Source organism: Dermacentor albipictus, chromosome 1 (assembly GCF_038994185.2).
Source record: "Dermacentor albipictus isolate Rhodes 1998 colony chromosome 1, USDA_Dalb.pri_finalv2, whole genome shotgun sequence".
Classification (NCBI taxonomy): domain Eukaryota; kingdom Metazoa; phylum Arthropoda; class Arachnida; order Ixodida; family Ixodidae; genus Dermacentor; species Dermacentor albipictus.
In genome coordinates, this window is record NC_091821.1 from 219649243 (window position 1) to 219704346 (window position 55104).

The 55104-nt window shown below is 44.7% G+C and overlaps 2 protein-coding genes and 1 non-coding gene across 3 annotated transcripts; 2 read left to right on the forward strand and 1 right to left on the reverse strand.

Moving 5' to 3' along the window:
* Positions 1-26771: 26771 nt before the first annotated feature.
* LOC135897422 (ATP synthase subunit alpha, mitochondrial-like) lies at positions 26772-28706 on the forward strand. Its single transcript, XM_065426033.2, has one exon. It carries the CDS (start codon positions 26884-26886, stop codon positions 28549-28551), a length of 1668 nt encoding a protein of 555 aa, XP_065282105.1. The 5' UTR covers positions 26772-26883; the 3' UTR covers positions 28552-28706.
* A 359-nt stretch (positions 28707-29065) lies between these two features.
* LOC135897424 (uncharacterized) lies at positions 29066-50439 on the reverse strand. Its single transcript, XM_065426037.1, has 5 exons — positions 50352-50439; positions 50090-50152; positions 46843-47149; positions 29787-29933; positions 29066-29417 (listed from the first exon to the last, which is right to left on the reverse strand). Exons 2-5 carry the CDS (start codon positions 50122-50124, stop codon positions 29181-29183), a joined length of 726 nt encoding a protein of 241 aa, XP_065282109.1. The 5' UTR covers positions 50125-50152; positions 50352-50439; the 3' UTR covers positions 29066-29180.
* TRNAL-CAG (transfer RNA leucine (anticodon CAG)) lies at positions 40669-40752 on the forward strand. Its single transcript has one exon. It is a non-coding gene; the product is annotated as a tRNA-Leu (tRNA).
* Positions 50440-55104: the final 4665 nt, after the last annotated feature.

The window sequence follows — 55104 nt, forward strand, 5'->3', positions numbered from 1 at the left end:
TTTCGTGAATTAGTCTATTAGTAATTTCAAATTTTTGCGCATGTAATGTACGCCTCCTCGAGTAGACTAGCTCATGGATTAGAATTATGCTATCTTCCATAGGCGATAAAAAAAAATTGAACGTGTTCGCTGAAACACCCGGTATATAGGTCTATACGTAGATGATATGGCCTGATTTACATTTTTGGTTATGGATGTTATTTTAGCGTGACGCCAATCATAGGGAAGTTCTGCTCGGGCAAAGGATTTGTTAAATATTAGGTGCAAGTACTTGGAACACAGTTCTGGTACCTCAGTAAAAAGGCGGCCGGTATGTTGTCAGTTCAATTAGATTTCTTATCGTCCAGCTTCAGGAAAATGGAAAACACACCGTCCTCCCTTCTCTTCTATGCCTGTGCAATTCGTAGAATGAAATAAACTCAGGAACTGTACCGTCATCCAGGGCTTAAAGTACCCCTTCAGTAAAGGACACACACACACACACACACACACACACACACACACACACACACACACACACACACACACACACACACACACACACACACACACACACACACACACACACACACGCACACGCACACGCGCACAAACATATATATATATATATCGGCGAACGCGTTGTGTAAGGGGGGGAATACGGTAGCATATCAGTATGGCATCGGGAAAAAAACATCAGTATAATGAAAGAAATATTCACGCAACATGGAAAATTAATACGACATTAGGAAATATAATATGTAGAGCAATAACAATAAACGGTAAACACAATAGCATAATAACATTATAAACGTTTTTGCATGTACACAGCAGTAAGTATAGTAAAGAATTAGGATCACTGAAATTCGTTTATTAACTTATAGAAAAATGCAGGAAAGAAATTAAAAGAAGGCAAGACGTGTTTAGACGGTTGAAACGGCATATTGATCGATTAGAAGATTGCGAAATGCACTGTGTTTAGATTGACAAGCGATGTTATCTGGTAGAGTGTTCCATAAACGGACCGCACGCGGCAAAGCTGGAAAATTAAAAGCGTGTGTGTTGCCATAAATTCGGGTGTAGCTGAACTGATTGTTCAGTTTTTGTCACGTCAAGGATGCTTTTTTCAGGTTTGATAAGGTTAGGCAAACTGTGTGAATGAATCTATGAAACAATAATAGAAGGGCCATATCACGGCGAGTAGTTAGTGGTTGCAACGAACGATCGACTTTCATTTGGGGTATACTTGCCTGGTTACTATAATTTTTTGAAATGAAACGACTCGCTCTGTTCTGGATATATATATATATATATATATATATATATATATATATATATATATATATATATATATATATATATATATATATATATATATATATATATATAGAGAGAGAGAGAGAGAGAGAGAGAGAGAGAGAGAGTTAAACAGATCTTCATAGGTGTTCTTCAAATAAATAGGTTATTCTTAGTGCATTTCGGGCAGTTATTTAATGTGCCGATTCAGTCAAGCACTTAGATATTGGAAACGATTTTTCAGAAATAATTCGGGAGGTAAAGGGTTGAAGATATCTGAAATAAAAGCAAATAAGTCTAGCTGCAACACAGAGCTTTAGTTGCCTAGCTTCATTGAAAACCTCAGGCATTACAACAATGTATTTGTGGTTGCACCTACTATACAAAGGTGGAAAAAAATACAGGTGTCTTTGGCATAACACAGCGCTCTTAATACACAACGCATCATCATCAGCAGCAGCATCAGCATCAGCATATTTTATGACCACTGCAGGACGAAACCCTCTCTCTGCAATCTCCAATTACCCCTGTCCTGCGCCAACCGATTCCAACTAGCACCTTCGAATTAATTTCATCGCACCACCTAGTCTTCTGCCGTCCTCTACTGCGCTTCCCTACTCTTGGTACCCATTCTGTCACCCTAATGGTCCAACGGTTATCTAATCTGCGCATTACATGACCTGCCCAGCACCATATTTGTCTCTTAATGAATTAGAATGTTGTCTATACCCGTTTGCTCTCTGATCCAAACTGCTCTCTTTCTGTCTCTCAAGGTTATGCCTAGCATTCTTCGTTCCATTGCTCTTTGTGCGGTCCTTAACTTGTTCTCAAGCTTCTTTGTCAGTCTCCAAGTTTCCGCCCATATGTCAGTACCGGTAAAATGCACTGATTGTACACCTTGCTTTTTCAATGATAGTGGTAAGCTTCCATGTCTTCCGTGTGCGCTATAACCTGTTTTTATTCTCCTATAATTTCCTTCTCATGATCAGGGTCCAATGTGAGTAAATTGCCCTAGGTAAACGTACTCCTTCACAGACTCTAGAGGCTGACTGGCGATCCTGAACTCTTAATCACTTGCAGGCTATTGATCATTTCTTGTAACTCGTCCCCAATGTTACTGAACAGGACAACGTCATCTGCAAACCGAAGGTTGCTGAGATATTCGCCGTTGATCCTTACTCCTAAGCCGTCCCAATTTAATAGCTTGAATACTTCTTCCACGCATGCAGTGAATAGCATTGGAGAAATTGTACCTCCTTGTCTGACCCCTTTTCTTGTGGAGAATTCAGGTGGCTGTGGAATCTGATATTTTCGAAGGTATTTATGTAAGCGGTCTGTACTCCTTGATTACGTAATGCCTCTATGACTGCTGGTATCTCTACTGAATGAAATGCCTTTTCGTAATCTAAAAAAGCTATATAGAGAGGCTGATTGCACTCTGCGGATTTCTCAATTACCTGATTGATGAATTGATGGCATAGAAGTGATCCATTGTAGAGTATTCCTTCCTGAAGCCAGCCTGTTCTCTTGGTTGACTGAATTCCAGGGTTGCGCTTTAAAAAAAAACTGAGCAAAAGTATTGATTGCGTACGCGTGCTATTTCTGCGTTATCAATTACCCCAATATTGTTTATAAAAAGTTTAGGTACTGGCTTGTTCTTCGGTGAAAGATAGCTCCAACATTTGCTTTTAAGTGCACGTTCTGGTAGCGAATTTTAGTACCGGCGATTTTAGCTGTGATCTCAGCATAGAAATCTGATCGTTGGCGATGATACGTTTAAACGCCAATATTTTTGTTGTGTGTGTGTGTGTGTGTGTGTGTGTGTGTGTGTGTGTGTGTGTGTGTGTGTGTGTGTGTGTGTGTGTGTGTGTGTGTGTGTGTGTGTGTGTGTGTGCGTACGTGCGTGCGTGCGTGCGTGCGTGCGTGTGTGTGTTGCAGCCTTCGTCCCAAGCGTACTATCTCTTTGGTTAACCAGGTGGTTAACCAAAGGCCAGGCGTTAACCAGGGGTTAACCTTCACCAGTTGCGTTAAATCGTGAAAGAATTTCCAGTTAGGAGGTTCAGCATCACTTGAGAGACTTTAGTGTGCATAAGGCTAGTTGCGCCATCTATTCTCGCACCCACAAAGCACGCGCTTCGGATTTGTTCTGCGCGCGAGTACAAATTACTAAACTGAGCAACAGCTTGCTTTGCTTAGCTGTAGTGTACTATACCCTCCAATATTTTATTCGGCAACCCCCCCCCCCCCAATGTTGATGTCATAGAGTGCCCTCCTGCACCCCCAACGAAAGTGGAGAAGTACCCTCTGCTCCACAACAGAAAAAATCCCGATGCCACCCGTGCGTCAAGGCTGTAAACATCAGTGAAATCATCCTTCAACTTTGTTATTTTCTTCTTTTTTTGTCAGCTATTCACTTTTCTTCATATTGTCATGGTGTAGTGACGCAGCACGCGTTAATATTCTGAGATTTATTCGCGAGACCTGTGACAAACCCGTGACCTAACGTTTTGTTCATGCGATTCCAACTGAATTTTAACTCCTGTCATGCTGTCATGCACATATTCGACAAAAATGTAAACCTTGAAGGCGAAGCCAAATTCACTATACTCAAAGTTAACTGCTTATGGGCTATTAATGTTAGCATTTTTTTTCTCTGGAACTGACATTTATTATCTATAACTACATCTAATGTTGTTGTCAATTAGTGAGTTATAAAAATAGCCGAATAAAAATTATATGCGCATAAAGAAAGGACTACAGCAAAGTCAGTCATATTCCGTCTGAAAAACTATAACGTTATCCGTCCATGCTTCATATTGAATTCGCGTCAAATAGAAATCGTTGACTACTTGAAATGCCTTGGCGTAATATTTTTGTACTCACATATATATCATGGGAGCATCACATAGACCACATTGCATCAAATCTGACTAGTACCACTGGTATCGTCAATCGCTTTAAGCATTTTCTTCCGAAGAATTTGCAGTTATTATCGTACAAGTCTCTCTTTATGATTCAAATTTCAACTGCTGTCACCACGTTGTACACGAATATTCAACGCATCTTTCTGATCCATCGTTGGGCATTTATTGCTCGTTCTGCTTGATCTATGGGCTGATTTTGCAGCGCTAGTTGTTATGGGCTCACTTCCTTGGTCGGTTTTGATGTCCGCCGCCGTGCCCGGCTGGGATTCCGAAATCCTTTGCGAGAAAATTTCAAAGAAAAATTGTCATTGTGGAGTGAAGAGGCGAGCTTACGATCAACAGATTAACAGTCCAGGAATCTACCTTTCAGCCACTCTGTCGGTACTGCAGGAGCGGAGAATAGTGATCCCGGAGAGCGCGATCGCACCAGAAGCTGCCATAATTGGTTTACGCTGTTTGGCGTATGCTGAAGAGGAGTCCGGGGCCATTGTGATACCCACGTCAAACATTCTACCGAGTCAATGTGGACACTGAGCTACTGTCCGTGATGGCAGAGGTCAGCATGAGGACGAGACAACGGAGGTTTTCCCAGAACTTCAGCGAAGTTGGGCCATTAAACTCTCCTTGGGCGTCAGTGAAACTGGCGTGCTTGCTTCCCCCTTTCCAGGATCAGCTATGAGAGCGGCGCGTGTGCTTTATGCCAACTTCATCGGAGGCGGTGTGCTGCGCCGATACGAGCCACAGAACGATGTAGTCTGCTGTGACGTGTAGCTCATGCTACGAGAACGATGTTTATTTATAACATTTATAAGGGATGGACACATCGTCAGTTGCATGCAAAGGTCGTAAATATATACAAGGTGTCCCAATTAACTATTACGCACCAAGATAAAATAAAAGATCAGTTACGTTGCTCAAAGAAAACCTAGTGCATATTGTTTACAGTACAGTGGAGTAGTGAGTAATTGTCTCGTTACTGATATATCTAATTAGGTAATTATAATTAATTGCATAACACGAGACGTACTGTCCTAATTGTCAAAGTGTTAATGAGCCATTTGAAGGCACAGCGAAGAGACACCTAACTGCGGTACCTTCAGTGACATACTAATTGCGTACTAATTTTTTTCCCGACTGATAAAAAAAACCCGCGAAATATGAGGAATGCCACGTGACTGCGCTCGGATCGGATTGAAAATTTAACAACGGCTTCGAAGATCTTGGGGCATACTGCCAACAAACGTGATTTTGTTCGAAGACCAAGAAATGTCTAGAAACTGAATTACGCGTCGCTGAGGAAATTCCTTGGTAAACTTTAATCCTCTTCAATAAAGTTTAAATTGCTCACCGTATCCAGCTTTTCTGGACACAAGGGTTTAGTTCACGTGAATGCCACCACGTGGCGTACTCACCTTAAACTTTTCAAACTTCCCGCGGTGACGCGTGATGACGTCAACCAAACAAAAATAAAAAAAGTAACAGCTATCCCTGCGCATGGAACTTCGCCACAATGCTTGTCCCGCCGGCGTTATCAGTGTTCTTGATCAAGCGTATTCGCTCGTCGCCTGGAAATCGCTCGTCATCCAGCGTTTACTCGCGACGAGCAATTGTTGATGCTGGACTTTTGATTCGGTTCTTTTTTTTTCTTCTCTTTTCCTTTTCTTTTTCTTTTTTTTTCATTCTACGGAGTAAAGAAGCTAGCCTAGCTAACCGTCAGAAGCACTTCGGGGCAGCCTTTCTTCAATCCGCATACATTGTTAACGTCCGAACATCGCACCGCGCCTACTAGAGACGCCGTCATGGATGGATTTTGATTTTCCCTTATCGAATTCGTTAAGGTGCACACAATTATTTCACTAGCGACTTTGCAATGCGCACTCATGGGCTATCGCCGCAGCTGCAAATCTAGATGTGCTTAAGTATTAAGACATATACATGGATATGTCGGTTTTTCACCTTGACACAAAAGTCATGAAACAAGAGTTGAGCAAACTGTCCCTGTGTCGTCGCAGGGTGTGAGAGGGGGCTAGCTGGTATTCCATGCTAAAGTGACAAGCGCAAGAGTGGACACGGGATACTAAATAGGCGACAAGGATAAGCGCAAACTTCCAACTGGGAGCTTCTCCTTGTAGCGTCTCTCTCTTGTCCACTCTTGCGCTAGTCTCTTCAGTCTGTGTCTTCATCCGTTAGAATGCTATGGCCGAAGCTGCTCGCAATATTACGTCACATTTACTGCCCACCAGGCCAGGTAAACCCTTGGGTACGACATATACAGTACTTGCAGTTAGTTTCCAAAGCAGTCTCCTATGGCGGCTATCCACGTGCGTGAAGCAAGAACCCTATTTAAAATTATTGTGCAGTAATATATACGGGATTTGTATGTTCTCCACATTCTCTACCATGTTGCCGTTCCACCTTTATTATATATAGCCGCAATGTAGACTAGCAGCTATCGAACGCCATAAAGGCTATCCACATATTCACCCCTTAATTCCCATCGGTTATCTTCCCTCTTCATTACATGTCCTGCCCATGCCAATTTCTTTTTCTTGATTTCAACTAAGATGTCATTAACTCGCGCTTGTTCCCTCACCCAATCTGCTCTTTTCTTATCCCTTAACGTTACACCCTTCATTCTTCTTTCAATAGCTCGTTGCCTCGTCCATAATTTAAGTAGAATCCTTTTCGTAAGCCTCCAAGTTTCTGCCCCGTAGGTGAGTACTGGTAAGACACAGCTATTATACACAGACTGGATTCCAAGGGAATAGAAGCGTAGCAGGGGGTGGCAGAAAGTTAAGTGGGCGGATGAGATTAAGAAGTTTGCAGGGACGACATGGCCACAATTAGTAGGTGACCAGGGTTGTTGGAGAAGTATGGGAAAGGTCTTTGCCCTGCAGTGGGCATAACCAGGCTGATGATGATGATGATGATGACGACATATTCAAGGACTTCACGCGCAACTCCTGACACTTAATTGTATTCAAGAGTTGTGCGACTGCCCAGGACATCCTTAACTAATGTTACATAACGCATTATGACGTTTTACTTGCCAAAGCCACGATTTCATTATGAGGCACGCCGCAGTGGAAGATTCGAGAATAATTTAGAGCACTTGGGGTTTTTAACGTGCGCCTAACCCTAAGTACGCGGGTTTTCGCATTTCACACCCATTGAAATACGGCTGCCGTGGTTGGGATTCGATCCCGAGACCTCGTGATTAGCAGCCGAACCCAATAAAAGCTAAGCAACTACGGAGGGAAAGGAATGTTGGCGAAGGTGACAGCCGGCACGTGAGACAATTTGTTCCCATCCTCATTGCTGGAGAATAGGTACCATCTGTCCAAGAATGACACCGTAGAATGCACTGTATTCAGTATGATGGAGTCCGCGTCCAATATTTCAGACCCGAATCATACTGTAATTACTGACGACCAGGCATCTCGCTAATACGTGCAGTCGCTTGACAGCCGCCGAGCGCTGGCGTCGGCCACAGGACCTACTGGACCTTTGTTCAACACTTGCCGACATTCTCGCCTTAATTCGCACCATTGCGTTTCAGCTGAACTGCTTCAACAGCCGATTTATTTGTACCAGAATTTGGCCACCCTGTCAACCTTATGGTTCCTTATTTTTAAGTCATGTTTTATATTTAGGCTGAGGCTGTCGTGAAATTTCCTGCGGTTTCACCTTTCCCAAAATGCCCGCATTTTTGTCGGCCTCTGTTAATATTTTGGAGGATTTTTAATAGACGTGGAAACCATTGCATGGCCCCCTGACCAAGCTGCTCAAAAAGTCATTTGATATCCCTGAGGTCATGCGCAAGCTTCCGCCTTTTTGCCGTTCATCAACCTGCTGATTTCCCTGTCACCTGCATTCCATTTTGACGACTCCATTCCCACGGAAGTTGGCGACGATATGTCCATGGGATTACAGCCATTTAAATCAATTCTACTGTGGATACGACAGCCGCTTATGCTCACTGTGGATGGAAATGTTGCGCTAATGAGCGCCATTCTGAAGCATCTAAATTGACAGTCACAAAATTATGCGGATCCCACGTATGTGCGAATCGATGTAAGCAAAGCTTTCTGTGTTTGTTGTCATTGTTAAACGTAATCTCCACATAGTAGTCAGGCACCCTCTAATGAAATGCTGTCAATGTTTGCCTGATTACGCTCACCATTGTGATGCAAATAAACGTAACTTCAACTCATTTTCTCAGAAATAAACGCTGAATCAAACGCTGACGTCATCCTGAACAAGATCAACAAGTGCCCTAGTGCTCGATCTTATGATGCCCCTATTCGTAAGCTTATATTCGTGATTTAGTTATTTGGGGGGGGGGGGGGGGCGAGAGCGATGTGTTCTTATACCGTAAAAACATCCCTCGGACGTCTCTGATGTGCTCATTTTTATTCTCAAGTACCCAATGAAAACTGTCATCGCTGCAACTTCATGATGTCCTGGTGGCAGGCCACCATGGCATGTCGCGCAAGTATGACCGCGCTGATTCATTTGGGTTGGCATATACTATTTGGTGCGTCATACTTTGCCACATGCATTTTTTAAGCAAAGCTTGAAAAGGGCGGCCAACTCACTACATCCCTTTCCTTTGTTTACTTCCGCAAAAAGAGTTGCTTTCACCAACTCTTTTCAGCTAGAACTGAAACGCCAGACAAAAATGAGACCTACCGTTGAATATTTTTCTTGTTTACTAGGTTTAAAGCAAAAATGCTCATTAACACAAATAGTGATTTCTTTAAGAAATGGCATATGGATACTATATTTCAAGGTCATGTTTTGTCAGTACGGCCCGGCACCACGTATCGACGAAAGGGCATCACAGTGCCGATGCACGCGGCAGGTCACTGAATGAAGAAAACAGGAAACGACTGTTTTTTCAGTTCTCGCAACATATTGTACACAGAACACAAGACACCCACCACCATGACATTCTTTTTTTTTTTACAACAGCGACACACAATGCCGGACTGATATACTTCCTAAAGGAGTCTCATTTGATTTTTCATCGCAGAACCGCAAGCACAGTTGCGTCGCGCGTGCTTGCAGCCACGTACTGTAGCCGTGCTCCTTTTCCTCTAACAATATGGCCGCCGGCGGCTTCAAGCGCTCCCGTAGGTGGCGGATTGGACTGTCACTCGAGAAGTTTAAATACATAACCTCTTTGCATAGAAACGACGGCATGATTGTTAACATCATTGCTCTCCAGACTGATCTTGATGAGCTAACTCATTGGTGCGGTAGGGCAGATGGTAATTAACGCAGACACAACTATACATCTCAAATTTACTTCCGCTGCTAAGACGACTCCTAATGCCCACACAGTTAATAATACTATCATTGAAACTTCAGCGTCGGTAAAATACCTCGGTGTAAATTTTAGCTCTTATTTATCCTGGAGCACTCATCTTGAACTGATTACTACCAAGGACTTAAAGAAACTTGGTCTTCTTAAACGCCGACTACGCCAAGACAACCAGGATACAAAACTACACGCATTCAACGCGCTAATCAAGCCTGTGATAGAATACGCACACGTGATCTCAAACCCTCATTATACCTATCTTGTTAACATGTTGGAATGTATACAAAACAAGGCTGCTTGATTCATCATTTTCCTTTACTCTCGGTATCGAAGTGTAACAGTACTGAAAATATCGCTCCGTCTCCCGCCTCTGGTCATGCGCAGAAAACTCAGCCGTTTATCTTTTTTCCATACTCTCTACCACAGAAACACACCATTCGCAAGTTCACATCTTCTCCCGGTGCCGCACACACCGGCTCGTGTAGATCACATGAAGAAGACTAAACCCATTTTCGCTCGGACAGAACGATACAAATGCTCACCTCTGGTCCTGGCTATTGAAGAGTGGGATTCGCTTCCTTCTAGCATTGCGACTATCGCTGGAACATCATCATGTCAAACAGCTCTTTGGTCTCCCCCCCCATACTTAGAAAATTCCACTTTAGAATGATGTGCGTTTTTTTTTTCGTTTTTTTTTCCAGTGTGTGCGTGTGGGCCGTAACGTTCCGTGGAATGTTGGATGACATGTTTTGTAACTTCTGAAGGTGCGATTTTTGTTTTGTTTTGTGGGATTTGCCACATGTGCATTTTTTCAGTACCTGTTCCTAGCCATTCTTCCCCTTAACTTGTACCTGGCTTATTAACTTGTTTATTCCTGTCTTCAGCCGTTTATATTCTGTGTTGTATATTGTTAAGTTTTCTTTGATGAATCCCCCCCTTACGTAACGCCCGCATTGGGCCTTTAGGGTATTGAAATAAAATAAATATTAATGGCTTGGATATGTTTGGCACGAGGCCCAAGTCGGTACCCTGTCTTCTAACGCATTCTTTTGTTTTCGTCTCTGTCTTGAAGGGACGCGCACCGTAACATGCTGCAATGGTGATTGCGTTGCGCGTATGTAAGGTGAGAAACGCGGTTCTAAAATGTCTGTTCACTAACTTGTGCAGTAAACCCATGTTTATAGTATTCGCGCAATAGTAAGAGTCACGAGTATGGCAACCGTAACCGCAAGCGCCACGTTACAGTCGTAATTTGTCGCGACAGCGTAGTTGAAATCCACTGACCCTGCCACTAAGAAATACGTGGCGAGGTATGGCTGATGAATAATTAATTGCGAAGATTGGTTTTCAGTAAACGTTTGTTACCAAGAGCGGCGGGTGCTTATACTACCGCAAATGACGGATGCTTGGCGGTGACTCCAATCATTTACTCGCACATCACAGATCTACACTAAAATTCAACTGGTTTCACCAATTCTCGCTTATATTCTCTCGCCCCTAAACTGCGACTTCGCCTGCCACCCGGCCTCCAGCTTTTCCTCTTTGTCCCCCGCTTCTTTCCCAATCTGCTGAGACGTGCTTCCACTGATGCTTGCTCTTCTTTTTTCTCAATAAATGAAGGCATTCATTCATGCATTCCTGTGTGACTGCAGGAAATAGCTTGTCTTTATCTACATAACCACCCTCTCTCTCACCTGGACTCTCCAATCGCAAAACAAAGTTGCGGTGTTGCAAATGGTTGGGCGTCACATATACAATTTTCTAGGAATGGCCGGTAGCACAGCGGGCAATTTTCGGTGGGTGACGAGACAGTATATAGAACACCTTCTCTGCAATATCCACACTCAGTGCTCTGCTTCGTGAGCTACTATTAGCCGCTACTACGAAGTACGCAATGAAAGAAACCTAGCTGGGCTGGTCACGGACAGCTCTTTTTCGATTCGTGATGCGTCCATATAAGATATATATATTTCTTATATAAGCCTAAATGACAGCGATATAAGCGAGGTGAGTTACGCTAGTTCGTTGGTTTTGACTAACGACGCTCTTCACGCAGCACTTTCGTCTTATGCGTGTTTGCGAACGGGAATAAAAGACAGGAGGGTAACACGCGTTCCTGAAATGAAACATTCGGAATAACTCTTTCTTTAACGGTTAGACATATGTTGAGGGCCCCCGATACGAACCACCTGCAAGTCTGTATCAGCTTGCAAAGAGGAATTCAGATTAAACGTTGTCGAGAGGTTAGGCTTTTAATTATCATAAAGATATCTTTATTGAAATTCTTACCATGAGGTGAAAGCCGACTAATAACCATTTATATTTTCTGTGTTATTAAAATGTCCTGTTAATAAAAGGTTGCTGTGTTTTACAGCCTCCTAAATTAGGTTATAAAAAATAAATTGATGCGGTAAGTGTGTAAACGCAGACGCAAGAAAAGGCTTAGTCCGTTTCCAAGTATTCACTCTATGAAGATGGAGCGCCTCTGTACTCTCACATTGTAGGGATGTCAAGAACAAAACACTTCCAAAGAGTGAGTCACGAATATATCTCATTATAAGGTGAGCTTGCGCTGGAAAAGAAAACGCTCAAAGCGCAACGATGGCTGCGCGCAGTGCTTCCTCTGATTCCGATCTACGGATCAAGGCGTCAGTTCGTCAGACTGAAATGCTCGTACATTGCAGCGCAATCTCGAGTCCTCAAATGTGACGGCGAATGTAGGCCAGTATTCGCTTCACGCGCGCAATCTGATAAGATAACGCTCTTTCGCTATTGAATCCATGACAACATACTGGATATTAGAAACACATGCAGGCGCATCTTGAGCTAACTGATAACTTTGGAACTGTGGTTAGACGCTAAAAAAAAAGCTCCCCTCCCCAAAAAAGGAATACAGTTGCTTTCAATATTAGCTGAAAAATAGTGCTTGTCGTTTAAAAAGGGCCTCCAACACTGCACAGCGGCGCCGACATACAGGAAATTCAAGCGCGAATTATCAAACCAGCGTATCGTGGCTCAATGTATCCCAATAGTCCAGGGGCCAGTTCCACCACGGCTACTGTGTCGGAGCTCATATTTCATGTCAGCATTATTTGTCACAAAATCACAGTATTTTTTCTTTAGATATCTTTAATACATCCAGCGAAAGCCTCATCTTAATATTTCACTACTTTTCGTTGTAACGTGCACATCCGTGCGATCCATATGTTACAAAGTACTGAAAATGTACCCAATGCTTTCCTCCAGGCAGCAGTTTTTATTCCTTATGATGCCAGGAAAGCGAGCCTGACGCCACCAACGCTCAGGCACTTAATCGGGAGCGCACACAATGTTCTCGCACGCCTTGTGGGATGTACCGTAGCGCTGAGGTGCTTCTTGTATAATATATAAGAATCGGTTGTAAAGGCAGTCGTGCAAGGTTCGGCACATGTGCTTAAGCTCATGAAGTTGATTAGTGCCAAGATAACCTGTCCAAGCTTTCACACTTACTTTATAAGAAGTCTACAACACCATCAATATGCCGGCTGCTTTTAACTGCACGAAACAAAACTATTGAAATGATACAAACAATGTTAACATCATTTTATCATTCGAGAGGTCAGACTGGTAATCTCTAGATGCGGAGTAAGTTGAGAAGTTGTTTGCGTAATTAACAAAGCTGCGTTAATTAAATTTTCAGTAATGGTTCTTACGTGGCTAAAGAAAATGAGAAGTTTGGAGCCCGTCCTCGTGATTATGCAGCCAATCGAAAAACTTTCGACCAAACATGCTTCTGTAAGAGCCATGCAAACAAAAATTTTCCAAGTAAACATTCTTGGAAGGCGTAACTGACGCAGAAAAGGGAACATCTGTAAAGCCACAGAAAGAACAGCAGTTCACGACGGGACACAAAGGAGGAACCACACACAAACTGCGCTAACAACTTCAAGCGCTGTTTATGTGATAATGAAGCAGCTAGACCGTCAGTCATTCCTTCCAAACCTGTAAAGCCAACCTGACCACATCTAGCCTTTCGGGATGCTGTCATCAGTAGTATGGCCCCGCGAACATATTCCACGTGGCCTTATAGTCGCCTTCCATTTTTATTCATGCTGTTTTCTCGAAAGCAAGCAGTTTAAAGTTTTGGTGCCAATGCGGCAGTGTACGTGTGCCGCCGAAAGCTTGCTTGGTCGCAGAAGCGATGCATGACGAAATGATGGTGCAGATTTAGCGCACCGCTGGCATCAAGACAATGCGCGGCCGCCGAGGGAAGGAAGATAACGAAAGTTAACAGCTTGGTAGCTGCTCACGGAGCCGTGCCGATGGGGACGGTGCCATCATGACGAAATCTGAGCCAGCGATATTGATGGATGCAGCGTTTTTGTTTTCTTTTATTCTTTTATTCTTTTTTTACAGCGAAGTCGTTAAGAGGAAGCTTTAACACGGGCCCTACTCGGACTCGGCCTATTCAAATAGATGTGAAACGCCGAAACGCTTTTCTTAGATAACCCCTGGACCGATTTTAATGAAATTTGTTGGATTCTGGAGAGAAAGGTAAATTCTAGTGACTATCGGAAGCGGAATTTCTATTTAGGGCCTGAATTTTGGTAAAAGATATTCAACAATTCGAAAGTGCGAAAAGTACACGAGCACGAAGTTTACAAATTATTAACTCCAGATCAAGAACTGATATCGCGGTTCTGTAAACAGCATCCATTAGACAATTCCAATATGCCGATTTATATCTTACGTGAAGTCGTTACGTTGTGAACAAGGGTTGTGGAAAAGCTGTATTTCCATATTACTAAATTTTTTAAGATTCATGCGTAATATATCAATTTTGTCTGCTTTAGATGTGCTGTTAGATGCATTGTACATAATTTTGATATCAGTTTTCTTTGCCGGAAGAGCGTTGTAAACTTGATGGTTTCGTTTTCCTAAAATTTGCAATTTTGGACAATTTTGAATAAACAAATGATGACCTAATTCAAGAATTCGAAACCAACAGACACTAGATTTTAAGTTCTTGTTTTAAATGCAACAAACCTTATCAAATTAGATGCAGTGGCTGTCGAGAAAAACGAATTCTCCTTTTACATTTACTTAGATAGGACCACCAGAGCTAAAGCTTCCTCTTAAGGGCTACTTTCTCCACTATCGCGTTCGCGTGTAGAGCCACATCCTGAAGGTAGCGTAATACCGGCCCGGCCCGCAGTGGTGGTGAAGCATGCGTTCAGCGCTCCCCATATGTGGGCTGATCCCGAATGTAACGCCATGCCGGGGAGACCCGCGGCGGAGGTGAAGCAGGCGTTAAGCACTCCCCATACGTGGGCCGATCCCGAAAACAGTGCAATGCGGGGCCGACATACGGTGGAGGTGCAGTTCACCATTAAGGGACCCACATACACAGCTTTGCAGGTCATGTTTCTTCACGGAGTGGAAGGGCACTGAGATTTTTTAGTTATCCGCGTTTGTCCTGCATGCGTCTGCGATGAAAACAAGAAGCAGGTATGCCTGGAAAATCTAAGGTGGTGGAAGCAGGTGGTAGCGGAGAGGTTAGCATACTCAGCCCCTGCACGTACTTATATCTGCATTGACATGGGTTCGTGGTAGTGATAGCGACCAAAGCTCTACTTTTTCTGCGTACTCTAGTCATTGTGAACCTAAGGATGTGCTTAGCATGCCCAGTCACTGAATGCAAATTGCAGCAGTTACGAGTGGTGAAATCCCGCTGGGGCTGATTGTGAAGAAAGCTTCCTTTCTCTGTCCACTCTCGCGATGGTGAAGCTAAAAATGAGGAGGAGGCCTGACGGACACAATGTTGATCGTCACCATAACAGAATGGATGGACGACCTGCGGAAACGACAAGGCACACCAAGTTTTTAGCACTTAATTTGTCCTACAGTAAAGCGCTACAATGGCTAGTATGCCCTCATGGGAATGGTAGACCGAACTGCTTCTCACTGCTAACAATGGACTGATACTAATAAAATACTCCGTCCGCAGGCACCACGCTACACTGAAATTAGCAAAACAATGTCAGTTTATAAACTGATATTGCCAATTATCTGGTGTCCTTCTTGTGTGTGTGGAGGGCATAAAGGTCCTGGCAATGAAATGGTAGTATTTTCGTTTTTGCTGCAGTTGCACACAAACAAAATTCTTTGAAGTAATGCGACAGCGATCTACCGGCGGAGAAGACCAATCCACAAATTAAAAATAATTGCTGGTTTCAGATCTTCCAATTTACTTTGCGCTTAGCTACCATCTGTTATATTTTTCTTTTTGTGCTCTTATAAAGAAGAAAACTCCACATTACTACAATATCAACAACCGTACACAAAATAGACTGGCTTTGAAGCTGTGACCACGCACCACACTTTTCTACATTTAGCACATGTAGTATTGGGCAACACGTTTGAACAAAATGATTAGGTTTTCGGTCAAAGCACTGTGACAGGCGGGAAAAACTCGTTGTCATGCCCGGTCGAAACAATACCATCTGAAATCTTATTTACTTATATTCATTTTTGAAAAATTACTATAACCGTTTATACATTTGCTTCGTATGAGTTATACACTAGCTTGCCTCGTCAATCTCAAAAATCTATTCTCTTTTCGGGAGACGGCCTACGTGAAAAACGACGCAACATCACAGTAAAACATCCAGCAAGGCTCTATCCAATGATTGGAGAAATAGTGCGCTGAGACCGTGTCGACTAGCGTGCGAGTGAAAGTTGAATAATGATAGTTGTCAGCTTGTGTTGCCTCTAGCACGAGCGAGTAGTGTTAGCAATGACATTGGTGTGAAAATGGTCAGCTCAGTCTGCGATTTGCTCATGTGATCTCCGCATTGAACGTCGCAGTTGTCACGATGAGAGTACTTCTGTGACATTATCAGCCCAGTGGGCTGGGAAGGCTCGAGTGGTAGCTCACCTTGAGGAGTATCAGGTAACAATTATTAATATACATACTTTCCGATGATGAAAAGGTGCAGAAACACCAGTGGTGTTGTCTAACTATTCGTAAACAGGCCCCGCAAATTTCGACTGGCCCACCCCCAAACATTAGATAGGCCCACCCCCAAATTTCAAATTGGCACACCCTCAAATTAAAATTGGCCCAGCCCCCAATTTTAAGTCGGCCACGCCCGATTTTTTTTCGCCCAGCTTTAATCTTGGAGTTGGCCCATCCCCAATTTCAATTGGGCCACCCCTAATTTTCAAGTTGGTCCACCCACGAATTTCCATGAATCGTCCCCCAAAATTCCAGTCGAAGCACCCCAAAATTTAGGTTGGCCCACCCCCATATCGACCCCAAGTTCAGATTGACCAACCGCGAGATTGCCCCCACATTTAGGTAGGACCCACCCCATATCACCCCCAAATACAGATTGGCCCGCCTCCACAACACCGCCAAATATATATTGGCCCACTCCAACACCACCTGCAAATCGAATTTGACCCACCCCCATATCAGCCCCAAACTAATGCTGGCCCACCCCTCGATCACCTCAAATTTAGGATGGCCCACCGCAAATCATACCCCAATATAGGTTAGTCCACCCATCACCTCCCCCCCCCAATTCAGCTTGGCCCAGCCAAACATCACCCCCATGGTTAGGTTAGCGCGTCCCCATGTTACCTTCAAATTTAGGTTGGCCCACCCCCACATCATCCTCAAATCCAGGTTGGCCCACCCCCATATCACGCCCATGGTTAGGGTGGCCCACCCCCCATATCACCCCCAAATTTAGGTTCTCCCACCCCCATATCATCCCCGAATCCAGGCTGGCCCACCCCCATATTCCCCCAAACTTAGGCTTACCCACCCCTATATCACCTCAAATTTAGGTTGGGCCACCCCCATATCAGCCTCAAATTCAGCTTGGCTCACTACCATTTCACCCCAAATTTAGGTAGGGCCACTCCCATATCACTGCTAAATTCACCTTGGCCCAAATTTATGCTGATGCCACTTCCAATTTCAAGTTGGTCACCCCAACCCTTTTTATGAAGACCTATATATTTATATGGGAAATGCGTCAAGCTTTTGGCGTTACAGGTACGATATTGCACGATCTTGCTACCAAATTGCTGGGGTACTCGACAAAGAATGCTGCGCATTAAAAGCAAATGCACCGAACGAAGGACATTTATTCAAATGGTTTTTTACGGCCACACCTACGGATTGATACCACTTGGCTGTAGGGAACACATTAACAGTAGCTACTAATCCAGACGCTGCACATCTCCTAGTTGGTACATTTCTTATTTGGATGAATATTTAGAAATAATTAACGTTCTGGCAGGGACTCAGCCTAGCAGACCCTTTGTTCCACACGAATGTTGCATAGGAATGGCACTGGCCACCGGGTAACATTGTGGCACAGCTGGACGTCATTCGCTCGGAGTGTGTGCCATTAAGGACAGCCGAAAGTCGAAGAAAACGGACCTTCCAGAAGAACGCAATAAGAATAGCCATCTTGTTCTTGCAGGTCCCACGCTACAAGCACGAAAGTTTTTTTTTTTTTTTCATAACACAAAGCCATGCGCAAGCTTCTATTTATGTTGTCCAATGAATAAAACCTTCAGAAAAGCGATGACTTAACAAATGAATACGATACTGCTACGTTTTCGGAAGGAAAAACAGAAAGCATAATATTTCAAGAGCACCACTGGAAAACCAGAACCGAAAGCAATTCGAGAGTTTTGTGTTTATGCCATTTGATAGGAGACTATAAGCCCTATGCGGCTTTCAAAAAATGCGCTGCTGAAAAACCAAAACCAAAACCGAAAGCAAATCTTGGGTTTTGTGATTCTGCCATCTAGTGAGAGACTACAAAACTAGGTCCTATGCTGCTTAAAAAAAAAACGCTGCGAAGGGGGAATCGAACCACGGCCGCCCGTGATGCGGGACGAAAGGTGCTCGCTATTCTACCACTCGGCCACGGCTACCGAGGCTTCGCCAAGGGGTACGCTCATGTTTTTATAGATACCACGGCAATTTTCACGACAGTGTTACAAAAATCGCTTTCGGGAACAATCTTACGCCATATGTGGAGAGCCGAGAGAGGCGTCAATCGAAAGCTGAGTCTGCGGACTACATACGCTGCACTGCGTATTACGATAGACGGCATAGTTTTATTACAGTCATCGTTCTTGCCTCAAAAATCGAGCACAAATTTTCGTCGTTTCCATAGGCTTCCATTGCTAAAACTTTAAGTGCTGTGGGAACAAAATTTTTACGTGCCATAGAGTGATCAATGCATTTGGCTCATGTGGATTGTCTTCCTGAACACGTCTGTCACCTGCGTTTTTTGATAATCGACCTGCAGCTTTTGTTATTCGCGAAAAACCCGCTTGTTCCATTGAAAACGCGCTAGCTTCGTGCCGGGGCCGCTTGGGGCGCTAGTTGGTACGTGTCCAGAAAAGCTGGATATGTTACTGAGGTAGCAGCGAAATCGAATTCTTCCCTATTGCAGGAAATCAGGTAATCATCAAAGTAACGAAATATCTTGATAACGCAATCACCTAAAGCTTTCTCTAAGCACCTGTCAACCTTACTCAGGTAAATATCGCTAAGAATAGGTGCAACCTGTGAGCCTATACAAATGCCTGATTTCTGCAGAAACACGCAATCTCTCCACCCAATCAGCGTCGACTTTAAGTACATTGAAATAATTTTTAGAAAAGCTCCCGTGGAAACACCGCATCTGTCAATAAAAAACAACTCTTGCACTTGTTCTTTAATGCACTCATTTACGGAATTTAGCAACTCGTCGTACGGCAAGGAGTAATACTGGTCTTCGATATCCATACTAAAAGCTGTACAATCACCAGGATTTTCCTCCCTCAAATACTGAGAATTACGCAATCGAAAGGGGTTTGAAAAAAATAGTGAAGCTAAGCAGTTCTGTAGGTAACTAGCGACACAGACCTGTCACGTCCCTTTCTCTGACACTATAGCACGAAAAGGAATTTCTTGCTTATGGGTCTTCGCCGAGAAAAATAGTTCTAGGGTGAGGGATTTTGCTTTCTTGACATTAGAGACAACCCTGTCAAGATTATGTCTTGACAAGAGGTCAACCGCACGTTGCTTAACTGCCGAGGGCTTCAGTCACATAACAAGAGTTTCAGACAGAGTTTCCTTACACTTGTAATGCAGTTTTGTGGTCATGTTAAAATTTCTCGCTGCTTTAACCTCTACCGGTATAGTTCATTCCATATTTTGACACCAGTGAACTCAAGCAGGCTTTCACTATATACATTGTTACATTTGGGCAGGTTAAAATTGCAATTGGATGCTTGCCTTGCACTACGAGAAGGTAAAACGAATTAAGAGGCTTAACGGAAGGGGATAATTAGTGTTTATTATAGTGTTAATCAAGAGCGAAGTTTCATAGTTGCGCAAGAACCAAAACGATAGTACCTGATTATAATGAAAAACGTTGCTCCCGGAATGACCCGAATTAGTAGTTATCGTGGTCAATGCTCGTTTTTGCAGACGAAGTAAAGGCGATAAGTAGGTTTTATATGCTTGCCCCCAAGTTTCACAACAGTAACTGATATGGGAATGGCAGAAAGCATAGTAGAGGGAGCGTCGTACGTCGTACGGAAAACAATATCTCGCCTTAAAGAGCGGGTGCATGTGGCATCCTGAGGTCAAATTTTTACATACGTTGTTAATTGGTTCTCTCCAATGTAAATGACTATCAAAAATAACTCCAAAGTATGTGAAATGCGAAACTGGCTGTATTAACGAGCTACCGAGAGTAAGTGTAATTAAATTGTTCGTGGTCTTGTACCTAGAGTGAAAAATGACGTACTTTCTTAAGCGCATCGGTTTTGCTTTTTCTCTCCACGTTGGTCATTTCCCGGTCGGTTTATTTCGCTTTTATTTTTTTGACACGAACGTGTTTTTGCAGCACGTATACACTTTCATAAAAAATAAAACGGTCACCTTAATTTGGCTTTCGTCCGAAGCAAGTTTCTGGCGCGAAATATAGCTTCGCGCGCACTCTTTCGATGCGGTGCGAGCAAAGCCGATTTTGAAACATGCTATGCCTATTACATTGTGTTTCGCGTTTCGAGCGTGGTCAGAGCGGCGCTTCGGCCGTGTTATCAAGGGGCTTTTGTTATCAATGTGATCAGTCGGCCTTGAGAAACGGATAAGTGTGACGTAGAAATGAGAGAAAGGAATAGCTACGAAGCCGCGAAACCAGCTGTTAGTGCGCCTTCCGTACCATTATCAAGGTGATACGCTGTCTCTTTGGGTTTGCGACAGGCATTGCAGTTGCTTTCATTTAGCTTATTTGAACGCGCTGCTTTATGGTGCGATTTGGAGCGCACTCACGTGGTATTTTTCATACTTCGTGAAGTTTCTTGGACAGTCGGAAAAAATTGTACGCAATTAGTACGTCGCTGAAAACCCCACACTTATATGTCGTTTTGGGGTGCCTACAAATGCCTCATGGACACTTTGAAAATTAGGACAGTACTTCTCGAGTTAGATAATTAATGCAATTACCGAATTAAATCTCAGTAACAAAATAACTACTGGCGGCTGCTCCACTGTACTGGAAACAATATGCACTAGGTTTTCTTCGAGTAACGCAACTGCTCTTTTTTAGTCTTGGTGCATGATATTTGGGGAACGCTGTATAGTACACTCAACCGAAATGAGGCCAAGCCGGATTCACTCGAAATCAGAATCAACAGCACTCATGCGCAGCAGCGCTGATACTCGAACTCACAGAAAAAAGAAAAAAAGAAGAGAGAGAGGCTGCAGTTTCGGCGGAAAGGCGAAGCTGCAGCCGCCTTTTTCACGGCGCGACGGTGCATGCGCTCTGCCCTAGCGGATTAGTCGCGAAACATATTGACAGGGACGCGCGCGCGGACGCGCGGGGTAATCGGGGCAAGTACCCCGAAAAAAAAAGCGCACGGACGCTGACTGCAGCGAACACTTATGCTGTGTACCGCGTTGAAACTCTGCTGGTAGCTCGACGTCGGTGCGTTGCCGAAAACGTGCGTAGCGTAAGTTGCAACTCCACTTTAAAACAGAAAAGGGCCAGGGCTTCGTTCGGACTGCACCGTCAACCACGTATCTACCGCCCTGTATTGACGGCTGTCAAATTTTCTGATAAATCCCTGCGTTACACTTGGGCGACACTTCAAAAACACGTTGCTGACGCAGCAGAGTCAACCTACTCTTGCTGGTGGTGGCAGCGCATGCGTGACTTGATGTACTGGGTCGATACGAGACCGACAATTAAGACGCTGACGCCGACGATTGGACGACGATTCAGCACTGTGTCATTGAGACCATTTGATCATTATAGACCGACAACGACGCAACAGACGAGTGCGAGTTGTCATACAGCCTGACGCGCTTTCTTGTCGACGGCACCGAAAAAATCAGCGTGCTGACCACGATAGCTTGATGGAACCCTACGCGATCAGCCGTCGAACCGACAACGCGATAGCTGCAGCTCGTTCACTTGTATATATAATTATTCGCGCTCAAAATGCGTCGACATGCCTTCGAAGTTGAAATGCATAAGCTTCAGTCGTCTCAAGCCGTGCAGGTGAAGTTTGAGCCAATGTTGATCCTGTTCAGCGAAAGTTGTGTTAGGCGTCACCCTGTCGAGATCGTGCACCCGCTGCCGATGGACCTGAACTTAAAAATAAGCAGTCAGGACGAAGGAAACCGCTCTTATAGTTCAGTTGTGGGATTTGACAACTACTCTTCACTTCGCCCGGCACGTACACAATAAGCGACAAGCGGCGACACAGCGTTGTGCCAACATCTTGTACTTTGGTCACCGTTCCCGACGCTGCCGGTTGCATAGATGGTGGGTCTGTGTGTGTCGTTATGCTGACACATTTATTTATTTCAGAGAAGCACTTTTTACGTCTGCGTCAAACGGGAAAGAAGAGACAGTGCATTCGGTATACAGCAGCATAAACTCGCTCAGTTACCAACGGTGTCAGCGATAGCATCCGCGTTCTCGCGAGAGAACTACACGACCTATAAGTGAGGGATTATACCGAGCACTGTGTTTCCTAACAACACCTTATGGTACGAGCAAAGTATCAGTATGATGATGTTGAACAAAAGCAAGAATCAATAGTAACAGCCCGTAACATATATATGTCTGGATCACAGTTGCAGTTGTTTAAGTGGCTCGGCTGCTTATATTGACTCGCCTCAGGGTGGTACAATACGGCTCATTTGCGCAGGTATGTACGTTTTGCTACGTTTTGAGAATCAGCGATGCGCCGTTTCTACAATATCCGAAGCTAACAGCGATTTGAAGCATGTTGATGTAGATGTAAACAAATGCACCGCTTTGGCAAATCCGACGTGGAATGCTGCACTCGAAGGCTTCTTGAATATGCGAAATGTTTATTAGATGTGCAAAAGGAATACAGAAAGTGATGTGCAAGCGCAGACACCAGCGACAACGAACTCTAAGGCAGCCGCGTCGGCAGACGGAACTCCGCGAGCCTTTATCGGCCGCACAGTTATCACAACAGCGCACTCGGGCCTGTTCACCCAGTATAGTCGATGGGTGAACGACATGCTGGCCCGAAGAAACCATTAATAATCACTCGCGGTCCACGAAACGCACAACCGACGTACATTCAACATGGGCGCAGGTACACAAATCAACCGGCGAAATCGCCGGAACCCTTCCAAAACGTTTCCAGCGGCGTGCGTCAGAGGGCAGCACAGGAACATTAAAAAGAGGCGGATTACACAAAGGAAGATTACGCCACCGAGAGGACTCAGGCTGTGAAACTGAACTGTCTCCAACTATGAGGTCCTGTACATATTCACATAACTCCGTCGCTTTAGCGATCGATTCGAGGTCACACGAAGTTTCTTCAAGTACAAGATATATATATATATATATATATATATATATATATATATATATATATATATATATATATATATATATATATATATATATATATATATATATATATATATATCGGAAGAGAACAGCAAGTCGTAAGGGAATACATCTACTTAGGGCAGGTAGTGACTGCGGATCCGGATCATGAGACAGAAATAATCAGAAGAATAAGAATGAGCTGGGGTGCGTTTGGCAGGCATTCTCAGATCATGAACAGCAGGTTGCCATTATCCCTCAAGAGAAAAGTGTATAATAGCTGTGTCTTACCAGTACTCACCTACGGGGCAGAAACCTGGAGGCTTACGAAAAGGGTTCTACTCAAATTGAGGACGACACAACGAGCTATGGAAAGAAGAATGAAGGGTGTAACGTTAAGGGATAAGAAAAGAGCCGATTGGGTGAGGGAACAAACGCGAGTTAATGACATCTTAGTTGAAATCAAGAAAAAGAAATGGGCATGGGCAGGACATGTAATGAGGAGGGAAGATAACCGATGGTCATTAAGGGTTACGGACTGGATTCCAAGGGAAGGGAAGCGTAGCAGGGGACGGCAGAAAGTTAGGTGGGCGGATGAGATTAAGAAATTTGCAGGGACGGCATGGCCACAATTAGTACATGACCGGGGTTGTTGGAGAAATATGGGAGAGGCCTTTGCCCTGCAGTGGGCGTAACCAGGCTGATGATGATGATACATATATATATATATATATATATATATATATATCAGCCTGGTTACGCCCACTGCAAGGCACAGGCCTCTCCTATACTTCTCCAACTACCCGGTCATGTACTAATTGTGGCCATGTTGTCCCTGCAAACTTCTTGTCATCCGCCCACCTAACTTTCTGCCGTCCCCTGCTACGCTTCCCTTCTCTTGGAATCCAGTCCGTAAGCCTTAATGACCATCGGTTATCTTCCCTCCTCATTACATGCCCTGCCCATGCCCATTTCTTTTTCCTAATTTCAACTAAGATGTCATTAACCCGCGTTTGTTCCCTCACCCAATCTGCTCTTTTCTTATCCCTTAACGTTACACCCATCATTCTTCTTTCCATAACTCGTTGCGTCGTCCTCAATTTAAGCAGAGCCCTTTTCGTGAGCCTCCAGGTTTATGCCCCATACGTTAGTACTGGTAAGACACAGCTGTTATACACTATTCTCTTGAGGGATAGTGGCAACCTGTTGTTCATGATTTGAGAATGCCTGCCAAACGCACCCCAGCCCATTCTTATTCTTCTGATTATTTCAGTCGCATGATCCGGATCCGTGATCACTACCTGCCCTAAGTAGATGTATTCCCTTACCACTTCCAGTGCCTCGCTACCTATCGTAAACTGCTGTTCTCTTCCGAGAATGTTAAACATTACTTTAGTTTACTGCAGATTAATTTTTAGACCCACCCTTCTGCTTTGCCTCTCCAGGTCAGTGAGCATGCATTGCAATTGGTCTCCTGAGTTACTAAGCAAGGCAATATCATCAGCGAATCGCAAGTTACTAAGGTATTCTCCATCTACTTTTATCCCCAATTCTTCCCACTCCAGGTCTCTGAATACTTCCTGTAAACACGCTGTGACTAGCATTGGAGAGATCGTATCTCCCTGTCTGACGGCTTTCTTTATTGGGATTTTGTCGCTTTCCTTATGGAGGACTACGGTGGCTGTGGAGCCGCTATATATATCTTTCAGTATTTTTACATATGGCTCGTCTACACCCTGATTCCGTAATGCCTCCATGACTGCTGAGGTTTCGACTGAATCAAACGCTTTTTCGTAATCAATGAAAGCTATATATAAGGGTTGGTTATATTCTGCACATTTCTCTATCACCTGATTGATAGTGTGAATATGGTCTGTTGTTGAGTAGCCCTTACGGAATCCTGCCTGGTCAGCATTATGAAACAGAGTTCCAGCGCACATTTGGACACGGACGAGGAGAGAAAGACAACACGAACGCCGGACTTCAACTTGTTGAAGTCCGGTTGAACTGAACTGAACTTGTTGAACTGAACTTGTTGAACTTGTTGAACTGAACTTGTTGAAGTCCAGTAGAAGTCCGGCGTTCGTGTTGTCTTTCTCTCCTCGTCCGTGTCCAAATGTGTGCTGGAACTATGTTTCATAATGCTAATCATAACCAACTAGCCTAGCTGTCCATACTTACCTGCCTGGTCCTTTGGTTGACAGAAGTCTAAAGTGTTGCTGATTCTATTTGCGATTACCTTAGTAAATGCTTTGTAGGCAACAGACAGTAAACTGATCGGTCTATAATTTTTCAAATCTTTGGCGTCCCCTTTCTTATGGATTAGGATTATGTTAGCGTTCTTCCAAGATTCCGGTACGCTCGAGGTCATGATGCATTGCGTATACAGGGTGGCCAGCTTTTCTAGAACAATCTGCCCACCATCCTTCAACAAATCTCCCGTTACCTGATCCTCCCCAGCTGCCTTCCCCATTTGCATAGCTCCCAAGGCGTTCTTTACTTCCTCCGGCGTTAGTTGTGGGATTTCAAATTCCTCTAGACTATTCTCTCTCACATTATCGTCGTGGGTGCTACTGGCAGTGTATAAATCACTATAGAACTCCTCAGCCACTTGAACTATCTCATCCATATTAGTAATGATACTGTCGGCCTTGTCTCTTAACGCATACATCTGATTCTTGCCAATTCCTAGTTTCTTCTTCACTGTTTTTAGGCTTCCTCCGTTCCCGAGAGCATGTTCAATTCTATCCATATTATACTTCCTTATGTCAGCTGTCTTACGCTTGTTGATTAACTTTGAAAGTTCTGCCAGTTCTATTCTAGCTGTAGGGTTAGAGGCTTTCATACATTGGCGTTTCTTGATCAGATCTTTCGTCTCCTGCGATAGTTTGCTGGTATCCTGCTTAACGGAGTTACTACCGATTTCCATTGCACACTCCTTAATGATGCCCACAAGATTGTCGTTCATTGCTTCAACACTAAGGTCCTCTTCCCGAGTTAAAGCCGAATACCTGTTCTGTAGCTTGATCCGGAATTCCTCTAGTTTCCCTTTTACCGCTAACTCATTGATTGGCTTCTTATGTACTAGTTTCTTCCGTTCCCTCTTCAAGTCTATGCTAATTCGAGTTCTTACCATCCTATGGTCACTGCAGCACACCTTGCCGAGCACGTCCACATCTTGTGTGATGCCAGGGTTAGCGCAGAGTATGAAGTCTTTTTTTCTTCCATTTTTCTCCCATTTCGGAAAGTTGCTGAGCTTCATTTGATCGCACACCGCGTTAATTAGCACTTCCGCACCGTGCAAGCGGCACACCGGACGCGGCACGCGCGGCGGCGCGCGCGCTGCACGAAGGCGCGCGCTCGATTCCGTCTGGCAACCGCGCCGGCAGGGAAGGTCACGTCCTCTCGTCTGTGTAGGGGAAGGTGATCTCGCCGGGCGTTTGGCTGTTAAGCATTGTAGCTCGAGCTTGCAGCGAGTATGGCTTTCGTCTCTCGCAGATTGGCCTGCACCTTGGCCAGGCAATTCCCGAAGCAAACGCCGAAACTTAAGCCCGTTCACGAAGCTATAAGTGCGCTCGCATTACGAAAGCTTTCGACCACGCCATGCTCTTATGCATCCGCCGGTGCGGCCGAGGTTTCCAGCATCCTCGAGGAGCGTATCCTGGGCCAGACCTCTGCAACTGACCTCGAAGAAACCGGCCGCGTGCTCAGCATTGGAGACGGCATCGCCCGCGTCTATGGCCTCAAGAACATACAAGCCGAAGAGATGGTGGAATTTTCGAGCGGGTTGAAAGGTATGGCCCTTAACTTGGAGCCGGACAACGTGGGTATCGTCGTGTTCGGTAACGACAGGCTTATTAAGGAGGGTGACATTGTGAAGCGTACCGGAGCTATTGTAGACGTGCCGGTCGGTCCTGAACTCCTTGGTCGCGTTGTGGATGCCCTTGGCAATCCCATAGATGGCAAGGGACCCCTAGCTTGCAAATCCCGTGCTCGTGTCGGCGTGAAGGCGCCTGGCATTATCCCGCGTATCTCAGTAAAGGAGCCTATGCTTACAGGAATCAAAGCCGTAGATAGCTTGGTCCCTATCGGTCGTGGACAGCGAGAGCTCATTATTGGAGACAGGCAAACTGGCAAAACTGCTATTGCTATCGATGGAATCATCAACCAGAAGCGCTTCAATGAAGGCTCGGACGAGAAGAAAAAGCTGTTCTGTATTTACGTCGCCATTGGACAGAAGAGGAGTACAGTTGCGCAGATTTTAAAACGGTTGAGCCAGTCCGATGCCATGAAGTACACCATCATCGTCAGTGCCACCGCCTCAGACGCTGCTCCTCTTCAATACCTCGCTCCCTATGCTGGGTGCGCCATGGGCGAATACTTCCGCGACAACGGCATGCATGCCCTCATCATCTACGACGATTTGTCCAAGCAGGCCGTCGCCTACCGTCAAATGTCTCTGCTGCTGCGACGGCCCCCAGGTCGCGAGGCTTATCCTGGCGATGTCTTCTACCTTCACTCCCGTCTCCTTGAGCGAGCAGCCAAGATGAACGACAACTTTGGCGGCGGCTCCCTGACTGCTTTGCCAGTGATCGAAACGCAGGCCGGTGATGTCTCGGCCTACATTCCCACCAACGTCATTTCCATCACCGATGGCCAGATTTTCCTTGAAACTGAACTTTTTTACAAGGGTATTCGACCGGCTATCAACGTCGGGTTGTCTGTAAGTCGTGTCGGCTCAGCTGCCCAGACGAAGGCCATGAAGCAAGTCGCAGGGTCCATGAAGCTGGAACTTGCCCAATACCGTGAAGTTGCTGCTTTCGCACAATTTGGCTCCGACCTTGACGCAGCCACACAACAACTGTTAAACAGGGGTGTGCGGCTCACAGAACTGCTGAAGCAAGGTCAGTACACACCAATGGCAATTGAAGACCAGGTCGCAGTCATCTACACTGGTGTCCGTGGGTATCTTGACAAACTCGACCCTGCCAAGATCAACGACTTTGAGAAGGAGTACCTTCAGCACATTCGAAGCCACCACAAGGACATCCTGGCTACCATTGCTCAAGAAGGCCACATCAGTGAAGCTACAGATGCAAAATTGAAGAATATTGTCACCTCATTCATGGCTAACTTCACAGCATAATTTGTAAATTTCTTGCACTGCCTCAACTGCCCTGCCAACTTTTCTAGTCTATGTAAAATGAGTAGATATAGACTAGGCATCATCTTTGTGCAAGAGCTTAAATTATCTGCTGTAATGTCATGATAAAAAATAAATTGGAAAATGAACACGAACAATTGCGTTAAGAATGTATCATTCAAAATAGCTTATTCTTTTCCAATTTTTTTTTAAGTATTTAAATGTGGATCTTGTTGCCAGGAGCAGTTCAGAGTTTGAGCACCCACCTGGACAAACCTGCCAACCAAAATTTCGTGAGCAAAGAGTAGTGCGTCTTTCAGTTGCCTGACTGCCTTTTGGAAGTAGTTATGCATCACTTGCTCTTTAGCCTCTCAGTGCTCATGTACTTACGACCGTTGTACTTGCTATAACATTTTTGTTTTATAAAGTCAGGCACGTGGAAACATTTGTGATCCACTTACCTGATGCCACTTTTTACTAGCACTATGCTTGATAGAAAAAAATGTCGGTATATTCCTTTGTAGAAAGCTTCTTTTTATTCATTTTGATAGCCACGCAAAGTTGGTTTGGCTTTCTCTAGTAATTCGAATCGAATGGACCTCGAGGTTCCTGTGGCTGTTTTCTGAAGACGTTCAGTTTGGTTCTTCGTGGTGGCATGGCTGCTTCTTTGAAATATACCTCACATCGAGGTGAGGTAGAGCACTCATCACATGCACTGCAAAGGCTTTCCATGAGGCTTCTCTAATTAGTCTGAACAACTGTGCCTGGTTGCGATTAACAAAGTTGTCAATCATAGCGAGCAGCATCCAGTTCAGGAATACAGTCATGCCTTTTGCAGACATGAGGCTGAGTCCCTCCATTTTCATTACCTGCAAAGAAATAATTTTAGCTTATATACAAACTTGCTAACAAGTTTTGTTGCCCCCCAACTTCCTGTTGTGCAAAGAGATGCAACCATGCATTATATCACTTGCATTGAACACCCGTGAGCAATATGAAAGGGAACGCCAAATCTTTTCCTCAAGCAAAAATTGCTAGCATGATGTGGTCATGCACGTCGACACGATTATGTGCCAAGTATACAACTTTACCTTTGAACAGGCAGCCTTGTGGGACATGTTTGGCATAGATGCTGAGCCATTGTGGCCTCTTGAATGTAAATTGAGTGTTCCATGCAGTATTGCTCACAAGACTACATCTAATGAATTATGTTTTCTAGTATTCCAAAACAAACTGACCTCGAGCGTCTCCAGTTTTGGATGGCTACTGCAGATGGCAATCTCTGTGTAGATTTGCAGGCATTGCAGACGTGCCTTGAACTTCCCCTTCGTGATGACCTGTGGTCGCAGTGCAGTGTATTTGCCAGTTACATTTAGGTCTTGCACCTGTGTACGAGAGAGTGGCATTGCCAGGATTTTTTTGCAGGTGAGGTTTTTCAGCATTCCATTTGCATCTGAAGCATACAAATGGCAACAGGGAGCAACAGGAACTCTGAAACGCTCTTTATGCCAGTACCACAAGCATGGGAATGTTGATTTTTATGGCACCATGTAAAATTCTGCTACCCCTTTAATTTATGGAGCACCTACAGCTTCACATGTTAGTTACCAGATGTTTTCTATTAAAATTCCACTTGCCATTTATTTTCACACGAATGTGTCTATGCTAGTTAAGTTTTGCTGTAGTGGTGTTTCATTCTTTTTTTTTATCGATTTCAGCTCTTGGACATGTTAGAATGTAGGCATTGACTACCATTAGTAATAAAGAAATGTGTTGTGAAGAGTGAACGAAAAGTAAACATTTTTATTCTGTGGAATTTCATTCTAGTAATACAGTGGTTGGGCTGATGAGAGGCATGGCCAAATTTGTTGCTTTTGGTCCATGGGTAAGGCAAGAGGAGTCTAACATCCAGGGCATAAGAAAAGGAATAAGACGCCAAAAACGAGCCTTTTTGCGTAGGGTTGACTACACTAAGGGGGATGCCTCGACTGAGCCCTACTGCCCTCTTCTACGCCCACATAGCCGTTTGGCTACTTGTTTGACGATCACATGGAAGTGGCAGCTGCAGGGAGTACCGCAACAACAGCATCTTCCCTGTGTGGTATGGTAAGTTCATGTACAGAGCTATGCAATTTGTAATGGTTTGGTATGCACTGTTTTAAGAAAGCATCAGAATGCGGCCATAATTGGTTGCTAACATGGACGTTGAATTCAGCACCCAATATACACTATACAATTGTTACATATATGCATGAGAATCATGGTAGAGGTGTGTTCAATGTGTAGTCACCGTGTTAACTAGACATCACTCAGCATCAACTTAATCTGTTCATAGGACACACCAAGATGGCAACACCCATAAACCGAAAGTAAAATTACCGGGCATCCTGCTTTTATGCTGAAATCTTTAGATGGCAACCGAAGTCTGCAGCAGCTTTCTGATACACACGTGCCTTCATATGATTATACGCCAGCTTGTATCATTGCTGAGCATGAATTTATAAGACTTGTCAAACTTTCTTGTCCAGCCCAAATGCAGTTTGCGTTCCACGCATGCACAGTGGCTTCAACACTATTTCTTTGGGGCCCCAAACGTTTGGGGCCTCTATTCTAAAACTCGCTAATATTCAAAGAAATGTGTGTGGCTATTTGCACATGAGTACCAGATTTCTTTCAATGATTACTATGTAAAAGTTTACCTGTCATTTTGGCAGCCTCTGTGATATGCCTAGATAGGGTGAGATATGCTGCTGCTGCAACCACTATTTACTCTTTCCTGGTTCAAACTTGCTGTAGTAAATTATCCAAAGATAATAACTTAAGGTAAGCTGGGTATTTAGAGTCTCGCATATAGCCATTATGGAAGGAAACCAGCAAATTGCTAGTTGTATTGGATTCATGGTTACAAACTTGACTTGGCACTAACTCAAGGGACGAAGAAAGGGGCACACCACACAGGCTAATTTATGACTTGTGTGAATATACTTATTGTGTTTTACCAATACAGTGAAACCTCATAGACCTATGTACAGTGAATTATGCTTTATATCCAACATCCAAAACTTGATGATATTCACGCAAAATAAATCCCTCAAAATGAACACGTTTCATATATTGAACTCTTAAGCGCCTACAACCTGCGTATAAAAATAACCACATAAGCTTTTGTTTTTGTGCATATGCTTTCTGAGCAAGTTTCAGCACATAACCAGGTAGGGCACGAAATGACACATAACCTGATAGAGCTATAGATTGCATCAAGTTGCTGTACTACTTGCAGGTGTTAGTGTGAGAATGAGGCAGCCATGAAATGTTCCAATACTGCTGTGTGCAGGATTGTTCTGTTATGTATAATAAGCTCAACAAAGATTTTCATAAACGTACATTATACCTGGGATGGGGTATATCAAATTACTTAACATTTTGAGCTATTTTTAAAGCACGATCCACTTTGTTACAACTCGGTATGGCAGTTATGTGTTGCTCACATGCCATAACTAGAAATTGGAACTTTAGGTAAAATGGCAATTTTTTTCTTACATTCTTATTATTCCAAGTTAACACATAAGCACAAACTATGGGTCTAGGAACATTTTAGTAGCACCTTTATCATGCTTATCAATGCCTATTTCAATGCTGTTGTCTATATTGTATTTTCAGAGCCTAAAACTGCCTTTTTCCGTGTTTTTCATAGCCTCATTTTGCTTATAACCTGGTGGAAAACTTGGCTGAAGATAGTCAATTATTATCACAGTCTGCTGGTGTCATCATCATCAGCAGCAGCAGCCTATTTTATGACCACTACAGGACGAAGGCCTCTCACTGCGATCTCCAATTACCCCTGTCCTGCACCAACCGATTCCAACTAGCACATGCAAATTTCCTAATTTCGTCACACCACCTAGTCTTCTGCCATCCTCTACTGTGCTTCCCTTTCCTTAGTACCCATTCTGTCACCTTAATAGTCCAATGGTTATCTAATCTACACATTACATGACCTGCCCAGCACCATTTTTTTCTCTTAATGCCAATTAGAATATTGTCTATACCTGTTTGCTCTTTGATCCAAACCGCTCTCTTTCTGTCTCTCAAGGTTATGCCTAGCATTCTTTGTTCTATCACTCTTTCTGCAGTCCTTAACTTGTTCTCAAGCTTCTTTGTCAGTCTCCACGTCTCTGCTCCATATGTGCACCGGTAAAATGTACTGATTATACACCTTCCTTTTCAATGGTAACGGTAAGATTCCAGTCAGCAGCTTACAATGTCTGCCGTGTGCGATCCAACCCATTTTTATTCTTCTATGAATTTCCTTCTCATGATTTCCTTCTCGTGAATTGACCTACATAAACATGCTCCTTCACAGATTGCCCGGTTGTTCATCATTATCTTTGTCTTCTGCATATTAATTTTCAACCCAACTCTCTCTGTTAAGGTCCTCAGTCATTTGTTTTAACTCATCTGCAGTGTTACTGAATAGAACAATGTCATCGGTAAACAGAAGGTTGCTGAGGTATTCGCCGTCGATCCTTACTCCTAAGCCTTCCCAGTTTAATAGCTTGAATACTTCTTCCAAGCATACAGTGAATAGCATTGGAGAGATTGTGTCTCCTTGTTTGACCCCTCTTTTTATAGCTATTTTCCTGGTTTTCTTGTGGGGAATTAAGATAGCTGTGGAATCTCTGTAGATATTTCCCGAGGTATTTACGTAAGCGGTCTGTACTCCTTCATTACGCAGTGCCTTTATGACTGCTGGTATCTCTACTGAATCAAATGCCTTTTCGTAATCTATGAAAGCCATATAGAGAGGCTGATTGTACTCTGCGGATTTCTCGATTACCTGATTGATGACATGGATGTGATCCATTGTAGAATATCCCTTCCTGAAAACTGCCTGTTCCCTTGGTTGACTGAAGTCCAGTGTGGCCCTTACTATATTGGAGGTTATTTTGGTGAATATTTTATATGATACTGTGGGAGTAAGCTAATGGGCCTATAATTTTTCAATTCTTTAACGTCTCCCTTTTTTGTCAATTAGTATAATGTTTGCATTCTTCAAGCTTTCTGGGACCGTTGCAGTTGATAGACACTTTGTAAATAGAGCCGCTAGCTCTCCAAGTATTATGTCTCCTCCATCTTTTATTAAATATGCTGTTATTCCATCTTGTCCTACTGCTTTTCCCCGTTTCATGTCTTGCAAGGCCCTTCTGACCTCATCGCTTGTTATAGTAGGAATTTATGCATCCTTTTCATTAATGTTTCGAATGGAGTTCTCCTGAGTCCTCTGGTGTACTGTACAGGTTGGTATAAAATTCTTCCGCTGCTTTTACTATACCTTTGAGATTGCTGATGATATTACCCTGCTTATCTTTCAGTGTATACATCTTGGGTTGTCCTATGCCAGTTTCCTTTTCACTGATTTCAGGTTGTGTCCATGCTGGTGTAAAGGCTGTTATTACTAGCTTCACAACAGACTAGATGAGAAGGGCTCAGACTGCTCTACGCAACGATACACTTGAACGTGACTTAGCATTCTTGTGTGCTTCATGTTTTTAGGCAACATGAGTGGTTCTCCAGTGCAACTCTTACCCAGAATGTGGTGCGACTCATTCTAGATGTTCAGGAAAGGTTCACCAGCAACCCCAATGGAGCTGTTGCTTACAAAGTTCGAAACCTCAATCCGTGTTGTACAAAATCCTGGGTTTTTGGTAGTTAAAGAACTGGCAACAATTTTGACTAAACATCCTACAAATCCCGATGGCGTTAGATTATTGAACAGTCTGAAGTACAAGTATGTGCTGCTAACTTATTGCATGATGAACATTCCTTTTCTGAATACTTAGTAACATAGGCGGAGAGTTTTCATTATTCCGAAGGGGGGAACCAGCTTTCCGGACCATATATATTAGAAGATTTCTTGCACTCGAAGAAACTGCGTGTAACCACAAAGAATTGAATGCTGAAGTGACGGTGTTATATGACTTTATACAAGGCCTCATAGGAGGAGGCAGTTAAATTTCACAGCCTGAATCCTGTCGGTGGTGTAATAGTGCTTCGTATAATTGTTGCGTACTTGGTTATCACTAATACTGCTTCGCCTTTCCGGTGAAACTGCAGTGTCTCTCTCCCTAGTTCGTTTTTCTTTAAAGCGAAAGGTTTACTGGCCGCGAACTTGCGATTTCGCCATGGCGGTGCTCCGAGGAGGCACACGACGTCACAACATGCGCCTCGCCGCGGATATTTCACTCTCGCTCCCTAGTCACTATTGCGCATGCACTAGTAGCACCAAGTCACAGGTGTTCCGCCGCTGGGCAGCGTCGCGCCTTTCCGCCCCCGCCGTTTGGTATGACGTCACACCGCGTTCCTCGTCGTTGCGCTCGCCTTCGCTGGCTTCGCCAGCTGCGTCGCATGCCTGATAACATGTCGGAGGCTTGAAAAGGAGAGCTCGCGTGCGCCGCAACCACAGTTGAGGCGGCAGTATGGACGGCGACAATTCTGATAAGCAGGAGGAGGCCTGGAATCGACATCGGAACGAGATGAAGAGGAAACGAATCGCCCAGGAAACATACGAACAGCACGCCGAACGACTGGCTAAACGCCGCATAGCTAGACAACCAGACTAACCTGGACTTGCAATCAAGATTAACCAAGGCTAACCATGCTATGCCTTAGTTTTCGCTATGTATGTCCTGGCATAGCCGAGCTAAGCCAATGCCAATTTTTTCTGTGAGTCCGAGTACGAGCGCTGTGGCCCATGACTGCTGTTCATTCTGATTTCGAGTGAACCTGGCGGGGCCTCGTTTCGGTTACTGAGTGAATTATATGATGTTCCACAACTATCATGCACCAAGGCTTTTTTAAAAAAAGAGTATTTGTGTTACTTGAAGAAAACCTACTGCATATTGTTTCCAGTACAGTGGAGTAGCTGCCAGTAATTATTTTGTTACTGAGATTTAATTCGGTAATTGCAATTAATTATCTAACTAGAGAAGTACTGTCCTAATTTTTAAAGTATCAATGAGGCATTTGTAGGCACCCCCAAATGACATCTAATTGCAGTGTTTTGAGCAACGCACTAATCGCATGCTAATTTTTTCGGACTGGTAAAGAAACCCCACGAAATATGAAAAATATCACGTTACTGTGCTCCCACCCACATCGTAAAGCAGCACCCTCAAATAAGCTGATTGAAAGCAATTGAATTGCCTGTCGCAAACCCGAAGAGACAGCGCATCACTTTGATAATGGTGCGGAAGGAGCACCAACAGCAGGTTTCACGGCTTAGCAGCTATTCCTTCCTCTCATTTCTACATCACATTTATTATCCGTCTCTCAAGGCCGACTGATCACATTGGTAGCAAAAGCCCCTTGATAATTCGGCTGAAGCATCGTTCTGACCACGCATGAAATGCGAAAAGCAATGGAATAGGCATAGCATGTTACAAAATCTGAGCATTGTTTGCACTGCATCGAAACAGTGGGCACGAAGCTATATTTCGCGCCAGAAACTTGCTTCGATCGGACCAAAGCCAAATTAATGTGACCGTTTTATTTCAGGTTCATGACCATTTTATTTCAGGTTTCAGGTTTTTTTAACAGGTTCATGTCAGAAAATAAAAGCGAAATAAACAGACCTGGAAGTGGCCGTGTAGAGAGAATTCTACGGCAGACATCCATTATCCTTGCCTTGAACTAATCTGATGTCCATCTCGATCATGTAAGCACACTCTTTCACATAACCCCAAACAAAGAAATCGAGGGGAGAGAGGTCAGGTGACCTACCCAGCCTATTTACAGGCCCGTGCCTTCCAATTTATTGCGCATAAAAAGACGCATCAACTAGTTTCGTGCTCGGCTGCTGCTGTGTGCTGGTGCTCCATCTTGCTGATACCACAGAAGTGGAAGACGTTACAGCGGTACTTTGCTGAGAAACTCATCCACCACTCCTTCAAGGATTTCGTTCATGTAATGCTGTCCAGTTCAGTGTGTGATCAAAGAAGATGGAACCGATTATATCTCCAGCATAAATTCCGAATCACACAGTGAGCGACCACTGGTACTGGTGCCGATTGTGCTTAACCCAGTGTAGATTGGAGTCCCTACAATGGTGTGCATTATGCAAACTTACCAAGGCATTTCTGCGAAAATTGGCTTCATCTGTGCACATGATAATGCCCAAAAAGTCCGGTGACACATCGGCTTTTGTGAGACCGAACTCGAGAATTCTAGACGATTCCGCAGGTCCCTTTCGTCCAAGCGTTGGTGCTAGTTGATGTGATACGGATGAAAGACCGTCATTTGGAATCCTCCAAACTGATGAGTTGGAAATTGGTGCCTGGGTGGCCACGTCCCGCACTCTAGCTTGAGGGTTCGAATCCATAAATGCTAGAACATCTGTGCGTAGGCTAGAACTCAGCGATGGAGTCCTCCGCCGCTGTTTTTTTTTTTCTTTTATTATAGGGTTTTATGTGCCAAAACCAGTTTCTGATTATGAGGCACGCTGTAGTGGAGGACTCCGGAAATTTCGACCACCTGGGATTCTTTAACGTGCACCTAAATCTAAGTACACAGTTTTTTTCGCATTTCGCCCCCATTGAAATGTGGCCGCCGTGGCCGGTATACGATCCCGCGACCTCATGCTCAGCAGCCCAACACCATAGCCACTGAGCAACCACAGCGAGTCTCCACCGCTGTTTCTTGAAGCTGCCGGTTCTTCTCAGGTTTTCATAATTACTATGATATGATATGATAGTCAATGCATTTGGTCTACCGCCACACTTCGATGTCTGATATGTATATTTGCGGCCTTCCTCTTGTTGCCATTTCCAGATCCCAAGGCAAGGATCATGTTTACCTTCTGCTCATTAGAGAAAGACTTGGCAAATGGGAAGAAACAAAACGCACCTTTAAACCTTTGCACTGATCTGGTCAATTTGTTTTTGTGGTGATATGTCTTGTGGAAAAAAAAATATTAGTGCACTTTATCAACGCTAAGACAACAGCTATCGCAGCTTGTTTCCAACTAATGCCAAACGCGACATGTTACTTCGGCCGGGGCGCGGCATATAAGGAACTAGCTCAATCACGATGTTTGCTTTATTTCGTTCTGGATAACTCAGAGGGAGCCTGTTCGAGGGCGCTGCTTTATGATGCAGGTGGGAACACAGTCATTTGGTATTTTTCATTTTTCGTAGGGTTTATTTATCAGTCAGAAAAAAATTAGTACACAATTAGTATGTTGCTGAAAATACCGCAGTTGGATGTCCCTTGGCTTTCCCTTCAAATGCCTCATTGACGCTTTGATAATTAGGATGCTACGTCTTGAGTTAGATCATTAATTACAATTACCTAATTAAATCTCAGTAACAAAAATTACTGGCAGCTACTCCACTGTACTGTAAACAATATGTGCTAGGTTTTGATTGAGTAACACATTGCTGTTTTTTAAACTTGGTACATTATAGTTAATTGGGACGCCCTGTATTTATTTATGCCCTTTGCATGCAAGTGACGATGCTTCCATGCCTAATAAATGTTGTAAATTATTAGAAATCATTTTTTTTGTCATGAGTCGTTACCATTGATTACTGGAAAGGGAAGCAATACTGAGACGCACAACATTCACGTGCATTTCACACGTCATTCATGAAAGACTCTGCCGATGAGGTAACTAAGTCTATAGGTTTTTTTCATGGTCAAAAAAGCATGCAAAGCAATTTCAAACGTGGTGAACATGCAGCATCATATTCATTCTCTAGTCGTAGGCTATCCTCATCTTTAGAAGGACTTTTTAATATGCTACCTCCATCTCTTTCCAAAGTATAATAAAATTTATCCTGTGTGTACATTTAAATATATTGTGTATGTGCATGCTGTTTACAGTGGCAATTTAAAGCAATGTTGAAGTGAGAAAATACGGATGAGGCAGCCGCCACTAGTGCTTCTAATGCCCATGTCCTCCTATTGTCACAATTTGCAGAAATGAAACCGAAGTATCAATTAAAAGCCGTGCATGTCCGCGCGCTCGATGATGCAGTAAGGTATGAGCCCCAGTAAAATTTCAAGTGAGAAGGTCGAGGAAATTCAAAAGAAACCTCAAATTATGTGGGTGATAAAGCTCTCGTAATGACACTTTAAGTGTGTGTGTGTGTGCGCGCGCGCGCCAAAACCAGTTTCTGATTATGAGGCACGCTGTATTGCAGGACTCCGGGGGTTTCGCAGGGGCATCGCCCCGGGGGAGGGCTCAGCGCCCCCCCCCCCCCGGAAAAATTTGGAGGGGGCTCGTGCCCCGGAGCCCCCCCGTAGTCGGCGCCTATGATAAGTTTTGCAGGTGAAAAAAAAAAAAAAACTCACTACATCAAACCATCAGGAGACGGTGCTCGTTTGCCGCTGCTTTCATAACCTTTCTCGTATTGTCACACTACATTTCAGACGGCTCTTGTAACTTTTACTGGTGTTTTACGTACCGAAACTACGATATGATTATGCGGCAAGCCGTAGTGGGGGGGACTCCGGAAATTTCGACCACCTGGGGATGTTTGACTCGTACCCAGTGCACGAGACCTGGGCGTTTTTTTTTTTTCATTTCGCCCCCATCGAAATGCGGCCGCCGCGGCCGGGATTCGATCTCGCGACCCACAACACCTTAGCAGATAAGCCAACGCGGCGGGGTACACGACATGCTTAATTCCTCTTTATCAAGAAAATAAATTGAATTTAGCGAAACTGGGGTTTCGTGGGCTACGTTCATTAGACAACAATAATTTACCCTGAGATATACAGCAAAAGTTCTTATTAAGTGAGCACATGAATGCCTAAAGGACAGCATCTGGTGCCTAAATATGCCTTAAGGACAGTATCTGGTGCCCACATATGCCTTAAATAGCACTTTTAGTGCTTGTTATAGGCGCCTAAAACAGCTTTTCTTATCCCCCCCCCCCGTTTTTTTTCTTTAGCGTCTAAAAAACCAGTATCTAGCCATAACGCTGCAAACTTGATCTTTCTCACTATTTTTCTTGTGCCACGTTGTTCGGAAATGTGGCCATCTTAGGTTAAAAATGAACATTACGAAAAGCATTGCGGATACATTTTACGGTATCGAAGGCAGATAAAAACTTCAAAAGAACCAATACAACCACCCCATCCGCAGTTTATGCGACGCTAGCTCGGTAGTTTGTCCCCAGATGGCGGCACGTACCCGTACACAGATATCTGCCCAGTTGTCGATTTAGTAATCACCATAGAGGTAATCACTGGCCTCCTTGAAACTCTTGGGTTCAGCCAGTGTGCACACTGTAGTTCATGCAAACTATTCTAGCACACTGTAGTTCAGCCAGAGCAGGGGGAAAGTAAACATGTCCGCAATAGAGATCAGTAAAAGGCGATTGGAGAATTGGTGGAAGAAAAGTAAGGAAACCACAAACAACAGAGACGTACAAAAACAAAGTCCACAATAGGGGTTGAGAAACTTTCGTTATAGGAATTCATCGTGTTTTTTTTCTTTTCATTTTTTTTCTTTTTTAACATAGGTAGGACATTAGGCAATAAAATAACAAGAACTTGGTGGCGCAACCCACCGCCCTGTTCCAAAGGGGACGCTCATAACATCTATCCACTCATCCATAAAAGCCATAGAGTTCCTACAAAAAGTAATTTTTGTAGAAAACTCTATGATAAAAGCTTAGTACATACATGGAGGAAGGCCGCGTAGCCACGGGGGGATAACCAAGAGTGTGTCCCCCTCCCCGGCGTAAAACGGCCTGCGACAACACCCGCTTGCCCCCTCCCCTCTTCTCCAGTTATTCTAGGGATCGACCATAGTACTAGCCGCGGCAAATATTGTTGGCTACGCCACTGCCTCTACGGATAACGAGAATGGCATAATTTGTGATGTAGACGGCAAATGTAGATTTAACATGCATGAGATTTAAGACGCTCAGGAAAGTGTCATGTTTGCGCACTGCGGTAGGTGAGGGTGTGTACCTTGTTTTGAACAGCGCTGCAGCTCGACCGTTTTCTTGCAGACGGATTCGCAAAGAGAGAATTTTTCGAAAGCGGCAATACTTGAGAGCTGCTTTACCAGCGTATATACTGCAAGGTGTTTTAGCGGAGAAACGGAGCGTTGTCAGGATGGCCGAGCGGTCCAAGGCGCTGCGTTCAGGTCGCAGTCCGGTCTTCCGGGCGTGGGTTCGAATCCCACTTCTGACATGTTTCTTTTGCCGCCGCGCCTACTTTTTTTTTAACTGATGCGTATACTGCGGAGCTTCTCGAGAAGAAAGCTCAGGTCTTCGCCACAGAGGTTAATAAAATGAGAAACGATTTTGTTATTGCGTGCACGAACCCGCGTACAAATGCTCGGATCGCTGCCGGTTGCGGGGTGTTACGTTTCGCCTATGACGCGCGGTGTAGCCGGCGCGGATTCAACGGACGCCGGGGCTTCGTTCAAAGCGGCGGACATTTTGGCCCGTTCGGAGCGGCCGCGACGCATCCCCGCCGAGCGCGTCCCGGCATGTTTCAGTGCCACGTGTCTTCGTGTGTGCGTGTGTGTGTGTGTGCCCACGCTTGTCAAAGCGCGGCAGCTGGGGAGAGGAGCTCCCCCAGTGTGAAGCGAGGAGGTCTGGCCGGCCCGGCTGATGCGTCACCTCGTAGTCTCTACATGTCTCTCAGTCCGTCCGTGCCTCGCTGTCACGTGGTGTCATCTCGTGACCTTCCTTCTTGCCCGCGACGCCAAGAGTATAAGAGCAGCTGCCCCCGGACGCCAGGAGAGAGGCTCCGATTTCTTCTGTTGAGTAACGTGCTCTCCCGTCTCTCCACTTCGGTCGACCTGACCGGCCGCTCTTTTGCGATGCTAGAATAAACAAGTTGTTCTGTTAGCAGTCGACTCATGCTTTGCCGGGACCTTCGGATGCTTCCAGTGTGCCCCAGGCCGCCAGGCCAACGCTACCCTTGGGGCTTGCGACCCATTTGCAACAACGGGCGCCAGCGGTCCGATTGCAATAACGGGTGTCAGCACTGAGGTTCCAACAGGGGTCAGTGGTGTATTTGTTGCTGCGCTTTTAGCTACACGTGCACCCGACGCTACCGGTGATGAGCGACAGCCGAAGAACCATATGAAGCCATGGAAGAAAGTATATGCGCACGAATAGTGTCTTTAGTTGGACATTTCTCCTTGCTTTTAAAGCACCTTCTTGAGAAGTGAAAATGGAAATAGAGCAGAAGCCTGCAATCACAGTGGCGTACCAACTATTTCTCGCGCGTGTGTGTGTGTGTGTGTAGGGGGGGCGCAAACAGCAAACGATCTAATCTCTCTCTCTCTCTCTCTCTCTCTCTCTCTCTCTCTCTCTATATATATATATATATATATATATATATATATATATATATATATATATATATATATATATATTCTGTATTACTATTACAATAAGTGAAAGAGCCTGGAAATACGTCTGTCAGTTATATTTAACCCTTTAACTGGTAGCTCAACAAATTTTGTTGACCTAACAAAACATCTGCAAAAGCGAGCCAAATCTAAATATTAGTCTGCCTCTCAATTTATCTCCTTTCATGTTCTTGATCAACAGTGGCATACACAAAAATGTCAGTCGGGAGCAGCAGATGTTTTGATGAAAAACTGGAGGACTTCGCATTCTCTTTGCGCACATGGTGGTCGTTCTCTTTGTTTTTTTGTTTTTTTTTTCACCAATGCGATTTTTTGTTTTTTTGTTAAGCAAGCTGTTCTTTTTTTATCCCCATAGTAGTGCATCTCAAGAACACGCATTGACCTTGCCAAAGCAAGTATCAAACACCAGTTTTTGACCATACATTGACCTTCAACCAGCTGGTCAACAATATTTTTCACCTACTGTATCTCGCTTAGTTTTTAGACAATCTCCTCAATACTCCAGCTGGTGTGTATTTGAAAAATATAATGAAGAAATAAAGCAATGAATATGTTCTAGGCCAAGCTTTTCTTATCTTGCCAGTTAAAGAGTTGATAAATGGTTGATAATTGTTAAAGGGTTAAAGGGTTGCCACTTAAAGGGTTTATATATATATATATATATGACTGTCCCGTTTGAAACCTTGCCGGCATGTAATGCTTTGGAGCACTTCTTGTCGGGAATTTTTTTAAAAAGCCAGTAATTCATCAACAAATATGTTACTTCGCCATAAAGTTTACCATGGTGTCCTCCGTACCTCTAGGCCCCCCACCACCACTACAACTCAGTTTCCGCTAGATTCGATATCGGTTGAGTTCAAAGTTCCTTTAAGGCAACGGGATAAATTCTCTGTTCGCAAGACACATTCATAAAACTCCAGATCGCTTGCATGCATAATTTACTGCAAATGCCATAATTAGACCCTTGTCTTCGAAGTTTACCTGCATATTACCCATAACGCGCCCTTTATTTTCGCCAGTTGTAAACACAATGTCTTCTTTAGTTCACCGATGATATCGCTGAAACCCAGTCGGAACGTGTTATGACTACTGAAAATAAGGAGAAAAAAAAAACGACGGCTCAGTAATTATTTGGAACGCTTCTAACTGGACCAGGAACGTAAACATTTTGTCGCACATTGCAGTTACCATATCCCCCGTTCGCTTTCCACAAAATATAGGCCTGTTGTAATTTACAGCTATGTCGGGACACTGGGAAGCATAACTGATAGCCGCCGTATCACACGCTCTAAGACTTGAATGAGAAACATTTTACAAGGGCGGTGTTTGATCCAACCATACTAAACTTTGCACAGATAGTTTCCATAGCGTACCACCAATTTTCGCTAAGTATAGGCTTGGTGGCGTTTATAGTTCTGCCAGGGCAGCGGGCTCAATTCTCTCCCGCTCGTTAGACACGTTCAAACGCTCTAGAGTGCTTGCATACGTAATTTATTGCGAAAGCCCCAATTACCCATGTATTTTGAACTTCACCTACACTTCACCAATTAAATTGTGCTTACAGTCATCAAACATAACGAATCTGCCTCCTTTATTTCAGTGAGGGCACCAGGCGAAACTAATATATCACGCATGAAAAAGTAAAAAGAAATAGATGACGGTTCAATAATTATTCTTAAGGCTTCTAAATAAGCCAGAAACGTTAACACTACGCGACACATTGCACTTAAAATGCCGCCTATTCCTTCAAAGTACAAAATATCTGAAACGCAGAGTTCTTTTGGGATATTCGGAAACCTAGCTAATAGCAGCAGCGTTATACTTTCGAACACCTGCTTACAATTTTTTCTAATGCTGTATTTGATCAACACACATTTACCATCGCGCATAAAACTGGCGTATTGTTCCCCTTATGTTCGCAAAATGTGACCGCATTTGTAGTTGTAATTATGCCAGCGTGGCTTTCTAAGTTTTACACCGCTTGTAAAACAGACTAATAAAGCTATGGATCACTTGTACATGTATTCTACTGGAAAATGTACATTTAACCCACCCATTTGGAACATTGGCTACAAAAAGGCAATACCATTCCCCTAATTTCCCCCAAATAGAAACAAGATCCCTAGTTCAGCTCACCGAGGACACCGGTGAAACAAACTACGAATCTCGTATGGTGCACGAAAACACATGGAAAAAGGGGAGTTTAGTAATTATCTGCAACACTTGCATCTAAAGCAGGATAGTGAAAATTTTGCAACGCATTGCGCTTAAAATTCTCTCAATTTTCACGGAATGTCAACCGTCTGTTGTACTGTTGTTCTAGGAATCTGGGATACATTTAGATTAGCGGCAGTATGACACTGTGGAACGCTTCATTCAGTGATTTTCTACAAAGGCTGTAATGAACCTACATAGAATAAAATATATATCGCTCGTCACTCAGAACATAGCTTCGTATTTCGAGTAAATATAAACACCATGTCCCGAATATTTTACCGAGGATACCAGGGGAAAACAACTAAATGCCAAGTATATGGCGCATAAAAATTGGGAGAAAGCGACTACTCAGGAACTGTTTTCAGAGCACATAGCAACCTACACAGTGCGAATTTTCGGTACACTTCACCAAAAAGTGGCCCTCATTTTTTCGAAATACGAAGTACCTGCGGAAGTATTCTGTAAGAGTCCACCTAGTGGACATGTCTATTTCGTCTGCTGTTGAAGTTCTGGTTAGCTATGGTGCCTGGCTGCAGTGAATGCGCAGTCAAGCTCAGCCAATCAAAGCTTCAGCAGCAGACGAAATGGACATGTCCACTAGGTGGACTCTTACAGAATACCTAACTTGCTGCTTTTTTCTCCTGCCGGAAAACAAGTAATAGTGTAGCTCTTATTTAGAAACCGCCTGAAAATGAGATCGTCAGTCAAAAGTGACTCATGCCTTAGAAAAAAAAATCATATCAGTGTTCTATTGGTATTGAAATGGGTCTGCACGTTCGACCGAGGTCATTTTCACGAGCATATCTACGATAAGTCGTGCTTACACAGTGAAATACGGCAGTTACACCTGTAAGAGGTTTGATTAGATTGTTGATTTTGGTAAGATACCGAGACTGCTACGCTACGTAGGCTATCTCAGACAGATATTAAACAGTTCCTGCATTTGATAATTCAATGATTTCATGCCGTAAGGCACACCAGTCGGGCGCGGCTGACCATAATGCGTTATTTGGACCTCCCCTTCTCCCGCAGGTTAAATGTACCAGGCTGATTGTGTTTTCGAATACGGATATAGCGGTCCCAAAGAACTGGGCATGGTGCAAGTTACGCTAGCTGACATATATTAGGGCGTAAACTGCCCAGCGTCAGGCGTTCTCCGTAACGCGAGTGTGTATGGCCAATCCCGCGCGTTGTCCGCTACAGGGCCTCCCGAGAAGGCACGAAAGGCAATCCTCGCCGTCCAAGCAGGGGATGCGTAGTAAAGGAAAGCATTACTTATGTGGTCACTCTGTTAAGAAAGAAAATTTAGCTTCAGCTGTAGTTTTCTTGGACTGTCCAGCGTGCAGCCGAAAGTGCCCGCTTTCAAAAGTGAGGGGAAGGGGGCAAATAACATACTTTGTCCCCCACCCACTTTTGAAAGCGGAGGGGCAAGTGCCACCCCCCCCCCCCCCCCCTGTATATACACCTATGTGCAAACACGAGTAATTGGAATTCACAGCTTCGATCCGCGTGACGCGTGCTGTGCTCTAAATAGCGCTTGAGCCACGCGACAAAAGGCTAGTGTAGTTATTAAAATTAGCGAATCGTTAAACCTACTTTGCAGCACAGGTGCAGTAAAAAGTCTCTTGTGTGCAGTGGCGTAGCTAGGGGGTGGAACACCAGGCACGTGCCCCCCCCTCCCCCCCCGAAATTTGTGTTTTTATACGGTGCATGCCCAGCCCCCGACCTCTCACATCACCTTCTCCGTCCCCGGTCAAGCGGGTGCGCCCCCCCCCCTTCTCGAAAAAAATGTCTGGCTGCGCCACTGTTTGTGTGCAAAGCATTTTAAACGTAGTCGTTTATTGTTCTAGCTTTTAGTGCTGCTTGTGGTATTTAGCTAGGTTTACAGGCCCTTTGCGTTATGCGCCAGAAGGCGAGGCCATGTGACAGCATCATTCGCAGCTAGGGTTATTCTATTATTTTACGAAATGTTCGATGCCCGAATAATTTGTTAATTGCGCCAGCTATGGGTAAAATATCACCGACAACTTCTCCGGTCAAAGTAACGTAATCCTTGTGAAATTTAAGACGGACTAGCTGGACCGCGTCATTAAAAGCGTGCGGCATCGATTAGATATGATGTCGTCGCGAAGAAGTATAGTGAAGCAGCAAATAAGCGCCCCCACCTATTCCTCGGCCCCTTTGATTTAGGGGAATGCAGAGAAAGAAGAAAAAAAAAGCAAGGTGGGTGAAGGTAGTGGGTATCGTAATAGAGAGACTGAGAAAGGGGGTGATGGTGTATAAAACAAATGCGACTGCCACCTTCACGAGCCGAAAGACCCATCCTCCATAGTTGTGGTGGCGGGAGTAATGTCATTTCATCCACAACGCTGTGCTAAGCGTGTAGTTCTACTCCGGGAATTTGATGCAATAAATATATGCGCAGCGTGGACCGGGATATGTTCCAGGTGCTTTTTGTCGTTATTACCACCTAGTGGGATGACGCCCAACTGAACGTTGACAACCATCTGTAACTACACATGGCTTGTACTGACGGCGGAAGGTAACAGTGCTGGGCGAGCGCTGATGGAATGCTGATCGCCTCTATAACGCGCACGCATGTGCACCGTCTCACGCCTGATGGCCACGGGGTTCGATCTGTCTTTTGCAGCAACGGCTACGCGGACCGAACTGCTTGCCTGCAGCGGGATGTGGACGAGCAGGTGTTTGTCCGTGCGCAGGACTCGGGCCGGGTCGTCCGGCCGGAGCCGAAAGCGGTCTAGGCCCAGCAACTTGGCGCCACGCAATTCGGCGTCCGGCGCCTCGAGCAGAGGCAAGGGCACTGAGTGCAGCGAGCTCGCCGCATCCGAGGACAGCAACTTGACGAGCTTCTCCGCGATCGCCTCACCCACGTTGCCGCCAGGGCCCTCGTTCAGTCGCCAGCCGCCCGGCCGACGGGCACTCGAGCAAGCGGGTCTCGCCGCCGACTTTCGCTCGAGGCCGCGCCTGCGTTGAAGAGCTCGTACTTGTGTAACTCGTTCAGAGGTTGCGGAGGGTGGGGCGGGAAGGGGCGATGAACTAGGGCGACAGGCTTCTCTCAACAGTGCGCAGTAATTCGAAGGCCACGAGCGGGCGACGTGGGCGTCCCGTGGGCGGATCGTGCCTACATGCAGAGCAAACTACGTGAAACGTGCGGGCTGGCTGTCCAAGCGACGGTGCTTCATTCACTCCCTGCAATGCTGCGCGAATTATCGAACTTGCTTTGCCTCAAACTCGCGCCATCTTGGAGGAGTATGCCGGCGGGCCTTTATGATCACATGCGTGGGTCTACTGGAACGACCGCGCAGTGAAACGCGTGTGCATGCTTCTTTCGGAAGTTGCTGTGCATAAGGGACAAATCTGATTGTGACGTTCGATGTCAGGGCTCAATACCAGCGTACGCTTGGTCATGTGCAGCACCGAATTTTGTGTGATGATCTATGTTCATTATACCCACAAGCCTGGTCCAGCTGATCCAGATATGGGTATCATAGCTTGTGGATGGAGATAGCGACAGTGAGTGCAGTTGCACAATTCCTCACAACGCAGGAATTAACGCAGATCGTGGTTTTGGTTTCACTTGCCAAAACCACGATCCGAGTATGAGGCACACCGGCTGCAGCGGCAGAGATCGAACCGGCGCCCTAGAGCTAAGCAGCGCAATGTCATACCCACTGGGCTATACCGCGGCGAATGCCGTCGTGGTCTTAGAGAAAAAAAAAACAGAAAAACAAAAAGCAGAGCCTTCCTGAGCTTTGAGCGGCATATAAATGTATTTCCGCAGTTGGGTCCTCGCTATTTTTTTTTTTAAACTAGGCGATATCTCATTTTCCCCCTTAATGGGACGAACATTTACGCAGACTTAGTTATTGTTCCTGATCGATCTATACATGTGATAAAAAGTTCACGCAGCAACTCCACTGGAGTTGTCTAAGTATGCGTAAGCATTGCGCCACTTGCTAATCTCCACGCAGCTCGGGGTCATTATCAATCTTATCAAACTTGATCCAACCAATATAAACAATTATCGACCCGTATGGTCGTTATCAACCTTATCGGACTTTATCCGACCCTTATTAACCATTATCGGTCGTTATCAATCTTATCGCAATAGATCCGATCCTTATCAACCTTATCAGACTTAATCCGACCCTTATAGGTCCTTAGCAACCTTATCAGAATTGCTCAGATCATTGTAAGTCGTTATAGCTCTTTAGCACCTTATACGTACGCGCGCCGAACCATTATCAACCGCGATAACTACTCATCACTTCTTATCATCCTTATGAACTCATTGACTGCTTATCTATCAGTGTTGCGCGACGCCAAGCGCATGAGCCCTCAGAGGTCGGTGGCATTTTGGTCGGTGGAGGAACACCCCGACTGGAGGCGCATCCCGCGACCACCGAAACGCACTGGGGATGTGGCGCGTTTGTCATTAGATTTCGTAGAATCTCAGTTTTTCTTATGTCTACAATGCTCCAAGTCGGCTCTACATGTAGTTCTAGAGATGGCTTTTGTTCCACCATCACCAAATCTTTCAACAAAGCCTTTATAAAAACGGTTCTCTTTTATTCCACCACCACCAAATCTTTCAACAAAGCCTTTATAAGAACGGTTCTCCTTTGACATTTGTGTTGTACCGCCGGTACAACATATTCATATGGTTAATATATATTAACCTTTTGCAAGCATGGGTGTTTAGCCCAGTGGGTAAGACACTTGGCTTCTGGGCGTAGGGGGGTAGGTTGGAAACTCGCCACCGCCAACGTTTTTCCTTTCGAATTTACTTTGTTTTGTACATTAATTTCTTTGTAGCGATTCGTATTACGTGACGGACGGACGGGTTTCTTCGTTGGGTAGGCAAATCAATGCTTACACGCCTAAAAACAGTCACGTCATTTTGGTACCCATAATCAACTTGTGTTGGTGAATGAAATTCCGAACCTCCCGGTGCGAGTTTCGGTTGTGCTGACGCTGGCGGCAGCTCTTCGATAGACCGTAAGCTCAACGTCAATGTCAAAGTCGTCCAGGCTTGTACACGACTTGTAAGGGAGTTTGTGACATCAGTTATCCACTTCCCGCTGCATGCAGTCTTGAAATAATCAAACTACTCTTTTATGTTGTTTATCTTCGACAGAGAACAGGAAACAAGCCGCGCTATAGATTAATCAGACTGACTGAGCATGCACAGCTTCTTCAGAAAAGTGCGGCAGAGTGCTGTTCTGACGTGCACACATCAGAGGGCGCCATGATGACATATTGAAGATAGCCCTTGATCCGCCGTGGTTGCGCAGTGGCTATGGTGCTGGGTTGCTAAGCACGGGGTTGCGAGATCGAATCCCGGCCACGGCGGCCGCATTCCGATTGGGGGCGAAATGCGAAAACCTCCGTCTACTTAAATTTAGGTGCACGTTAAAGAACCCTGAGTAGTCCAAATTTCCGGAGTCCCCCACAACGGCGTGCCTCATAATCACATCGCCGTTTTGGCACGTAAAACCACACACTTTAATTTAACTTTTAAGATAGCACTTGGAGTAGAAAAAGACTGCAATTGTACGAAAGTACCTATATATATATAGCTGCAGAATGCAAAGGCAGAATATGCTATAAAGCCCCTCCATCATCGCTCCACCGCTGCTTTGGTCAGCGGAAATATGTATGGAGGGGCTTAAATTAAGAACATGCAACAGAAGAAAGAAGAGAAAAAGCGTTCACAGGTCCGAGTCGCAAATTCGTGGAACATTTACGACAACCGGAAATAGACCGTGTATTTAAATTACAAAAAAAGAGTACATATGTGGACAGAAGTTTGTTGCAAATCAAAAGCCTTGCAGTGTTGCTTTCGAATGAGCAGTGTTGCTCCACTTTCATTTGAGGTACCGGGATTGTACTTTCGTTACTTACCTGAGCTGAACGGCTCCTGATTTCAGCCCGGCCATGCACGGATGTGTTGGCAGTAACAGTCGCCTGTGAGTTGACAGAAGAGAAAGCAAGCGGTGTTGCTCGGGTATACACGAAGTTCGACGCAGTATCGGCGTTCATGAAACCTATTGTAAGCGCACACACTGATTAGAAACGGCGCAGTGCTACACTGATTAGAATTGGCTACGACGCACAACATTAGGATCAAAGCGCTATGTGCTGTTAAAGTGCTGCAGTTTCTTACACGTATTCATTGTTTGCTGTCGCTGCTTTTCTCTCTTCGTCTTTCACAAGTTGTCAGTCAACGCAAAACCACCCAACTAATGGCCGACACGCCGTAGTGGGTTCAGCCATACCATTGGGCACCGAACCAAGCGAAGCCAAGCGAGATAGTAGACCCACATTTCTGCGTGTCATATTTTTACACGGCACAACAGCTTTTCGAACACGGTGCTGGCCTAAAGCATGGTGTATTGCATTATGCGGTCCGAATTTCAGAATTTGGGGTCTCTGTGATATATTGGTCCTGGTGATATTATTATTAAATTCTCGCCAGAAAAGAGCGGCTATGCGTAACTGAGCGCCGTTAACTGTTTCTGCCACACGGCTAGAAATTACGAAGTGATACAAAAATAGCGAGAATAGATCACGGAGGGCGAGCATGGAATTTCAGCAGTTTGTGGGGCACAGGAGAAGTTATGTTGATGGGCGGGGAAAAAAAAGAAAGGAAGGGAGAAATACTGTAATTTACGATTGCTCCTCCAGAGCGCAACCTTTGAAATATATGCTGCATCACCAACATTTATATATCAGAGACACATACTGATGTTTGCCAGTCTACTTTGGCGCCCGCGGGTACTATATACCGTGCAATTTCAGTTTGTGTATACGTTTTAAGTTTAATTGCAAACTTTTTTCTTCTTTGAAACGTACTTCTATCACATATCGAATGAGCGAGCCTGAAGGAACCGAGGGGCTATATTTTAGCAACGACCGTATGATGCAAACAGAACAATGAAACCAAGGGAATAATAGAGCAAATTAACTCTTCAATTCATTACATATTAAGCTTAAATTTGTGGTATTCTTCATATCCCTAATAAATAAAGAAATCGAAGTTAGACGATGGACAACTTTTCCGCCGGTGGGAACCGAATCTACAACTACTGCACGATTCGTGAAGTGCGCTATCAGTTGAGCTACTACGACGGCTGAACCGCTGTCCACTTTCCTGGGTAGACGATTACGTACATGTATTGTCTAGCCAAGGGAGTGTTAGCCAGCGCCACCCACAACTGCGGATGTTTAATATCCAATAAACTGCAGACATCAAGTAATACATCGCGTCATGCAATACGTGACGTGTGGGTTCGGCTCCCATCGGTGGCAAAGTTGTCTGTTGCCTACATCGAGCATGTGGCTACCCACTAGGGGATTGATCTTTCTTTCTTTCTTTCTTTCTTTCTTTCTTTCTTTCTTTCTTTCTTTCTTTCTTTCTTTCTTTCTTTCTTTCTTTCTTTCTATTTATTTATTAGAAGCACGAAGTTTATCGCAAACTTAAAGCTCATGCACGAATTATATAATTTATTATAGTGTTTAAAAACGGTTCAGTTCCCCACTGCTTTCCTTAACTCCGTTGTCAGTTGACTTGTTATGTTTATCATGGGTCTAGTGCCGTTCCGTTGCTGTCGAAACAAAGATGTGCTGGTGCTGCTAAATAATTGCACTTCACTGTCAGGAATAAGTGATCTTTTACTGATGCAGCTCCGTGCAAACAGACACGTTTTTAATCATCGCAGCTCAGACGATCGGCTTTAGCGCCACAGTGCACTATCGATGCATGCGCAACAGCGTGCCTGCATGTCCTCTTCGCCCGCCGCTCCATGCGTAGGAGGAGGTGCGCGTTGAGGCACCCTAATGCATAAGACAGTACTGCTTGGGCCCGGTGGACGGGAACGCGTACGAATGAATGAACGCTACAAAACATGGGTTCTTGCGGTCGTGCCCGCTATCGCTGCGCTTGACCGACTTCATATCGGCACATCACACATCTGCGAGGCAGCAGTGCAGTACAGGTAACCCCCCCAAAAGTAAGACAGTCACGATGCCCACAACCTTTCCATTTCTTATTCACCTGTCTTTTCCCCTGTCGTTTCCACTATGAGAGACTTCTGGCACAGGGGATGCTAGACTCTCGAAGTCGTAATGTGGCACCCTCCGAGAACACGTACGTATACGTGTTATATTTGTTTTGAAGAACGCTTTCGCTCTATGTCATCTTACGACACATCTTCTTGATATGGGATGTTGGCATATGATAATTAATGTACAACTTCATAGCGGCGAAATGTCCAGAATAGAACCTCTGAACGGTCTTGTTACTCTCCGCTGTAGCTCAGGAGTTAAGGCGCTGTTCAGCTCAGAGTCATCGGTTCATTTCCGGGCCACGGCGACCCTATTCCTACAGCGGCGGCCATGTGCTGATATTTCTGTGCGCGCCGAGTGATTCCTTATAGTCGACGTTAATCCAACCGCTGGTCTGGGACTTCGGCTTCTCTCACATGCAGTGGCGTAGCTTTAAGACGTTAGACCCAGTAAAAAATAGAAAAGTCTTTTGGGGGTGAAATTATCATTTACATGCTTTCGGGCGCCATTACTTTTTCTTGTAAGTGTTTTATTCCTGGCTGATAGCTTCCTGCTTAACTGCAATACTTTGTTGTTCCTAAATGACGAAAGCCTTTATAAGGATGCGCAATACGAAAAGGAGTCTGAGAAAAGTAAAACAATCACAATGACTTCCGTGGATTCTTGCTCATTTCTTCCTTTTCTTTGCTGTTCCTTCTTTACTTTTTTGTCATTACTTGCATCTTTATAGTTGTTGTTGTCGCTTCTTCTTATTCTTATTCTTCTTGGAGTCGTAAACGTTGTGCCGGAACGCAAAAAATGCCAAATTCGGGCGATAAAGATCAGGCCATAAATAGTATTTTAGTTCCAAACAGTCGATAGAATTTGGCCTTCTCATTGAAATGCAATAAATTTCATTCTAATTAGTTTGGTGGTCGTCTAACGAGAGCATTTATGTTTCACGCTTCACAGATTTTTTTTTTCTTTTACTCGCTTGGGTTGCCCAGCGGCATAACGTCAGTAGGAAACTAAATATAAGCATGCAAGCCCGTTTCATAGGGATACTGCAACCGTGGCTTATACCTTGGGCTGTCCGTGATCCATCGTTCAAAGTCATAGATAATCGGCGGAAAGATCAGTTGCTTAGGGTTCATGCAGAACGGGAGCGCGCGAGACCTAACCTTCCGCGACGCCACCTATTCTGGTCGTGACCATCCCAGCGAGAATCGGGACCCTCCCTCCACATATAACGAGATCATAAAGCACTTTTATCTAGACCGCAGAATATACAGCACACCTCACAATAAGCTCGCCAGGCCTCAAGCCCTGACGTTCAGAATGCTTCAAACAAACACGTACCCCACGCACAACAGACTACATTACTACATGCCTGACCTATACAAAACATCATATTGCGAAAATTGCCATAGCACACTAGACGTACATCACTTGCTCTGGCCGTGCGGTCGGACCCACGCAAACAAGGATCAAGACTCCGCCAGCCTACAAGACGCATTACGCAGCACGGACCTGGCGGAGCAGCTCTGGGCCGTCCAGCGAGCCCACGATGCGGCCAGGGAGTTACAACTCCCGGTCCCAACGTGGGAGTAGCCCGCTCTATGGGACCTTGCGCCCCGTAGCTCGCAGGACCTTTCTATAAAGTTACTCCATCCATCCATCCATGCAGAACGCACCCTGAAGTGACGTCACGAAGCTAGATCTGTGCCGACAAAAATTCAGGGGAAATTTTATTTCTCATGCGCCTGTCTCGGCGCCTTACGTTCTTTTTTTCTTTTTTGTTCCGAAGGTATAGCGGAAGTGATCATATCGTAAAAAATAGGGCTGGTGAGCTGGCGGTGTGCACGAAGCGTGCAGGTACACGCATCGTCTCTTTAATGCGACTAGCATTCTTGTTCTACTTCACCCACTTTTAGGAGGCTATCTATCTATCTATCTATCTATCTATCTATCTATCTATCTATCTATCTATCTATCTATCTATCTATCTATCTATCTATCTATCTATCTATCTATCTATCTATCTATCTATCTATCTATCTATCTATCTATCTATCTATCTATCTATCTATCTATCTATCTATCTATCTATCTATCTATCTATCTAAGCGTTTTCCCGCCAACTTGGGTCTCTAGGAAAGAGAGATATAAAACCTATTTATTGAAAAGTTCCCGCTGACATCGAAAGGGGCACGGAGTGGCCGAGAGGCTAGCCCCGTAAAGCTCCCCTTTGCGTCAGACGCTGGCCAGGCCTTGAACCGTAGCGGCGTCCTCCGCCAGCCGCACAGCCCAGAGCTGGTCTTCCGGGCATTCACCTGAGCAGTACAGCTTCCCACCACTCGGTTTTATTTTAGCATTGTGGTTTATGCTATGTCTGATGCTGTTTGGAGCTGATGGGCATTCCAATATAATGTGATGGAAGTCTCCACGTGGTGGGTCACTCGGAAGTCCGTGGTCTAATGGGTAATGATCAGGTTGCTGTGCTGAGGGAACCGGGTTAGAAACCAACCACCGGAACATCTTGGGTCACTGGGTATGTGACACTGGGTATGCGCTGCTCCTTATTGAACCTCTTTGACGCCAACTTGGGTATGCGCCGCTCCACATTGATGCCAACCTGCGTCGCTCGATGGGTATGCATATGCCAGTGGGTATGTGCAACTTGGGTGCAATCGAACCCGCGTCATATATCTTCAGGCACACTTGTGTGGCCTTCGCGGCAGCGCGTCGATATGACCGAGCATGTCCAGAGGGAAGTGCGAGAGAGAAGAGCCCGGGTGCATATACGCCTCAAATATATGATGCATCTCTGCGGTGGCAATACGTTGTCGCTACTTTGCTACATTGCCACTCGC

What these genes read in the sequence shown, in the direction of transcription:
- LOC135897422 (XM_065426033.2), top strand. Translation starts at nt 26,884, where the DNA reads ATGGCTTTCGTCTCTCGCAGATTGGCCTGCACCTTGGCCAGGCAATTC.
- LOC135897424 (XM_065426037.1), bottom strand. Translation starts at nt 50,124, where the DNA reads ATGGCCGGGCTGAAATCAGGAGCCGTTCAGCTCAG. An exon ending in TCGTCCACATCCCGCTGCAG is followed by an intron (nt 29,934 to 46,842) that starts GCAAGCAGTTCG and finishes TCTCGTACACAG; the next exon opens with GTGCAAGACCTAAATGTAAC. An exon ending in CAAAACTGGAGACGCTCGAG is followed by an intron (nt 29,418 to 29,786) that starts GTCAGTTTGTTT and finishes ATTTCTTTGCAG; the next exon opens with GTAATGAAAATGGAGGGACT.